Below are 70,074 nucleotides of genomic sequence, written 5' to 3'. Positions count from 1 at the left end.
CTAGAAATTAGGGGAATAAAATCAGCAAGATATTTACATGTAAAGTAGTAAAATAAATCCCTGTAATCAAGGCACAATATAGGCACCAAATATTCTCAAGGTTTGACCTTTAGCAAATCATTCCTTAATACGCCCCCTCAAAATAGGCGACCAAGATGAGAACCCAATTTTGTGAACCAAATTTGTGAAGATGACTCTTGGAAGTGGCTTGGTGAGGGCATCAGCGAGCTGGTCATTTGTGGAGATATAAGCAACTCGTAGTTTTCCATATTGGACGTTCTCTCGAACAAAGTGATAATCCAGAGCTAGATGCTTCATTTTAGAATGAAAGACAGGATTAGCACTCACGTAAGTAGCTCCTGCATTGTCACAATAGATGACTGGTGCCAATTGTAGAGTATGACCAAGCTCTTTGAACAAATTTCGAACCCAAAGTATTTCAGTAGTGGCACTAGCTACTGCCCGATATTCAGCTTCGGTTGATGATCTAGCTCTTGTACGTTGTTTCCTAGATGCCCAAGAGATTGGATTTTTTCCCAAGTAAACAATGTATGCTGTTGTAGATATGTAGTCATCTTTGTCTCGTTCCCAATCCACATCGGAATAGGCATGCAATGTAAGTGGTGAGTCTTTGTGTATGGTTAACCCCATATTGGACGTACCACTAAGATATCTAAGAAGACGATGGAGAGATTGCATGTGCTCTTCAGTAGGACGTTGCATGTATTGAGCTAGCTTGTTAACTGCAAATGCCACATCCGGCCTTGTGAGACCAAGGTACTGAAGGCTACCAATTAGAGAACAGTACTCAGTGGGATCATTGAGGAGTTTGCCTTGAATAGTCAATGGAGGATGGGTTGCTAGTGGTGTTGCAACTGGTTTCGCATCGTCCATGTTTGCTTTACTTAATATATCAGCAATGTATCTCTTTTGACTCAAGAAAATACCATTTGGGTTAGGCATTACTTCCACACCCAAAAAATAAGATAGTTCACCAAGGTCTTTCAGTGAGAAACGAGCTGCTAGATTCTTGATAAACTCTTTAAGAAAAATTATTGCATTGCTTGTAACTATAATGTCATCAACATAAACCAACAAATAAATAATATTACCATTTGTATGCAATGTGAAGAGAGATGAGTCTGAGATTGTGTTTTTGAATCCCAAGTTAAGTAGATGTTGTCGTAGCTCCGTGTACCAAGTTCTTGGAGCTTGTTTTAAACCGTAGAGAGCCTTGTTTAATTTGCAAACATGAGTTGGGTTGTGACGGTCACCATAGCCGGGAGGTTGAATGGTATAAACATCATCAGAGAGTGTGCCTTGAAGGAAAGCATTATTTATGTCTAATTGACGCAAAGGCCAACCTTTACTAACCGCAAGAGAAAGAACCAAGCGCACTGTAGCAGGTTTGACAACCGGGCTAAAGGTTTCTCCGTAATTGATCCCTGCTCTTTGATTAAAACCTCTTGCAACATAACGTGCCTTATATTGGATAATGTTACCATCTTTATCTTTCTTGATACGAAAGACCCACTTGCACCCGACTACATTTTGTGATGGAGAGGAGGGAACAAGGTCCCAAGTTTTATTTTTTATTAGAGCACTAATTTCTTCATCCATGGCTTTACGCCAAATTGGACTCTTTAATGCTTGAGTGATGTTTTTCGGAATCTCCACTTCCCGAGCCTCTACATTCAAATTTAGTTTAGTGATGGGTTTCCTAATGCCATGTTGAAGACGAGTGGACATGTGATGAGTAGGTGGAGGAGGAGGAGGAGTAGGTGGAGGTGGGTGGGAGGGAATGGTAGCGTTTTCGGCAGCGGAAGAGTATTGAGATCGAGGGGTGGGTTGTGGTGATTGTTGATCATGTGTTAGGGTAGATTTTGTTTGTAATATGGGTAGTGTGAAGGGAGCCCACTCTTCTATCAAGGTGGGCAGTGAAAAAGAGTTTTTATTTTTCTCCTTGAAAGGAAATACATGCTCAACAAAGTGCACATGACGAGAGGTGTAGATACGATGGGAGTCGAGTTCTAAGCAGTAGTATGCACTTTGAGTGGGAGAGTAGCCTAAAAAGACACAAGGTTTGGACTTTGGGTCTAATTTGTGAGAGGTGTAGGGCTTTAACCAAGGGTAGCAAAGACACCCAAAACTTCGAAGTTTTGCATAGTTTGGTTGGACACCAAAAAGTTTTGAATAGGGGCATTCATTGTTGAGAGTAGGTGTTGGAAGGCGATTTATTAAGTAGGCTGCCGTGGAGCATGCATGAGTCCAATATTCTAAGGGCATGTTGGCATGAGAAAGGAGAGAGAGGAATGTTTCTACAATGTGACGATGACGACGCTCGGAGTAGCCATTATGTTGTGGAGTGTGAGGAGTTGTGAGACGGGAAATGCCATCAATAGACAAATAGGTTCTTAGAGTCTCATATTCCCCTCCATTGTCATAATAGAGTGTTTTTAGAGGAAGTTGAAAATGTTTTTCAACAAGTGCTTTGTAACGAATAAATACATTTTTGGTGTCGGATTTTTGTTTTAAGTTATATAACCAAATGTATTTAGTATAATGATCAACAAAAATAAGATAGTACTTAAAACCATCATGAGAGTATATAGGGGAGGTCCATAAATCAGTGTAAACATGTTGTAGAGGAGCATTGGAAGTAATAGAGGAAGTAGAGAATGGAAGTTTATGACTTTTATTGCAAGCACAAGAATTACAATCTAAAGTAGAAATACTAGGAATATTAAGTTTATTTCTCGAAATAAGTTGCCTAAAAGCATTTTGAGAGGGATGTCCTAAACGGTGATGCCAATCAAGAGAGGTGGCTTTTGTGCTTGCGTAGACCCTAGGAGATTCGGACTTTATTTCATAGATGCCTGACTTAACCAACCCTTGGAGTAGAATTTCCTCCGATTGGAGATCCTTCACAAGAAAAGAGTTTGATGAGAAAAGAACAGAGACATTATTATCTTGGCATAGTTGAATGGAAATAATATTTTTAGACATGGCAGGAACAACTAACACATTGTTAAGTGTAAGAGAAGAGAAAGAAAGAGAACCAAAGTGAGTAATTTTGAGGCCCATACCATCACCAACAATTAACTCCTCTGTTCCATCATAGGGAGCATGTAGTGAGAGATTATTAAGGTCCGCCGTGACATGGTGGGATGCACCACTGTCAAGAAGCCATGGGGAGGATGAGGATGAGGCAGCTAGACTTGCCATGTTGGCTTGAGGCTTGGGGTTTTGTTTAATTGTGTGAAACGATGGTGGAGTAGCATTAGGAAAACGTTCAGTAAACAAAGGGCAGTGAGCAACCACATGACCCTGCTCTCGGCACCATTGACACTTGCCAAGAAAGGGACGAGGCTACTTATTATAAGTGTTAGGGGTAGGAAGGATACCTCGACCATTGTTGCGGTTATTTGTACCATAGGTACGGGCTTGATTCCGAGTAGAGGCAGCAAAAGCAGTTGCAGGGAGGGAAGGATCGGCACGACTTTGTTGAATAGAGAGTTCTTTATTAATAATTTTCTCATGTAATTCTTCAAAGGATATGGTTGAGTCCCTTGCATTGACCGACTCAATCACAGAGTTGTAGGAGTCATCGAGACCAAAGAGAACTCGATCGACCAAGTCTTCATGCTCAACCGGCTTTCCTAAGGCTGCAAGTTGGTCCGCGCAAGTTTTAATATCCTGCATGAATTCAGTGACGGAGTGGTTTCCTTTGGTAATGCGGTGCAATTGATCTTTAAATTGTTTGATATGGCCACGACTAGGGGTTGCATAAATTTTGGCAAGAATGTCCCACATAGCCTTTGAGGTATGTGCTTGAGATACCAGCGGCACCAAGTTTGGCGAGAGAGTACCAATGAGAGCACCATAAAGCAGCTTGTCTTGACGAGTCCAAAAGGAATAATCAGGGTTGATTTGTTCCTCATTTTCTATGGTTACAACAGTAGGAGGGTAGGGAAGAGAACCATCTATGTATTGATAAAGGTCATGACCAACAAGAATGGCTTCAATTTGCATTTTCCAAGAAAGATAGTTTGTGGGAGTGAGTTTGATTGTATTATGGATATTAAGAAATATGAAGGGTTTTGCGGGATCGCCACCATTGGGAATGTGATAGGAGGGAGTTTGGGTTGGTATAGACATTGTAGAGGGTTGCACAAGAGAAAATTGTAGAAGAAGAAGATCAGAAGGCTGATACCATATAGAAGAGTGATTGAATGGATGATTTTCTCATTGATTATTCACACGTATAAATAGTTACAAGCAAGGGTAAGACTCTAACTAAAAAGGCTATACAAGATACTAATTACTAGAAATTAGGGGAATAAAATCAGCAAGATATTTACATGTAAAGTAGTAAAATAAATCCCTGTAATCAAGGCACAATATAGGCACCAAATATTCTCAAGGTTTGACCTTTAGCAAATCATTCCTTAATTGTAAAGTAGTAAAATAAATCCCTGTAATCAAGGCACAATATAGGCACCAAATATTCTCAAGGTTTGACCTTTAGCAAATCATTCCTTAATACGTGTTACTTTTTTAAAATCATTCCTATAGTATACTATGTATAGTACTTAATAAACAAAAAGTAACATTTGGACCATTTTCGACACAAATTACCTTCAGCATTCCATTTGCTCTAGCATCAATGTTTTTCCTCTGATTCTGGATCCGGTCATGGTGAGTTTCCTCAGCAAAATTATCACTATAATTTATTTTACAACTTTTGCTTATTTTCCTTATATTGGTATCTTGGATTACACATATTTATAACAAGAATTCATATATATCTTTCTAGGGCTTTCACTTGGAGTATTGAACTTGGCAATTGTCATACCTCAGGTACATTGATTTGTGGTCGCATATATTACAATTATACAAGTATATCATATTATACACTCCAATACTCCATTCAATTCATTTCAATAAACTTGTTAAATATACCAAAATTGTTATAAAAGTCTTTAGTACAAATATATGTTGATTCGATATTCATTTTTCATAGCATGATCTAGAGTCGATATATTATAATGAAACAGTAGCACAAATGTCTTTTTTTTTTTTTCTAAATAAACGTAGCACAAATGTCATAAGATATAAATGTGCATAAGTACTAACAATACTAACTGAAATCATATGATTTAAATTATTGAAACAGATGTTCGTGTCACTGATAAGCAGACCGTGGGATCAACTGTTTGGAGGTGGTAACCTCCCTGCATTTATGCTAGGAGCCGTGGCAGCATTCATCGATGGAGTTCTTGCTTTCACGGTGCTTCCTCCTCCGAGTTCCAACAGTTAAAATGAGAGACTGCGTTAACTACGTTATAAGTTATAAGTTAGTTATAAGTTAGTTTATATATTTTATTAAGTTGTATTTGTAGAAGATTAAGTTACTCTATATGTTTTGGCTAAGCACTCAACTAGATTAATGTTTCATTGTCGATCATCAGTTAGATAATAGAAGATTAAGTCATCTATAGACTATAGTAGTGCATTTTATTCATCACCTAATATTTTAGTGAACTTAACTTAATTATCCCTATCAAATTATATTTGAACTCATTTTTTTAATTGAAGTTATATTATATATTAACCTTAGTTCATATTACGGTTGGTTTAGATAAGTTTATATGGTAGATAAGTTCAGAAAAAAAAAAGAAGTTTAGACAATACCACAATGGTTCCAAGTTTAGTCTACAACTTAATAATTTCTTTCTTGAATAATCTTATAACCCAAGTTCATATCATGGTTAGTAATTTTAGTTATGGATAAATAGATAAGTCTAGAAAAAAAAATTTTAAGATAGTAGCTAAGTTGTCTAAATTCAATTTAACTACTTAAATAATTTCTAATAATTATTGGAAAATAAGTTCAAGAAGCTAAAATTTGAAGTAGCGAGCAATGCAAAAAGGTGAATTACCAAATTTGTTTTTTTTGTAAAAAAAAAAAGTGAAATACCAAATGAAACTATAGTGCTATAACCAAGTTGTTTTTCATCCTTTGACAATCATTCTATACATTTTCAAGATCAAAGAGATGCATCAATAGGTGCAATTATGCCTCGAGATCTAGACTGGATGGGTATATGAATCTCTCATTTGAAGATAAAAATGCACTACAATTGAGATCTTTTAAAGCTTGGATATCAGAAGTAGTGGAAGCAAATTATGTCCTTGTACGTTGATCTTGTAAGCAATCTACAAAGCATAATAGGGAAATAATTGATGACCTTGATGTCACAAGCAAATAAAAATAAGAAACCATAATATAAAACACTAAACACCATCACATAAGGCTTAACATCAATGACAAATAAACCACAACCATTGTAGAACCTTGTAAAGACACAAGGTATGCATTTATGAAATCCAAACATCCAATTACAGGAATAGAAGCAATTTATTAGTTGCTGAATAAAAGCATAAAAATAAGGGGGGGGGGGTTTGGTTTGCAGAGTGGTATGGGTTTAGAATTAGGAATGAGATTAAGTTAGTATCGGGTGGAAGTGTGGAACTAGTACTTAATATCATGTGTTTGGTTCAATTATGGAATGAAATCTCTCACTATTCCCTCCTTTTATTTGATACCTAAGAGATTGGAATGAGCCAAACCCACCCTCCAAGGTTTCTAAACCCCATACCTCGGGTTTGATGTATGAGTTTAAAAATCATACTTTTGACAACCAAACATATGGTATGAGTTTTAGGCATTCTAAACCTACACCTCATACCTATATTTTGGGATCCGAACACTCCCTAATTTTTAATAAATCAAACCTAATCTTGAAGAAGTAACTTCTCTGGAAGATAAAAGCAAGCCCCAGTTTATAACCTTGATAAACAAATTATGTTTATCAAATGACATTTTTGTAAATAAGTTGCATTGAAAATTATGTTTTTTGATGAACAAAATATATTTTTACTGTTTGTGGGCCATTATGACAAGTTGGACAGATTTAGCATTTGTTACTATTCATCTTCTTCCTCCCACCTTTTCTCAAATCTTCCACCGGCAGCACCACCATAGCCACCATCTGTTCCACCACCATTACATCAACCACCATCCGAAACCCATCACAACCACCACCATCTGTCCACCTTCCGCCGATAAAACCCACAAAAGCCTTCCTCTTCGTCCCGTCGTCTTCCTCTTCTTCATTAACAATGGCCACTTCGCGGCGAAATAAAAAGACACCCTACTAAAGAAGAGTGTAAATAAGGGTCATATCAACCCCTTAGGGAAAGCCTTTCATTCGCGGCGACATTTTGAACTGCCATAGGTGGTGGTGCCGTGGAGGAAGAAGTGGTTTGTGGGTTTGGGTTTCAGATTTCCACCATTGAAATTGAAGGTTGAAGGAAAAGAGAGAAAACAACAAAAGGTTGAATGAGGAGAGAGAAAATCAGAAAATACCAAAAGGTTAAAGGAAGAGAGAGAAAATAACATTAAACCAAAAGTTAGATGTAATTTACATATACACCCCTTGATAAAAAATTTTTTGTTTATCAAGGTTATAAACTTGTATTTTCTCGAAAGATAACCCTTAGATGTAGTGCATGGAAAACTTGGATGGTACAGGAGTTGTATTAGAGCCTTCAATTCATTCATCCACTCAACCTTCCGCAAAGAGAGGGATGTTTAAGAAGGAATTTGCTAATTTCTATAAACTCTGCAGATTCAGTAGGTGCCGAAGGAAAAGAGCAAAATGAAAATCGACTTGAGAGGTACTTGAAGAAAGGAGATCTATCCAGAAAGTTAGAAGGTCTTAATCCCATCCATTTGATATTAACATAATCAACATCGCTGACACTTATTGACTCGCATTCTTTAGACAATTTCCAACCACCATACAACCTAGGTACCTCATTAGGTGGTGTATCCAGAAAGGTCAAGAGCTTAAGATCACAGATATCCATATCAATTGCTGCAACAATAGGCATATCCGGTAGACATTTCCTAAGTTTCTTAAGGAACAAATATCTAAATTTGTCCCACTTGACGAGAATAATTAGGACATCATGCGCATCTGTCTCACAAGTACGACTAATATGATATTGGTCGAGCTCGTTAAAATTGTCCATATTCAAAGCAAACATCACAACTTTGGCAAAAGTAGCCAATTTGGTGATATCCTTAAAAGGCCAGCGGAGTCCTCTAACAGAACGAATACACTGTTTTTTTTGTCTTAGTGGTGAGAATAAAGTGTACCAGAAATACGCAAGTTTTCTTCATCGAATGGTAGCGCCTTCGGTTTTTTGAAGAATAAAACTCTTTTTTGTAATAGTTTTTGTCCACCTGATGATGGAAAAGAATCAAATAATGTTCTATTGTCGCCGTCATCATCACCCTCATCATTGTCCAACATGGGTCCCCAAGGCAGGATCATCAGTCGCATCAACTAATTGACAAAAATGATCATCCTCTACCAAACGATCGAATACAATAAACTTCTCAACAATCACACGAAAATTAGGATACCGTTCTTTTGACTTAGGAAGAGCCATCTTGATAATTGAATTTATGTCAAAATTATACCCTTTCATCATTTTAGAGCAATCAATTTCAACTTCATCCCCATCATAGTTAGTTTTTGTAACAACGATACAACCCGTATATCCAGACTTGTCACGTGCAATATTCTACTCCCAATGATTCCCTTGTACACTCCCAAAGACAACACAAATCTTTAATCGGATTATTAACCCTATTTATAGTATATTTTCCTTTAAAATTTGTATCTCCCTGAATAAAATTTAAAATTGTGTAAGGCATTGATATTATTATTGAAATAAATTAGTTGATAAGATATGACATTTACATAAAACAAATAATATTAAAATTTTTGTATGACGTAATATTATTTATAAATTAACAAATTACGTGAAACACGTATGTATTAGTTATGCATAAATAGATAAGTAGAAAAACTAAATTTCAATAGGTTATCTAAGTTCAATTTACTACATACTTAAATAATGTCTAACAAGGTTAGTTGAGTTCAAGTAAACTTGATAAGTTAAGAAAAGTAAATATCAAATGAATTAAAAACTCATTTAATTCAAATTTTGTTTACAAATGTTTTGTACTACCTTCTTTGTCAATTATGTAAGTCTTTTTCTAATAATTACATAGATATATAAATATTAGGTGGTCTATAATTCTCATCATGTTTCACTTATGCGTTAATAGTCTACTTTACAATTACCTTAAAAAGTAAATAATAAAAACCAATTAATGCAAAGCTTCTTGAATAGGTGTTAAATAAAAGAGGAAATGCGTGTATTAAAAATGGAAGTTTGTTTGCAATCATAGTATGATGGAATTATTAATAGAAACCTTCGTACTCTAAAAAGTAAATGTTTATCCGAAAAACACCTCAACAAAACCCAAACAAAATAGTGGTTCAAAGTAGAAAAAAACGTAACACTCCTATAAAAATGGATTAGTTATAAGGTTACCTAGTGAAAATCATTTTTAAAACAAGATAATGTTAGTTTCACTCCTCTTTAAAGGGAAACCATGTGAGTTTAATTTATCCAACTAATCCTTATCTATTTTCAGTACTTAGATGGCCATGTTTATCTCCATTATCACTTATTTTCACTCTGTCTCATATATTATATATTCTGCTTAATTCTTTTTATCTTGGCACAATTCAATTAAAAACAACATTGTTAATATCACAATTCATTACATTTTCTATTCCTCATCTACATAACATTTAATCTACGAAAGATTTCCCATACACAAGTTACGCCACATACATCAATTTACAACATCTAGATTGTCTATAGCCAGCTAATAACTAACCAATACTTGCGTACATTCAATTTGTATCATATAAAATTACAACCTATATAGTTTCATTTTAAGAAAATTTATTTTTGATTATTACCAAGTAAAATCAAATTAGCTTGGTTTAAAATGAGTTCATCAGATGAGCCACATGCTATTGAAAAACACATGCCAACTGAACCAACACCCATATGGAAGCTCATAGCCGTGGCATCCATCGCGGCCGGGGTGCAATTTGGATGGGCACTACAACTCTCACTTCTCACCCCTTATGTCCAACTTCTTGGTGTTACACACACAATGTCATCCTTGATATGGCTATGTGGTCCGGTTTCCGGTATCGTCGTTCAACCTACGGTTGGGTACACTAGTGATCGTTGCACCTCGAGGTTTGGACGTCGAAAGCCTTTTATTACTATTGGTACCACGTTGATCTGTCTTGCTGTGTTGTTGATTGGGTTCGCGGCTGACGTAGGCTATAGTTTTGGTGATAACCTTCAGAAAAAGACTAAGCCTAGAGCTGTTGTTCTTTTTGTTATTGGCTTTTGGATCCTTGACATTGCCAATAATATGGTTCAGGTTTGTCATTACAAAATTTTCTATCATCAAATTTAAAGTCAAATTTTATTTAATTTTGTTTCTGATCATAAAGTTATCCAAATCGAGATTCTAAGGGTTTTTAGAATTAAACATGTTAGATCACATTTGACATGATTGATAAATTTATGATCATTTATTAGATATCATTAAAATTTCAATATAAATTTCTAATAGATCTTATTAATTTGATACTAATTGTTCAGATTTCAGAATATGTACCCAATGAGTTATTTACCTAGACGAAACAGATATTAATAGAAAAAAAAACTATTATATATATCTGAGTTGGAATGCGCTATTTTAACTTATTTTATATTAACAAAAAAAATGTGTATGTGTCTAGTACGCGATATCATGATTGATAATGTGTATTGAAATGATTATTGCAGGATCCAAGTAGAGCATTCTTGGCAGATTTATCAAAACATGATCATAGAAAGATGAGGATGGCAAATGGTTTCTTCTCATTTTTCATGGCAGTAGGCAATGTTTTAGGGTACGCGGCAGGATCAGCCTCAGGCTTGTACAAATTCCTCCCTTTTACAAAGACGACTGCCTGTGACACATATTGTGCAAACCTCAAAACATGCTTCTTAATCGATATCGTTCTACTCGTAGTTGTAGTTGTGATTGCTCTTGTTGCCGTGAAGGAGCCTCCGGTTGAAAGAATTTTTGATGATGAAAGCCCATTTTTCATCCAAGTTAAAACCACCTTTAAGAGCCTTGGAAAGTCTATGTGGTGCCTTTTCATTGTTACCGCCTTTAATTGGATTGCTTGGTTCCCTTTCTTGATGTTTAACACCGATTGGGTTGGTCTTGAGATCTACGGTGGTAATCCACAGGTAAATTTAATATTTCGACTTTAGTTATATTACAAATATGTCTTTTTAAGGATACATATTATAATATAACACGTAAAACATTTGTGTAATGTTACATTGGTGCATTGTTATATATGTAGGGAAATCCCGACGAAAAAAGATTATATGACATGGGAGTAAGGACAGGAGCATTAGGACTAATGTTGACAGCATTGTCACTAGGATGCATGTCACTTTGCGTAGATCCATTGTCAAAATTATTAGGGGGTGCTAGATATACATGGGGTCTAGTCAATTTTATCTTGGCTGCTTCTTTAGCTGGTACACTACCACTGACTAAAATGGCTGAAAAAGCTAGAAGGCATAAGCCTCTTCATGCTGCTCCTTCTCCTAGCATCAAGAGTGGTACTTTAGCCCTCTTCGCTGCCACTGGTATTCCACAAGCAGTAAGTATTACTCCCTCCGTGCATAAAAACACTCTATATCATTTAACTTGGCTAAGTATATATTGCATACTCTCTCTGTCCTGAAATATTAACCTTTTTACCTGAAATATTAACCTTTTTACCTGTTAACAGGCTACCTATAGTATTCCATTTGCATTGGCATCCATGTACTCATCTGACAACGGTGCTGGCCATGGTAAATTTAATTTTCCTTGTCATTCTATAATTTCATAAGAAAACATCAATGAATTGAACGAATATATAACTTGGGACTAATCTTGTTACTTTCATTTATTTTTCTCAGGACTTTCACTAGGATTGATGAATTTGGCAATTTGTGTACCACAGGCAAGTTACAATAAGCCCATAACCCTTAAACATATATCAATTTTGTTAACGAGTGCCTACATTTGTTGCATACAAAATCTATACTCGTTGTATACAAGACCTACTAAAGCTGGACTAACTCGAAACTTCTACATATTGCAGATGTTCGTGTCATTAATAAGTGGACCATGGGATAAAATATTTGGAGGAGGGAACTTACCTGCATTTCTACTTGGCGCAGTCTCAGCAATGATCAGTGGAGTCTTAGCTCTAACTATCATACCTCCAACAGTTGGCAATGCATGATACATCCACTTCCTTTTTTTTTTTTTTAGCCAATTTTTTTCATTTTTATTCTTTTCTAGTTTAGTCCATTTTGTAATCCCTAATTAGGTTGAGAGTAATTCTCTCCTCTAGTGGGGTAAATTTATTCACAAGGCAAAGTTACTTTTAACCGTGTACAGTAGAATTACTTACACAGACATTTTTTGTTTGTACTTGCTACCATTTTAATTGTGGTCTTAGCTTGATTACAATGAAATAAAAATAAAAATGATAACTTTTTTTTGAGGTTTCAATCAAATTTGGATTGTTCCAATCATTTAGATTAAGTTTTGTACTTTTGATATCATTTATTAGTTAGAGTAGTTACTACTTTTCAATCATATTAAACTTCTGAAAAATAAAGGCTCGTCCTTGACATCATAAACAATTGACAAGACAAATGTATGAGAGCAACTAAGCAAGGGTTTCCTTCCAACTACAACTATCATACCCAGATTACCAACACTAAAATACTAAATATTATATTAGATGTGACATTACAAACCTATTAACTTTGTTCCAATTTAATCAACAAGCTATTCTACTCAACAAAAATACAGTTTTAGATATAAATCAACGCATTGAAATTGAACAAGTATGCATTAATTCAAGCAAAATATACATAACTATTGGTTGGAAAACTTGTCATTGTGATACATGGTGTTCTTACTCCAAATTGAGAAGGATTTCAATGTGACCTTGTTGGCATGTGCCTTTAGCTCCCATCTAAAGTCTCTCAAAATCTCAAAGTTTAGAATATTTGAACTAGAAAGAATGACATTCCATTAGTTTTTCACAAATGATAAAGTTTGAATCAAATGAGGCAGATAATGTAAATGAAATTCGATCTCAATTGTAGAAGCACTAGACATCTTTGCAATTCATACTCAATAATATAAGCATTTATTTGATGTAGAGAAAATCACAAAAGGTGAATAATAAAATGAAATTTGATCTTAAATTTTGACCTCCAATAGTGTAATTAATTTATCTAACAGACTTATATACAAGTATGATTTTACATTCCGTAATCCATTGTCACCGTCCAGGAAGAATTTCAAGTCCATGAATCATGTGTGAATCCAATCAACAAGCCCAAATTCAGAAATGAGAATACAGTTACACGTAATTGTCAACCACCCAAACTACCAATGAAAAGTGAAATTCAGATAAAAGGAAATCCACCAAAGCTTCTTTTTGTCTTCATTTGCTTCATTTCCAGTTTCTCATGTCCATCAATTTTCTTACTTAACTACTACTCTTATTAAATCTGGAATTAACAATCCCAAATTCCCAATTTCAATTCACTATTCCCAAATTCTAGGGTTCTTCAATCATGGAAAATTCATCCCCAATTTCTAACTTCAATTCTCACTCTCCTTATGAACTAATATTTCAAGCTCTTCTGATGATCCCAATTTCTCACTATCTCATCGGATTTGCGATTATTGTTGCGGTAATTTTGTATAATTTTGTGGAATGGCATTTGATTCGTGACATTTTAACTGGATTTAGAGGTCAACCAATCACCTTAACTTTCAATTCCGAATCCAAACTTTATGAGGGAGTTGTTTCGAAGTGTCGAATTTTACATGGAAGGTTTAATTTTCGATAATTTTGATGATACAATTTGATTAGGTTTTGGTAATTTGTAATTAATTCGTTGTGTTTCTTTTTGTTTGCAGATATTTGGCTACTCCCTGGTTAGCTAGTCCTCATATTCAAACTACTTTTTTGAACTTTTTTGGAAGGCCCCCTGTATTCAATTATAGAAGGTGAATTTTTTTTCTTTTTTTTTTTTTAAAAAAAATTTATTTAGGTGTACTAAATGATTGCTAATGATGTTAAAGATGCATTGTTTTGTGTGTTCATTGGTTGAAAGATGCTAGGATCATGGTTTTAGAGTAACAATATTGTTGTGAAATTTATGTTGATTAATGTGACAATATTTTTGTGATGATTATGATTATATATTTATCACACTCTTGGCTTCGTTCCTACCGAGTGAGGACTGAGGAGTCTTATGTACATTTCGTTTGTGGAATGATTGTTTGTTAGTTCGGAACTTCATACTTCGTTTTCTTGGTAAATGAGTTGAGTATGATGTTTGTTTCTATTAAGAAACAATTTGAACTGAGGAATAGAGAGATGTAGAGGTCATAATATCTAGAGGTGCGGTCCTCCCTGGAGTTTAGTATGATCAAGAGTGAAAAAATGTTACAACATCAAATACAACAAGAAGCTATTGTGTTGAGAAAGATGAATTCAGGCCTAGAATAGATATAAAACTCAACAACTTCCTGTGAAGTGCTGTCTGCTTGTTCGCAGCCTTAATCTTATTCCCTTTACTCCATATAAGTTTTTTTGTACACTCTAGACATATTAGAGTTTTTTTGTACACTCACATGTTTCATTGTGTTTTTTTTTTTCCCTCCAGGATTATTTTATGTTTCTTATATGTTTAAGTGATTTGGTTCTTTCTTACCCCTTCAAAAAAAAAAAAAAAAAAAGTAATCTCGTTCTTTTTTTTCTCTCTTTTTTTGTAACAAGCATACTCTTTTCTCCATAGGGTACATGAGATGTATTTTTTTAGCTAAGTTTTGAGGCTTATAATTGCTAATGATTTTCACTTGTCCTTTTAATGTCAGACAAATGTTTCGTTTATCTGATGGTGGAACAGTTGCTCTGGATTGGCTTATGAGTTCTGATGGTAATCACACTAATTTAAAATCCCTGGACTATGTATATTTAGAATCTAAAGAATTTAGTTGAGCTTTGTTTGCCTTGCCAATCTGCCACTCTTTCTCCCTCAGTCCTGTTGTGTTTCTGGATGTCTGATTCCCCTATATTGTTTCCTTTGGATGTTAGTTTGTGCATAAGATGAGATTGTGTTTTCTCTATTGTTCTCCTTCTTGCATGGTTGTTCCACATTTAAGCCTTTTTTGTGGTCTCTGTTCCATCGTCTGTCTCCTTGTGTATGCATGGGGATATGCTGGTTATGTGTGTTTCTGAGAAAGTCCAAAGACATTTTTGTGAGACTAACTTGTTCAAAATCTTCAAATATAGTGTGAGAAAAGTCCTTTTTGATTCTTTTTATTAGTGCTGGAATTTGGTGATTTAGACTGCAGTGCTTCATGCTTGTACTTTTTATGTACTTGAGTTAGCTCTGCTGATTTCCCTATCTTCTGCATTGTGTTGTATTTTTTTGGTGTATAGGACATGCATATGGGCTGATAATTGTCTCTGTTAATTTTTCAGTGATGGGGCATGCAGTTTACATTGACAATGTTATTCCTAAAGATGATAAGACTCCTATTGTACTTGTAATCCCAGGTCTAACAAGTGATTCTAATTCACCGGTAAGTTTTTTATCATATAGCTGGTATTGAAGATGATTTTAATACGATACCTCTTTGGCGGGAGATGTTAGAATTTTTACCTTTTTAATAGTTGTCATACTTTTAAGAAGCATAGCAAATTCTCATGCAATAAACTAGAAAATGCATAAACTTATAGATATCATAGATTGTATCTACGTGAACATCTATGATATTTGCCTTCGTAAAACTCCCTTTTCCCAGTTGTTATTATAGTGAAATGATTGATTCATGTTTGCATCTGTTGATGTTTTCCACAGTACCTGAAACATCTTGTGTACAACACTGCAAAATGTGGATGGAATGTTGTTGTAAGCAACCACAGAGGTCTTGGTGGTGTCTCTGTCACTGTGAGTATTGAACAATGTTCCCCCCCCCCCCCCCCCCCCTTTTTTTTTCCCATGCTAGGATCTTTGATCCACAATCATCTTCCTTTTTTTGTTTTTGTTTTGTTTTGTTTTTTTTTAATCTCACTTTGTAATTTGAATGGCATTTTAATTTGGAGGATGGTGGTGCTTCTGTATTTGCTTTGTCAGCAATTTGGCAATGATATATAGCTTGAAAGAATTGCTTTTAAGAAATTTGGCGGCAATGAATGTGCTTTATAAGAAATTTGGCAAATGGCATAGAACTTGTGAAAGTGTGATGATAACACCCATTTTCTTTGGTGGAATCCAAAGAATGGGTACTACGTACTAAGCATGATTTTGGCAGTTTTATCTATTTTTTTAAAAAAATTTATATAAAAAATACTAAGTATATTTTTTATGGGGACGAAAAGTGGAAAATTGAGTAAAAAAGGTGGTAATTTGAGGTAGCCACATAGCTTAACCGAACTCATTCTTAGCCTCTTAGGACTTTATACACCTATTGTTAGGATTGTTATGGTTCCAAACCAACTCATATGACCCTAGGGGATATCCCACGAATTCATTTCAATTTTGGAAAAATTCTCGAAATTGACCGGAAAGCGTGGATGATAGGCTTCCGTTTAACAAAATTTTAAACTTTTCCAATCCTACAAAGGAAACACATCAGGTGCTTTGTATGGACCCCAAGACACCATGGGAGTCCATTTGGGTGGTTGGAACCATCTATTTTGCCTTTAAATTACCAATTTAACCATTTACAACTTATGCTACTTTTCATTTAACTTAAAGGCCACCCCGAGAATCTATATGACCAACTAGTGGTCAACTATGGTTCCAATCAACGTTATATGATCTCGGGATGCATCCCCTACAATCCCAAGAGTTTTCGACACCGAGTCCTAAAACCTTCAAATTTGGTCCAATTTCATGGATTATAGCCTTCAGTTTTGGATAATATTTTACTTTTCCAAGCTCGGTAAGAAAAATGATTTGTGTATTTCCCACGGACCCCATAATACCTCGGAAGGTCATTTGAGTGGTTGGAACAATCCACTTTGCTCTAAACTGTCAATTTAGTCTTTTATGTACACACATCCCTTAATTAACTCAAGTCACTATGGTCCTTTTTGTGATTGACTTATTTTCACATTTGGTTCCAAACAATCTTATATGAACCCGAGATGCATCCCTTACCATCTCGAAAGTTTTTGACACTAGGTCCGAGACCTTTGAAATTGGTGTGATAGCGTGGATTAGCCTTTAGTTTTGGATAATTTTCAATTTGGAGGATGGGTATGGCACAATCATCTTTTGCAAATGCAGCTACTTAAATTTGTTTCTCCATTTTGTAAGATGAATGGCATTTTAATTTGGATGACGGTCATGCTTCTAAACTGGCTTCATAAGCAATTTAGCAATGATATATAGCTTGAAAGAATTGGTCATGGTGGTCTACTATTTCTTGACTTGTATTCGATGTCTTTGTGGATGCTGATTGTAGTATTGAATTGCATGAAGTTAAAAAAGAATGTAATTCTCATGATTTTTGATTCTTTCCTGTTAATGTTGATATGTTTTAAATGATTCCAGAAACAATAGAATTGATTGGTTAATGGTTACACCTCGTATAATGTCAACAAACAATGTTATTTTTTGGTATCTCTGCTGTCTACTTGACTTATTTAATGATCTTGTTTGCGTCTGGTGCACGGTCTCACTTTATTTTAATTCTTCTCAACTTGTCTCACTCATTAATGCACTGTTTTAAATGGATCTAGCTGTGCCCTTCCTTTCCCTCTTCTCTTTTGTTTGTGTATATATCTTAATTTTAACTAATACCTATATGGCATTGTTTCAGTCTGACTGCTTCTATAATGCTGGCTGGACAGATGATGTTCGCATAATCATTCATCATCTACATCGTGAATACCCAAGTGCTCCACTTTTTGTTGTGGGAACCAGCATTGGAGCCAATGTTCTGGTATGTCTGTTTGGAACATTTTGTCAATTGTTATGATTTTTGTACATAGATTTTAGTATTCAAGTGAACTCTTATTTTCTTGATAATTAGAAGCCCCTTAGAAATATGAAATTTTCTTTGTAAAATAGTCACCTTATACTTATTATAACAAAACTACCTGAGCTCATACTTTTCTCCTAGGTAAGCAACCTCATTTTTCATGCATAACAAAACCTGATTGGCTTGTATAAACTTTCTGCTTCGTTTATCTCATCTCTGAAAGGTTGCTGACGGTTATTTTGTCATGCAGAACACCTTATGTTGGTGCATCTATATTTTCCTAATTTTTTTGTAAAATAGGTCTATCTCATTGAAATTTGCAATGAGGGTTCATAGTGGCAGAAGTACATCAAATTCATGTTGCTTTCAGCTTGAACCTGCCATTTAGTGTCATCATTATTTGACTACGTTCAATTGTAAAATTAGGCAGAGTATCATAGTTTTAAGGTATCTGATGAGTTATTTCATTCTAAAACATATATGTTTTCCTTTCAACTTTGAAAATTTTGGATGTAAAAAACTTACCTTCTAGACGCATTGAAGACGTTGGAAATATTTGCCTTCTATTTAGTTTATGCTTTATACATCTCTTGTCATATGTCTTTTCCTGTTTTAGCTTTCCTTTTTTTTTAATTTCTTGGTGGATGATAATCATAAGATTTGCTTTGTCATCATTTTTAGGTATCACATTTTACCATGAATCTTATATTCCATTCTAGTATCAATGAGATTTTAAATTATTTCAGGTTAAGTTCCTTGGTGAAGATGGGGAAAACATTCCAATTGCAGGTGCTGTTGCTATTTGCTCTCCTTGGGACCTTTTGGTAAGTTCTTTTTCTTCTATTGTACACATTTTATGTAACAAAACATCATAATTCACTTGGTGGGTAGTTTACTTGCACAAAGTAGAAATGCAACTTTAAGCCTTCCCCAAATCCCAACTTTAAGCCTCCTGGTGGGACAAGCCAGTGTGCCTCTCTCCTATAGTCCTATGTGGTTCTTTAGCTTCATATTATGTGGTTTATTGTCCCTCAATTGTCAATTACATTGAATATTTTTTCATTGAGTAGCTTCCCCTTACAATATTTACTGCTTATTTTACATCAGTACCTGTTTCTTCACATCTTATTGTGTCCTTGCACAGATTGGAGACCGGTTCATTGGTCGCAGACTTGTCCAGAAATTGTATGACAGAGCTCTTACCATTGGCCTGCAAGGTTATGCACAGTTGTATGTCCTTTTAGCTACTTCAGTGTGATCTAATTATGGTTTATCTTGTGGTTTGATGGTGTCCAAAGCATCATGATAATGCATTGCTAAGAGAATATTGAATATTGACTTTGTTCTGCCTGCTGCCTTTGCAGGCATCAACCCCGCTATTCTCGACTTGCTAATTGGGAAGGAATTGTAAAGGTTTGTATTTCCAATGAAATTAATTAAAAATATCTATGGTAGTTTTCATGAGCCTAAGAAATATGATCGTATGAGAGCTATTAGTGTTAGTACCACCTTGTATTATCCAGATTTCAGAGTTATAGTCTTCATCATTAACGTTGAGAATATTCTTTATGCATCTCCTCCTCTTGTCTACCCACTGTTTGCTGTTAGCCTGCTGCTCTGCTGATTCTCTTAATTGGCTTGCAAAATTTTGATCAAATATTAGGCTATGACAAGCTCTCATCACTACCAGAAAGCTTCTCATCTGAGTTCTTTTTCCTTTTTAAAAATTTGTCAAGCAAGGACTTAAGCTTATGCTCTAGTTCACATTTTCCATATCTCCATGCCTTCATAATATTATAATCAATAGTCATAAGTAATTTATATCTTGACCCCCGGACAGATCTAAATCACCCAGTGCCTCTTATGTAGCGGGTTATTATTCCTTGCTATAACTGCTCATCATCATTGTGTGGTGGCAACAATTAAGCAATGTCTTTTTGCCTCTTATGCAGCAGTTTAATCATTACTTGCATGCTACCATAAAAGATAGCTTGGCCTCCTATCTTTTCTTTCAAGATTTTGTATGCTTGATTGTTCTTTCCTTCACCAACCACGCATTTGTATCTTCTGGAGTGAATGGTAATTTATTTTTTAATTTTCCATATTGTGTAGTTGATCCCAGCTAACAGAGTGGGTTGACCTTGTGTCATAGACACTTTGGTAATTAGTGTCCGCAATAAGTGTGCATCTGGATTTGCTCTTTATTTTGATCATTTGACGGTTTAAAACCCCGGGGAGTAGCACTATTCAATGGGTTTCCTGATTTTAATGACATAGTTTGTCACTCTTTACTGATAAAATTTCTTTTTGCATGTATGATAGTCCCGCAGCATCCGAGATTTTGATAATCACGCCACCTGTCTTGTAGGAAAGTATGAGGTAGCATTTTCTGTAGAGTTCATTTCTCTAGTTCTTACGTATTTTTTTACATTACCCCATCCTTTTGTCTGTTTAGCTACTGAAATCATCCAAACGCGTTCTCAGACTGTCGACACATACTACAGGCGAAATAGCAGTACTAATTATGTGGATAAAGTAGCTGTTCCGCTACTCTGCATTAGTGCTTTGGACGATCCTGTTTGTACCAAGGAAGCCATTCCATGGGACGAATGCAGGTCTTGTCGGCTATCATTCTGCCAATGAGTTTGTGACTCTAGTGGGTTGTAGTGACTTTTTTTGATTTACATGTTTATACAGGTTAAATAAGAACATTGTTCTAGCAACGGCACAACATGGTGGACATCTTGCCTTCTTTGAAGGAATAACTGCTTCCAGCCTCTGGTATTCAGCTGTTGCTCAATTATTACAATTTAATAATTTTGTACGCTATTGCTGCTTCTGAGAAAATTATGAATTATTTGACTTTGAGACTCTGGTTAGCCAAATCCCACTAGAGCTGCCCCTTTTTCCGGGTTTTGATGTGTAAGTACTGTATAAGAGTGCATTTACTCCTTTTTGGGCCTCCGTTACATCAGGGAGGGGTATAGGTTTGGAGGAGGCTGTACATGCTGTTAGTTTGTTATGTACAATAAATTTGGAAAAAGTATTGAAAAAGGTCCTTGCGTGTCTCATTAAAGCTGACAGAGGGGGAGATAACAGCGCAAAATTAAAAATGTTATTGGGTTAAAAGTTGCATCTAATCAGGGAGGGGTGACGTTCATGAGGGATAACTGGATAACATTTAGGCATTGCTTGTAGGCTTGATGAGCTTCTGCATATCTGCAGGTGGGTGAGGGCTGTCACCGAGTTCCTGGGTATCTTACACTCGAGCCCATATATGCATAGACAAAATAAGGTGAATTCCTTTTATCTTGGGTTCTTATCTTGTCTATCATACTTTGTTGTTCCATTTCTGATAATTTTGTCTAATTTCAGGTGCAGATTCCTGGCCCAATTCCTCCGTCAGAACCTTCAATAGACCAGAGTCCATATATAAGTGTTGCAGAAGATGGGATGGTTGCTGCTGTGGCCAATGAACCAACAAGAACTGATGGGTTTGAAGATTCCTCCGAGATTATTAAACCAACCATTGCAATGGCTAAGGAGGACCGAGAGCAACAGTTTAGAGAATCAGTCCCAAATGATGTTCCTTCAGAAAGTCAAACCCATGAACAGAAGTCCAGCACCTGCAATGCATCTTGTCACAGTGCAACTTCTCTTATTAAGCGGCGTTTGGAACAGCTTACTCGTCATTCTAGAAAATCTATATGGTTGCTCGCTTATGTGGCAATTGTTACAAGTTGGCCCTTGGTGGGTTCAGCATTCTACTTCTTTTTCAAAAGGAAGATTAAGAACATATCGCCTTCCAGACTACAGAAAAAATAATGACTCAAGCTGGTAACTATTTCCAGAATTCTGTACGTGTCTTAGTGGCTTCTGTAATACTTGCATTTTTAACATGCTGATTACATTTATACATTTATTTATATACTCTTATTTGCAATATTTCGGTATATCTGATATTTTGTTATTTTGCAATAATAAATCTATCAGTGCAAATGGTTATTTTGTAGCCTGCATTTTCTTATTGCAAGTACTGCAGCATGACAATCTGCATTATGTATCATCAAAATGTACCTATCTGTGTGTCCTGGCCCCAGCTTACTGTATGTATATACGTAAGGTTGCTGAAATCGGCTTCAACTTTTGTGTGGTCTCTCAGATACTCTTTCTCCAGGATATGTCGGCAAACCTACTCTTATCTTTTTGAAGATCATGGTCTCTTTTGGGATTAATCTAAAACATTCGTGGTCTTTTAGTGGAAGAGCTGTTTTTAAATTGGATAGAAAACAATTTTTGGTGCTGACTATAGTTAAACCCCAAAAGTTGCATGATCCATGCTTTACTTAATCAGATTTGATATCCTTTCTTTTATATAATAATTCATCTTTTAGGTTTTTTGGTTTTAAAATGACTAAAGGTAGTAGATTATTACCTTTTTGAGATTATGGATAGATTGATGGTTTACTTAAGGTATAGAAAAATAATAGCAATTATTAAGTATATAGAAATATATAGATGTAAAATGGTTAGTGACTATGCCCCCTTTTCATTTTTATGAAGAAAACGGGCATTCGAAGATTGTGCGAGGTAATTACGCATGCAAGGAAGATCCAGACATAATCTAACAAATTCCTTGGTATGCCGCCATGTCCTGTAAAAGACAAATGTTTAGGTAGGAAAATTGTGAAGGATTGTAGAAGAGATCAAAAGTTCAGGTTGGACAAATGATGTGAGAAACAGAGTTTTCTACCTATTATCTAATAGGTGTACTTTTAGAAAATGAGACAATATCCCTTTCACCAAATGAACGAATATACCGAACCTATGTAGAGAAAAGCCACTAAGTGTGGCTTTACAGTTACAGGATCAGTTTTCAATTGCCAACAGATTTGTCCTTTGACTTTTTCGAATGAAGTTGAGGCAGTTGTGATTGGATGTGATATGTTTTTCCATGTAAAGATTCCTCCTTTTCGGTGTCGTCATCATAATTTTGAATTTAATTATTATAATCAACTGGGTTCAGGGTTTAGGATTCATACTAAATGTGTTTAAATCATTTCATTCTAGCAGACTTGACTATATATGTTCTGATACTTTCCTTGAAAACAGAAGGCATGTCTTTATAACTCTGTTGTTTCGCATTCAGTAAAAATATGTTTCACAGCTTCCTTTTCATTATGAAAGGATTGATTAGAAGATGCTTCCTGATGTTTGTTAGTGACTGTCAAAATATTGATTAGAAGATCCCTGATATGTTAGTGACTGTCGAAAAGTGATTTAAGTTGATTTTGGATTCAATTATGCTTGATTTATTATCAAATCATAGCCTTTAGGATTCTGGTTATTTCTAATGGTTATGCTGATCTAATGTGAATGACTTTGTAGTACTTTGAGTTAACTATGTTGTCTGCAGATTGTTAGATGATGCTCTCCTGATATTTAGTAAATATTTGTTTTAGTCAGTGAAAATCAGTAACTGCACACAAAACAAGGCTGACAGGTAAAATAGTTAAATATTTGGTTTAGTCGGAATTGAGTGGAGAGAACATGGCCGAACTTCTGAAATTATAATAAATCATTACTGGTTTTTTGACTTGGTCATCTTTGGAATCAAAATATCTCTTCTTAGTTTGATACTTCTTGCTGTGCTGCATGTTGTTATTTTAAATGGTATCCTGATGCCCTTTGAATTGCTCCAACCTTCCTAAGATCCAGAAAAAGATGCTGTTTATCAGCTACTCTTTCATAGTACAATATTTTTTAAGGTATCTCAGGTACTCTTTGGAGGAGTACAATCAGTAAATTTTGATACTTCTGACCTGAATATCCTCCTCCTCCACTGTGGAAGAGCTATATATTTACCCAATCTTAGTAAAGTGACAGTTTTGTGTTTAATGATGTAGGCAGTCCATCATATAATTACTAAATTATACACTATTATTGGAGAACTGAAAGTTGACTTTTATTCCCCTCATTTCCATTGGTCACTAAGAGTGATTGTGTATCATTAAGATTTTAGACTTCTATTTTATTTTTGTTATGAATGTATACTGTGTTCTTAATTGTTCAAACTTTGTTGAAGAATATGTAAGAATACTTTGAATAATTTGTAGATAATTTCAATTACAGTCATTATCTGGTGCAGGAGCTGACACCTAATTCCTCATATCTTAATTATCTTAAAATATGGTTTAATCATTCTCTCTTGCTATTAAGGGGCAAAACTAAACTACAATAATGTCCTCTTATTATGAGACATATTGTAATTGCTTAGGGCTAATGACCTCGATGTATATATGTCGCTTTGAAGGGCATATGACCCTTTCAGACTCTTTCAAATGAATATAGACAGCTTTACAAACCTTATATTTCATTCGCCTCTATGCTTATCTTGTATGCTCAGAAGTATATTTCTTAATTACTTTACAGTCATCTCTTTACTCTGTCCATTTCCTGTGTATCCAAGAATGCTGATTTTCTGATTTTAAAACATAATAGACACTGAATCACGAATACATTTAACTATTTGCCCTTCTATAGCTTATTGTGAATACTGAATAGAGGTTAGGTGTTTCGTTTCAGATTAAGGGTAAATTGAAACAACTCATCTCATATTATAGGATAGGTTGTGTAAATTTGACCCCATACTTAGATGTATCAGGACTATCGGGGCAGAGATATTGATTTTTTCTGTTTACTCTTAAATGCTTTAAATTTTACCATCTGTAATGTTTTCACCAATACGAAGTATCTATTACTGACTTTTTTATACTTAACTATTTTCTCATCACCTGTTCTGTTGAAGCATATAATTGAAAGATGCATACACTTAATCATTTGTGTCCATATTTTTTTTAAGTAGACTTTTTGGTTTCATATTCTTTCTTTGACTTGTGAAGGCGTGTGTGATTCCCAATCATCAACATAATATAATGCAGAAAATCTGATTCTGAATGTTAGCTCTGAGTGCCTATACAGTGACCATTGGCTGAGTAATTTTCTAAGTTAGACTGTCTTAGCTGATTGAATTAAACAATTCTTGAATACTTAATTCAAGAATCTGTTAGAGATTTGATATCCGCTGATTGATTATCTTTAGCGTCATATCACGGTGGTTGAGTATTTTAATCATCATTTTTTGGAACGACTTGTGTATTTTTATTAGCAAATCTAGGCAGTGTTTGTAGGCAAATGTTGCAAATCTCAGAGACAGGTAGGTAAGGTTCAACACTTTTCTTGCTGTTTGTCCTTAATAAGTGCACTTCTTGCTTTTCCGAGCTACCAAAAGACTAGTAAATAAGACCCTTTGCGCATTGCACACTGGCCCTTTCAGGTATTGTTTATACTAATTGGAAGGGCTTAGCTGTTCAGTGAACCTAAATTCTAAGACAAGGAACCAGTATAGATTATAGATACTCTTCCTAAGTTCCTATATATTATTGCTTTTGGTGACCTCACTAACCTGAAACGTAAAACGAAAAGCAGGGTCTCTAATTATTTATAGATTCTCCTTGTCCTTGGTGTTACTCTAAAGAATTTGTGTTGGGTTATTCCATTCTGCTTTCCATTCCCTCTTCATTACTTTTAAACATTTCATTATTATTCCTCGTTCTTTGAGCTTTCTTAAGTTTGCTTTCTTCTGTAGTCCTGTGTCTGTTATTACAGAAGCCTTTATGATGAATGAAGAGGTTTTGAGCCTTAGCTTAGCCACTGTCGGTCACTCTGACCATGTTGAGAGGGAACTGAAGAGGAGGAGGATCGATGATTCACATTCTCTGACAAATTCAGTTGAAGACTGGGAAGAAAAGATTTTCAGGCTGCTTGAAGAGAGACAGAGAATGTTGAACATTGAGCAAAGAGGAAAAGATGTTCAAGAAGGTTCAGGTATTCATCTGATTCATTTGCTGCTCGTAGCAGCCACATTGATCAAAGATAATAATGTCAGCTCTGCTGCTGATAATGTGATGGAGCTCTATCGATATGTGTCAGTAATTGGTGATTCAGGGCAAAGGGTTGCTGCTTATTTTGCTGATGGGTTGGCTGCAAGGCTTTTAACCCAGAAATCTGCATTCTATAACATGGTAATGAGCAAACCAACACCTACAGAAGAGTTCATGGCTTTTACTCATATGTACAGAGTTTCTCCTTTTTATCAGTTTGCTCATTTTACTGCCAATCAGGCCATAATTGAAGCATTTGAGGGGCAGGAAGAAAATAATAATTGGGCGTTACATGTGATTGATTTTGACATCTCACATGGGTTTCAATGGCCTTCTCTTATGCAGTCTCTCTCTGAGATGGCTACTGCTTCAAACCGGTTAGTATCACTTCGTATTACAGGTCTTGCAAGAAGCTTGGAAGAGCTGATTGACACCGAGAATAGATTGATAAGCTTCTCTAAGGGGTTTCAGAATATAGCTTTTGAATTTCATGGGTTGTTAAGAGGATCAAAGCTCGTCAACCTTGAAAGGAAAGAGAACGAAACAGTTGCAGTAAATATGGTTTTTCACCTCAGTAGCTTGAGTGATATTTTAAAGATTTCAGAAACCATGACAGCCATACACTCTCTAAACCCTTCAATAGTAGTTTTAGTAGAAAGAGAAGGAAGTCAGAACAGTTGTGGTATCCTCCCAAATTACGTCGATTCTTTGCATTATTATGCTGCAATGTTCGACTCCTTGGATGATTGCCTACCTCTAGAGAGTGCCGAGAGACTGAACATAGAGAAGAACCATCTCGGGAGAGAGATAAAAGATCTGATAGCTTCCGAGGATGAAGTGAAGTGTTCAAGATTTGAGATAATGGAGACGTGGAAAGGAAGGATGATAAGTCATGGGTTTACAGGAATTGAACTGAGCTCGAAAGCAACAATTCAGGCAAAGCTGCTGCTGAAAATGGGGTGCCATTATCATCCACATTTCGAAGGGAACTCTGGTGGTGGCGGATTCAGAGTTTACGAAAGAGATTATGGGAGGGGTATATCTCTAGGCTGGCAAGATAGGTTCCTGATAACAGCCTCTGCCTGGCGCTGTAGTATATGATGCATAGTTTGTGTAGAGCTAATATTCATTATTCTTGAATTATACAGTTATTGTGAACAACGCCTCCTGAAGAGTTTGGAAAGTATGGAAACAATAATAATCGGTTATGACTAGTTTATTTTTAGTTCTAATCTATTCAATACTAATATCACATGATGAGATTCTAGTTTGATCAGCATGTTTGATTTGTATTCCTGCAAGTTATTTTAATTTTCATGTTAATGTTCAGCGACTTGCTTCCTTGGGCCTTGCCCTAAGAGTGGTGTAATATAATTTGTATGGAGGAATAATAAGAGAAGAATAGGGTTAATAATGGTTATCCAAATTTAATTTACATCTAAACTAAGTTTTTATAAATTCAAATAAGTTAATATTAGGTGAATAGGATAAACCTTACTAGGTAGACATGGAAACGCAATGATGGTAAGTCATTGGGTTTCGAGAATTGAACTGAGCTTGAAAGCAACAATTCAAGCAAAACAGGCTGTTGAAAATGGAATGTCATACTGTCATTATCATCCGGGTTTAGAATTTATGATAGAGATGGAGAGATATATCTCTAGCCTCGCAAGACAGGTTCATATGACGCAAGATTCAATCAAAGAGAAGTTGCAAGATTCTTCTTGCAGTCAATATGGTCTCTTCGTTTTTATATGTATAAAAATTGTTTCGCGTTAAGATGAAGTCATTTATGATAACAACTAGTTTAATTAGAGTTTACCAAAAAGATGGAGCATGTTAAATGGAGGAAAAGAAGGGAACTTGAATCCGCATAATATGGTGTCTTAAACATGAGTTTGAAAAATACTGTTAAAAAAATGAAATATTGTTCTTTATGTTGGATGACTTGATTGGATAATGGCTTTAAAAGCCTTACATAGTTTTGAAATGATAAGGGTTGTTTCTAACATCTAGTAACTCTCTATTTTGTACTCCATATTTCTTTAGATTGTTTAAGGCTCTTTGCCTCTTTAGTGGTGGTTATAAGTTATAACTTACAAATTATATATTGTATTTTTTTATTGCATTTAGTAGCTCCAAGCAATTGCGGAATTTTAAGTCGTTTTTTTTTTTTTTTTTTTTTTTAATTTTTATTTAGTGTGTCACAGTGATTGTAATTTTGGGAAACAACTTGACAGTTTGTTATATAGTACATTGGATAAAGCACAATCATATTATTAAATTTTTTTTTTTTTTTTTCAATACACTACTCACACTATTTCTATCACTTTTATGATTCCTTGTTCGGATATTTATGGCTCTTTGATGTAGAAAATTAACTATATGTAGTACCTCAACATCAAAGTAATGATATATCTATAGAGTTCCCTCTACAAAAAAGAGGATTACACAAATTACTTATCTCAATCTCAATTAGAATCTTAGAAATTAATAACTCAATTAAGCCCATAAAAAGAGCTCTAGAAATTGAGAAAGACTAAAACCGGCCCAAAATAAATAGGCCCAAATAAGAGGAAGAAGTTTTGTAAATTTCCAGAAACAACTGAAAAATTCCGGTTTACAATTACACTTCTCGAGTTTGTTCTACACTTTACTGGGTTTCAAAAATCTGTAACTTGAAGAATTTTCTGCTAAACTTCTGTGAAATAGTTTCTGCAATTAATTAGCAATGGATGAAGTGAGATCAGCAATGGAAGATCACATGAATCAAATGGCGGATCTTGTTCAGAAGTTGTCCGATGAACTTCGTTCTGGTTTCGCACCTGCTTATGACAGATTCATAGGTTTCTTCCACGCCATTAATTGGAAGGTCTCCCCCTTCTCTTTGGCTTAAATTGCATTTAATTTTCCTTAAATAAAATTTGATTGATTTTAGGTTTACTTTGTTCTTGGATTTGTTGCTTGAATCAGCTTATTTTTGAAATTTATCACTTAAGATCTAAAATTTGATTATGCTTATGATATATTACTGCTGAATTTATTTTAAAATTTATAGATTGTTGATTGTAATTGCATGGCAGTTAATTGTTAATTGTTTATTGCTGTTTTGATGAGAAGAGTGTAGCTTACAAGCTGTTTATCTTGTATTGCTATCTTAGTATTTATCTTGCTGTTGGAAAATTCAAATTCTGAGAGTTTGCCAAAATACAGATGCATATTTTCATACTAATGAGGCTATGATGTAGTTTTGTTTAATTATGCTATGTAGACATGTATGAGCAAGAACTCAAAAATCGCGTTATTTTCGTCTTTGAAGGTCTCATTAGATGTTTTGGAGGGAATAATTCAAGTTAGATAAACACTAATATCAATAATGTATCTTTCCTCTAGTGTTTTAGGGGGATAATTCAAGCTAGAGAAATCGGTTAGTAGTTAGTAACTCGTATTTTAGGCGTTTTAAAACTGATCTACTACAGAGAATAAGTGATTTTTGGAAAATTGTACTGTATCAGCTGCTAAATTTGTGAAATGCAGAATGACAGGTAAGAGAATGATGTTGCTCAGTAATGTTCAGTGTACACTTTATTTAGGCAGAATTATTTATGCTTGCTCCTCCCTTCAAAACTGTCTGTTACCATTTTGTGAAATCTAGTTACTTATCTGCATATGTTTGCTTCTACATTCATTTAATATACACAGATAATGCCTATTGTAAATCAATTTGTATTTCATTAATCTCAGATGCATTAGTGTTTGTAATCTTATACTGTAGGTGAGTTTTTCTTATATGCTCTTTTTAATTATTCTTAACGCTTGATTAATTTATGCAGGAGCCGTGGTTGATGGGATTATTGGGATTTTATGTGTTTCTGCTACTGACTATTATCTTCTCGAGGAGACATGTCAATTTCCAAATGTGTTTATTCCTTCTTGCATGTATGTTTCTTGCTTTCTGATTGTAGTCATGTTTTTATATCATACTAACAGTAAATTGTTTGATCTGTTGGATCTTTTTCCTTCAACCTGTGGAGAAATTCATCAAATTACAGCTAAACCACACACCTTGTTGTGGCCTCATTGGGTGGCTAAAAAAAAAATGCATGATTCTTTCCAATCCTAGTTCATCAGCCTTTGCAACTTTTGAGGCTTGGCTTTTACCTTTTCCTTTTTGCTGTTGGGGGAAGGGGGGAAAGGTGTTTTGGGCAGTAAATGAGGGATTTGATAGGAAAAGGGGGCTAAAGAGGATATTGGACTTCAGGCAGTAATTGAGATATTGTGCACTGTTTAACATTAAGCCTTTATCCTGCAGTGTCTGGTGTATATCTTGCTGAAAGATTGAATCAGTTTTTGGGTGCTAATTGGGAGAGTTTTGCCACTCAAAACTATTTTGACCCACACGGAATTTTCCTCTCTGTACTATGGTCTGGTCCGCTTCTCATAATTGCAATGATAATTCTGGTTAGTATTATTTAATTGTTCCTATATATTCCCAATATTATGCACTGAGCTTACTGACATTAGCTTTAATATTGTGTATTGTTCAACAGATAAATACCCTCTTCTCATTGTGCCATTTGATTGTTCAATGGAAAAGGGCTGAGCTAAGACACCGTGCAAGACTTGAGAAGAAGGACAATTAGACTTGAGAGAAGGACAAAGTTGATGAAAAAAGAGGAATGCTTTGTGCAAGTTGTTTGATCACAACATGATCTTCGATGGTTTAATTGTCATTCAAAGCTCATTTTAAGGCGAGTTACTAGTTTTGGACTTTTAGGTCATGGCTTTGTTGTGCCTCCCATCCTCCTGGTGTAGATCTGCAGCAAAGTGAACAACATTGTTACGAGGATAGTTTTTGCATTTTTAGCCTGTTCTTTGTAAACGGGAAAGATGGTTGTAACTACGTTCATTGACGCTAGTGACAGCTTAGCTTTATAATCAGGCTCTGTTTAGGTCCAGTGGACTAGTTATCATCTATTAGATCATTGTTTTCTTAAGTGAAAGATATTATTTATATTTTATATTGACCAGTAGCCCTGTACAACAATTTTTTCATTTCATAATAATTATTCTAATTTCGGGTTCCTCCTGGTTTGTGTGATTACTATGCTGACAGCATTATCAGTTGTCATCAATGTCCATGAAATGAAATCCTTATATCAAATATTTTCTATGCTTTTGCTCCTATGTTTTCTTCTCTTATATACCTATTCTCCGAATCAACTTCTGAAGCTTCTTAGAACTAATTTCAATTTTTTGGTCAGCAATAGTGTGTTTGATTCTTAATATTGGTCTATTCTAGCTGTATTCGGTTCTGTAGGATTTCTTCTGATAAGACCTTGCAATTAAGTCCTCATATTTTTAAGATCGGTGCATCTGTTTTGAGTACAGAGGCGACGGAGGGTGGTATCACAACAATCCAGCCCAGTAGGTCAGGGGTGGCCAGTCAATTATTGGTGTAGTACTTGTAAATTCTTGGTGGTTATAAATAATAGGAGTAGCTAGTTTGCTTGTTCCGAAAAAGAAAAAAACGTTTGCAGTTCTTCCTGGTCTTTAGATTTGCGGACAGAAGGCTAGCCATCCTAAGCAGATCCTTAGGAAAGGGCTGCAGGATTGCCCGTGACAAGCTATGAATTATCTGATCCAAGTGGAAGAAAAGATTTTTTAGGTAGACCCTTGATTTGTTGGAGGGCCGAAGTCTGTTCTGCTCTTGAAAGGTATAATAGCCTAATAGGTCTTTATGAGATAATATTTGTGTACTCCATAAGAATTGTGGCAAACATAAATGATTTAAAATCTTGAATTTTTACCCTCAAAGTTGGTTTTTATTTTATTATTGTAATCTTAAAATATTGGAATGGAAAGAAAGATGCATCTTCAAAGATTAGTGAGGGGGTGACTTATGTTTAAGATTTCATTTTTAGCAGAACTGCATAAGATGATTGAAATCTAATAATTATCTTTACAAATGATCATCGCCTCATAAATTACCATCCAATCTTACGCTGTATGATGTTGGAATGCCCGGCGAAATCTCCCATTGCGATGAAACTGGATTGCCAGGAGTTTCAAATCATCAACCCGCAAAGCAAATGCATCAACATCAGTAATACACTTGATTGTTTGAGTTGCAGGTATTGAGATCACAGTTGATTTGGTCGGGTGTGAACACCATACCAGCAACTCCCACACACATCTCCGGATCCAAGGATAATGCACTGCCCACCATTGTCGGCATTTGTAACCTCTAATTGTCCACTGAAAATAAATAGCATTTGATGAACTGGTTCACCCTCAAATGCTACGTAGGTACCTCTGTTGCTTGAGATTGTTCGAAGGTATCCACGAGATCATCATCCATCTGTGCAAACGGTGGCATCTGAAAAGAGAAAAATCTTTTAATATGTTATTTTGTCCACGATTGATTGCTGACTGTAAAAATCAACTTAATGAAAGTATCCAAATAGAGAAACTGACAGTGTGAATGATCTCCAAATACAAGTGTCAATGAATCTCACACCGTATATTCCATGGAATTGAATTCATCATTGCTTCGTCAGTTATGCCTTGAGTGGCATTCCATTCAGATTGAATAGCTAGCTTAACTTGATTCTTTAGATGTAGAGGTAATTGGTGATACTTCATCCATTCCTCAACTGTTCTTTGTCTTGCCCTCTGCATGTCTTCTTTTACCTCAGTGCATTGCAAGGCAGTCTAGCTAATTGAAGGGCAGTGATCTGCTGTTAGTGAATCAGAATTTCTAAAACAAAAACAGTATCAAAGTGTACAACTGGATCACCTGAATTCTTGCCAACAAATCTCCAAATAAAATCAGACCAGCAACAATGGTAATGAGACTGAGGAATGTATCCACGGTATAATAGCTGGCACTAAAAATCTGGCCAAAAGAACTGCTCCAGAAGCGAAAATCCAAACTCATCAACTCGGCTGAGGATTAAAGGTTCATGCATACACGATTATACTAAATAAATCTAAATGTACCAAGGTGTGTTAATTGTCCATGGTTGCAAATGTGATTGTAATAAGAAAGGGGTTTATCCCTAAGAATCCAGGAATAAGGCAAGTGTAGATTCTGACAGAGTGGTCTCACTGGAAGTTTCACAGGCTGATTTAAGAAGTATGTTGTATACCTTAAACTTTTGAGTCCCCAAGCTAAGCAATAAGTATACTTCTGAATTAAACTTCTTGTGCCAATCTTGGTGGCAATGGCTTCCGAATATATTCCCTGCTCTTGATCATATTCTTTGCTACATAAATTGATCATTTCGTCCCAGTCAAGAGTAGCAGCATCAGAACCCCAACCCCCTCTGTGGGCTCTGTCTAGTATGTTGCTGCATTGATTGAGCAGCTCAATGTAGCACTCATAGTCAAAGGCTCCCAATCCCTGCCACAATGGTCAGGGTGAAAAACTAGTACATGCAAATATGCAATGAATATTCAAATTGATAATAAGTTTACAACACAAAATTATTACGATAAAAATTCAGCATGGCAACTTGTTCGATATTGTCCGTTTTGGTCCTAACCCTTTAGGTTATTTCTCAAAAAGCCTCGTGTTAATAAAGTGTGCTCTCAGATAATATAATGACTTTTTTCTGAACATTATATAATGACACATTTATCATCAATCAAATCCTTTTTAAATACTACGGAGTACTCCGTAATTTAAATAGTCAGATGTACCAAACCAATTAATTTCGGCAATTAAAGGCCATAATGATAAAGATGCATACTTACATTGCTGATCAAGATGAAATAAAAGAGGTTTTGCAAAGCGCCAAACCAAGCATTGGTCATCAGAATACCCGTTGCTTTAATTGTTCGTTGGGAATAGGGCGACATGGCCATAATTTTGAAAGGGACTTGTAACATTACACCTGATGATATACCATCAATCTTCAGCCCTACAAGTAACTGATCAGAAATGGCTGTTAATTTACAAATATATGGAACATTTCTTACGAAAACATGAATTATTTTTACCTGTGGTAACGGCAGTATAGCTAAAAGATCGATTATGAATGCTGATTTTGAGTATTTTGCATCCTTGTTTTTTATCCCCACTCTCAAGAGCATTAATCTTGGGACGTGCTTATGTACTTTGGCTCAAAACCAATTAATGTCTGGCTAGGTTATCTAATGTTGGCTAGGTCGTAGGGAACTATCCCGTTCAACTTGATATGCAGCCAGGAATCAATATATATAGTGAATAATCGAGCAATATATGTCATGAGTCAAATGCGATAGAATTGTTGATAAATAGAATTTAACTTATCTTATTATGTCATTATTACAAAAAAAAAAAAAAAATTGCACCGGTTGGGAAACACGAAAGCTAGGAGTAGCATTTAGATACGAGCCTCCTACCTCAAGATGCTTGTTTTGACGATGGAATTTAATGAGCTTCATCAAGTTGTTACTACTGATACAACTAATCTTTTCGTGATAGGGATCATGTTTCATATAAAGATGAGCAAGCCCTCCAGCTATCACAATTCCTATGAATACGCCAACAGACCATTAGCTCACTGCCTCGATGATTGTTATGAGTACCAAAAGCCATTGATTGGTATGTTTCGATGCCCTCATTTTTTCTTTACTTTACTGACTAATACTTCGTTAAACTTCAAAACACAGTAATATATGTCCACAATTACACCATTTACTTCAACTCTGTTTGCTGTAGTTGAAGTAATGCACAACGCAGTTACTACACTTCTGGCGCACGTTCAACGTATTCAATCTGTTTGTAGCTAGTATGTTACTGTTTGTATTTTTGCATACTTCCCTCCACTTAATTTTTTTCAGTTTCTCTAATTAATGCTGCTTCTATCCTAGAAGCTAGAATGAGATTTCTTGGCAAGAAAATTTAGCATAGCAAAATTATTACGAAGTACGTTTCTTACCCAAAGTATTTGAATTATTTTCTTGTACTTAATAAGTAAATATTCAATGATTCACATGCCATTTTTATAGCTAAACTTATACAAGGGTTATGTTTACTCAAAAATTTTGCTTAAATAAGCTAAATTTAACATAGCCGAAGTTCGTTGATCATTTGCCAACAAGAACCAATCGTCCATCTTTGAAAGCCCCTTTGGCAATCGAAGAATAAAATTGAATTTAGCTTTTGTTGCGCTCTAGGAGTATTGTAAGCTGAATTGAACATGACCAAAGTTGATCATTGAATTACTTTTATAAAATTAATCATCGTCCTTGAAACCACAATGTCCTACACCCCTACCACAGATTTGGTAAGGTTATTCTTGATGATAAAGAAACATATCTTCTTAAATTACGGTGGGTGAAAATGACGAGTTCTGGTGTAAATGTGACCTATAAGCCACAACACACCAACCCCTATTAGTACACCAACGGACCACATGGATGCTGCCTCAACAAGTCCGGCGGAGAGCATCATTGTTACAAGCAGCAAAAATACAAACCCCAACTTCTGACCTTTTGGTGCACCCATATTTTTTCATTTGAGTATACATGCAACTAACATCATATGCCATACTAGTATACTCCGCAGCTTATGAAAATTAGCAAGCTACACAACCTGCAATATATGGGCCTGTTAACTTAGTCAGCAGTTATGTTGGTAAGCGCTTTTATAGTCGTCCTACTAGTAAATTGACTTCTACTTATTACGAAGTAGCATTATTGATTTTTGACAATTGAGTATAGAGTAAAGCTTATGAATCTAAGAATCTTATTAATGACATCAAAGAATGCGTACGTACACATGCTAACGTAAACATTAAAATCTACTTATATCATGTTTTCTCCTGGCATTGATATATGTTAGAAGGCATAGAACATCATGTCATGTTTAAAGACTTAGAGCATCAACCTCATATACCATCCGCAACTTGTAACTGATTTTACACATAGTATACACAAAATGATCTCTCTTAAACTCTAGAAAACCTTTTTTCATGTAAACCTCACATAGTTCTTAGGCTAAGCTTGATACATGTACACCAAGTCCTTGTCTTGTTCAATACGGAATTCTCATTACTACTTGATCCACATTGTAATAAACAACACTTCAAATTGTGCACACATCTACCGTTCATGTACTACTCTACGACTCTACGTACAAGTAGCACACTTGCCTCGAAATTTATCCCTACAAAAAAATCACTATAATGAGCAAAGTAGTCTTAACAATGTGAACAATGTTGGTGTATTGCTTCAAATTAGTCAAATAAATTAGTTATAGTAACAAATAGGTTTGTTATACAAGTATATAATTTTTTAATTAATTGCTTGAGACAACATATATAGATACGAGCCTCGGCTAGCCTTCCACCTCAAGCTGCTTGAATTGACTATGGAATTTCATCATCTTTGTCATGTTGCTGATACAAATATAACTAATCTTTTCATGATAGGAATCATGTTTCATATATAAATGACCAAGCCCCCCGGCTACCACAACTCCTATGAATGCACCAATGGATTAGTAGCTCAATGAATTGTATAGAAAGCGTTATTGTTGTAGCAATGGCTAAAAAGCCATAGATTGGCATATGCATGTTTTAAATTAGAGAAATTTGTGAAAAACGATGGTCGACTTTTTTTAAAATGATCTTTTAAGTGAAAAGTTGTGAAAAAAGACCTTTTAAGTTGTATTATATTTTTTAGGGGTACTTGGGTGAGTTTTTCGGGTGGTCAACGCCGGAGCTCCGGTGTTGACTTTCATGTGTTACTCACGTGAGTTAGAAAAAGAGAGAGAGAAAAAAAAACCAGAAATTTTGGGATAGAGAAAGGGGGAAAAATGAAAGGGGTAGTTCGAATAGGAGGGAAATTTGGGAAGAATTTTTTTTATTTTTTTTTATTTTTTATGTTTAACTTACATGACTAACACGTAAAAGTCAATGTCAGAAAACTTACCCAAGTACGACCTTTAACAAAATATAACTTAAAGTCATTTTTCACAACTTTCCACTTAAAAACTCCTTTTACAAAAAGTCGACTACTTAAAAGATTCTTTTTTCACAAATATCTCTTTAAACCCCCACTTCTTAACCTTATGTGTGTCCACATTAGGAACATTTATTACATATTGAATAACGAATACTAGCTTAGTAACGATGTGTATGGTATAAAAGCCAGTAAACAATACGAGTATAAAACACAAGCTCTTTTGTCCAATGCACACCTGCGCGATAGAAATGGAGATCATATGGCAGGCTAGCTTGCTGCATACGTATTGCTATCCAGAACTAACTACGGCTAGCTAGTGATAAAGGGTGTTGTTTAAAGTTTAAACTGCAGCTATTGAGGAAGAAGTTATAATGAGAACATCAAAACTTGTCCTTCTCATGACGGCGTCGCTGATTTCTGCCCGACTTACAGAAGGGGTATCCTGGTGGTCCGTCGGCGTATTCTTAGGATTCGTTGCATTTGGTACTTTTGCTCACTACTATATGTTACGTGATGTTTACAAGAAAAAAATTAGGTTACATTACTATCAACAATAGTTTGTATAAGACGGCGACTATACATTATGGATACAGAAAAATTGATAGTGTAAGACAAGGCGATGTTCATAGAACCTGAGATAGACTTGATAAGTTGATATATGGTTTGCAATCAGCTGGTGAAAAGGTTAGGGTGGGGGAAATTAATGTTACTTTGTCGCCATATCATTAAGTATATATTAAGATGATTATAACAAGTGTTCGTATAATTATATTTTATCTTATATACGGAGTATAAAGCAAAAAAAATTGGTCAAATTGTGCATAAAGTATGTAAATAGTGTAAAAGTCAAAATGAAACACTTAGAAAAAAACATAGAGATCATACAAGTATAATTAAGGTCAATAAAAAAGGTTGGATGGTAAAATACATTTACATGTCACAAAAGCTAATCTCAATGTCTAAAAAAAATAAATATATATATATATAGCTTATCTCATAATTATTCGTACAATTAGTATTTTTTTTTGTCTACCTTACTTACAAAAATGGAGTGATCTACCCATCTACTTCATCTTTTTTAGAATATCAACACGAGTTATTTGTATAATTAATGCCTTGTGTTTATTAAGGACATGTTCTCATACGTTGAATTTCAGTTAAGTTCAGTTTATTTTCACTTCAGTTTATGTCTAATGATATTGCTAATGATATAAAGCCAAATTTCATTCTTTTAAGCTCTTATTACAACGACAATAATAATAATAATAATAATAATAATAATAATAATAATAATAATAAATTAATCTTTAATAATAATAATTTCGTTCCAGCTTTTTCTTTTTTTTATTTTTTTTTAATTGTGTTAATTTTTTACAAAGTGTTTTGTGTTCTTTTGTCATAATAATATTTTATTTTTTAATTAAATAGTATATGTTTTTAAAATGTTTTGGGGTTTCATGTTTTTAATATATTTTCCACTAATATTATAATTATATAGTATATTTTTCTTAAATATTTTAATATGTATATTTGTATATACACATATGTATAATAATAAATAATCAAATATCACTAATCTGTAGTTAAAAATCACTAATTAATAAGTTCAGTTCAGTTCAGTTTATTTTCAGTTTAGTTCAGCTCAGCTGAATTCAGCGTATGAGAACAGACCCTAACTCATTTAGTCAAAATCTTGAATTTTAAATTTTCAATCTTTGCTCTGGTTCATTACAATCTAATCCGATCATTCCCTTAGGGCCTTAGACTATTATTGACTATTGACCATTGACCATTTGACCATACCAAAGAAGGCAACTATAGAAAGTTAGAAATGTATGATTGAGAAAAAGTGTCCGTTACAAAAAACACATTTAACGTACACAGTTCCACGTTTTCAAGATTCAAAGTTAAATTTTCAAAAAGCTGGAATCAACAAAACCCTCGCCATTTCGGCATTTCTTCTCCTATTTTAAAACCCCAAAAATTCTCTCTCTTACACTTCCGATCATCATCTCCGGCGCAATGGAAAACCAGAAAGAAATGCAAATACCAGTATTTACAGTTTGGAAGAACAACGCTATCCTCAAGAACATTTTCCTAGTCAATGCCCCTCCTCCTGTAAATCAAAATGAAACCCAGCAACAAAATGATGAATTCTGTAAAACCCATCAAGAATTTGAAGAAACTTTAGTTGTTGGGCGACACCCAGATTGTGATATTCGCTTAGAACATCCCAGTATTAGTCGTTTTCATCTCCGCATTCACTCTAAACCCTCTTCCAAACACCTTTCTATCACTGATTTATCTTCAGGTAAATCGATTTTTCTTCTGAAACTTTGTAAGATTCAATTCAGTACTAATTATAGTGTTTATTTGAAGTTTTTAAATTTGAATTATTGTGGTATTACTCGAATCTTTGAAGTTGATTTTGTGGGTTTGTTTTGTTTTGCTCTGTAAATCGTGTTATGTGGTTTAATAAAATAAAAAAAATAAATAAAAATGAAAGTTTTATGGTGGAAACAATCTTGAAATTTTGTGGGTATTCTGATTTCATTTTATGAAGGTTCAAAGTTTTGTGGGTCTTGATTAATTGTAATTTCTATGTTTATTTCGTAGTGATTTTTATTTTATTTTATTTTTGTTTTCTGTAAGGTTTAGGGTTTAAGAATAACGTGGGTTTTGATTTTTAATGCAATTTTGGTGTTTCTGTTTAGTGCATGGAACTTGGGTGTCAGATAAAAGGATAGAACCAAATATAAGAACAAGGATGAATGAGAGTGATAGTTTGAGGATTGGAGGATCGAGTAGGGTTTACAAATTGCACTGGATTCCATTGAGCCAAGCTTATGATGTTTCCAACCCTTTTGTGCCACCCTTGGACTTCGTGCGGTCGCAAGAAGACGAGGATGAAGCGATCATCAAGGTGAGATAAATTGCACTCCTTGTCTATTTTAGTATGTATAAGGTTATTGATTGTTTGTTGGTGATAGATGACTAGATGAAATTGAGATATGCAATGAAAGTTAATGTGATTGTCTGTTGGGACATTGGATATTAATCATATACTCTTATTTGCCTATTAGTTGGAATTGGACATCTAAATTATGCTTTCTTTTATCCTGCCTAGATGTAGTTCTTGACTTTGTTTTGTCAATTGGATTTTTTAGGATGAGAATTCACTAGGACATGAAAATGAGGAGTTACTAGCAGTTGATTCTGTTTCAAAGGGTGTAGAGTTTGGTGATTTGTGTGATGATGATGGATTGGATATAGAGAAAGTAGCTCAAAACACAGACAAAAATGTTATGGCAGTGGACAATGAGTGTGTTGGATTGGAAGACCCTGATATGGAAGGAGACCCTGATATGGAAGGCTTGATGTCTCTATTTCTGGATGAAAAATCTCAAATGTTTGCACAGGAATTAGTGGGTAATGAAAATGTGCAACCTTTGGATTCTGCTTTGGAAGGTTTGGTGCCTTTATTTCTGGGTGAGAACTGGGAATGGGTTGGGCAGGAAGTGAAGTATATGGCATGTCCCATGGAAGAAGAATATCCTCAGTCAGTGAAGCTTGAAGACGTAGGATCTCTTAGTTCTGTTTTGGAGGGCTTGGATACCTTGTTTTTGGATGATATCACTGAACAGCTTATGCGGAAAGATGAGGATGAAGAGATTGTCAAGGTGAGATGATTTGCACTCCTTAACTTATTTTATCTTTCTATGTTATTGATTGTTTCTGGGTGATAGATGACTATGAAATCGAGACACGCAATGAGTTTTATTACTATTATTATTCTTCAAAACATTGGGTAATATATAGTATAAGCCTATTTTAGGACATTTTATGGTCTTCGTTTAATACATTTTCCTTCATATAGTTGCTGATTTTATGTTCATCATGTCAATTGGGTATTTTAGGATGAGGATCCTCAAGGAAAGGAAAATGAAGAGGTACTTGCAGTTGAATCTGCTTCAAAGGATGTGGAATTCAGTGTTCTATATGATGATGACGAATTGGTTGGAGAGCAAGTTGCTCCAAACACAGAAGAAGTGTGGACTTTCTGGTGTGGATCACCTGCAGCGTTAACATCACCTCTTGCCACTAATGAGGCTCTTCTTTGCACTGACAACAATCACCTTGATATAGAAAAGCAGCTCCCAGAAATAGTATCTGATACTAGAGTATTTTCTGAAAGGAAATCTTTGGAAAGTGTCGATGTGAATTCATCAGTCAAGGAACACAATGAAGGCAAGCTTTGGAGTTTTTGGTCTGGAAATATGGGGGCGGAGTCTTCAGTGTGTTCATCATTGTCTGATGCAAGCTTCGTATCGGAGTTTGAAAACAAATCATCGAGAAATGGCTTTGATAGTCCACCACTCAGCTCTATTAAAAGGCCATTTGGTAGTCCTTTGATAACATCAGATCAGAAGTCTGCCAGTAGCATTTGGTCCCGAAGAGGTAAATTACAAAGCTCTCCCCAGATTTCAACAAGCATGTCTGAAAGAAATAAAAAGAGAAGTGATCAGAAGATTGTCAAGCATGAACCTGTTACTAGGGCTCTTTTTCATGAAGTGGAAAGCCAAGAAGAGGAAGAAGTCTTTACTCCAGACAAAGAGAACTTCACCCCTAATACTCACAAGTCCATGAGAAAGTTGGCTGTGTTGAAAGAAGTAAATAATTCAAGCTCAGGGAAATCACCCCTTTTAAAGGTGATTGGAAGCCCAAAATTCTACTATGAGGACAGCTTGTCTCCTTCATCAGATAAAGAGAATTACTCGCCCAAAAAATCTCTGGAGAAGAAAACAGCACACCGTGCTTCTAATCAAGCAAAATCATTTAGTCTAAGGGAGAAAAAACATCAAAGGATGCCTTTTCAATCCCTTCTGGCAGATTCCCCCCAGAATAGTAAATCTGAAACTTGCATTCCTGGTGCTGCTAAAGTCTCAAGCAAGGTCGGCAAATGCTGTGTTCCCTTATTGTAATTTTATTGTAATTTTATTATTTAACACTTTAATTGTTTATTCCTGATACTTTAGACTGATATACCGGACAAATGCTTTGGAGAAAAAACCCGAAAATGGAGTATGCTGGTGGACACTACTACTCTACTGAACAAAGAATCAAGAAAGGCATTGCAGCTGCTTGAAGGTCTCAAGGGAACTCAACTCATCATCCCCAAAATAGGTAAAATGAACTGCCTGAATGTTACTGCTCTAACTATAGTCAATCAAATTGTGAATCTTTCTATATGTAACTGTTGCTTGTTTTGCCAGTCATAAAGGATCTTGCTTGTTTGAAACGACAAACGAGTTTCTTCAGAAGAAATACAGAGGTATCATCTGCATTAGAATGGATAGAAGATTGCATGGTTAAAACAAAGTGGTGGATCCATGTTCAAAATTCCATGGAGGAAGGGCGCTCTGTTGCAATAACCCCTCCAGCATCACCTTACTCTCAAATCAGCTGTGGGACAACTGCAGAGTCCTTTTCCTTTCCTGCCCTTGAATTTCGACCAGAACTTCTGTCACCCTCTACAGAAGATCATGTACTTGACTATGCTCTCAGCCTGAGGAAGAATAAGAATGACGGACAGCTTGTCCTTCTCAGTAACGACATCACTTTGAAGATCAAGGCCATGGCAGAGGTAACCAGCAATTAAAATGCTCCTTTAAATTATTATATTATTCTATATTCTTTCGTTATCTTGATGCAAGTTTGCATGGCATTTCAGGGTATAATCTGTGAGCCGGCTGAGGATTTCAGGGAAAGTTTGGTGAACCCATTCTCTGAGAGGTTCCTGTGGACTGACAGCTCCCCAAGAGGTCAAACCTGGTCTTACTCAGACGACTTTGTTCTGAGAGAGAAATTTTATCCAAGCTCATTGAAGATGACACCCAAGGCTATGGAGAATGTCAAGGGCCTGAAACTGATCCTGCTTCATAATTCACAGTATTATGAACGAATGACTGCAATTCATTAGGTGATTTGGTTAAAATCAAGGCCTCAAATTTTATACTATACTTATATGTATCAATTCCCTTGATGCTCAGTCCTGACTTCTCCCTTGAATTTGATCAACGCCTATAAATAAAGAAATTCATTCAATATGAAATTATGAATCCCCCTTTTTTGCTATTCATGCTTAAAAGAAAAGGGAAAAAAAAAAAAACACTGATTTTCTTAAATTCTCAATGATTGCCATAATATTGCGAAATTCATATGACTTCTGGTCTTCTGTAATACGGACATACGGTAAGGTTCGTACAATGTTTTTAGTTCGTCAATCTGAATTTGATCAAGAATTCAAGACCAAAAAAAAAAAAAAAAAAAATCAGTTGAACCATTGACCAAAACGGCATCTCCATGGCCCAACTAGCGACCAAAACCGGTCCAGCAACCAGTTTTGGTCGCCAATGGGTTGGTCGCCTTGAATAATAAAAAATATTAAAAAAACCCTCCCGTTGGTGAGGAGGTGGTGGGTTGCTGGTGAGGGGGTGGTAAGAGGAAAGGCGGTGGTGTAGTAGTAAGGGTATGATGGTCCATTCACACGAAATGTTTGGCTGTTGTTAACTCGTAATAAATAATGGTGCGGTGTTCCACATAACTAAGTACTATCAAAACGTGGCTCTCCTATTCTCCTACACTAAAAATAAATACTACGTAATAAAAAGAAAAATAAATGGTTATTTATTGTACTTTTCAACTTTTTTTTTTTTTTTTTTTTTTTTACGAGTAACTTTACAGAGGTGCATTGGTTGTGGCTTGGCTAGACCTAACTCACAGCTATCTCATTGCGATGTTGCTGCGGACTGATGCCTGGTAGTTCAGAAGTCTTGGAGAATATGAAAGGTCTGAGGAAATGAAAATGACCATGCATCATAATTCACAGTTTCTTATTAAACAAACTGCAATACAGAAGCCTAAATTTCCGATTCAACATTTTGATAGTTACTAAACTGTAATTTACAATCACTTCTATTATTCTATATCATGTATTTGAAACCTTTAAGATCATATGGAACTATGGAAGGATGGTAGTAGCTAGGCAATCATTTAGCTTGCTAGATCCCATTAGCGACTCCCAACATTAGATTGAAGCCAAATTAATGAAAGAATGAAGCATCCTTTCAGAAAAAAAATGAAAGAATGCAGCAGACACATCTGTAATGTGCAATGATCATATATAAAGCATTTATTTAAGCTAAGCAATTACAGGAGCTTGAGTCCATCCAATTTGAAAACAAGACAGGATGATAGAAGCTCCTCTGCACAAAAAACTTAAAAACGCCAACCAATACTAATGTACGTCGTTACTGACACACATCATCCCCTCCTTTTCTTCAGGATTGAGGAACGAAAAAGAACTTGGTGAATCGTCAAAATTGGTAAGTGGAAAATCTTGAAGCCCACCAAGACTATATTCGTAATTTAGCAGAGAGAAGAAAGGATCATCAACATTTCCCTTTCCATCCATCATAATCTGTGCACCATTTTCATTAGTACCATTGGAGCCAAAGCTAAAACCCATATTTGCAACAATGTTTGTTGTTTCACTGTTATCTGAAAGACTCGATGGCACGGATGTTCCTTTATGTTCCTCAGAGGGAATGGCTGGAGTATGACCCTGGAAAAGAGCAATATGCCCAAAAAGCTTGTCTTTTCGAGAGAAAGTTGTTCCACAAGAACACAGCCATTTATCCCTGCCACAGTGCTTTTCATGGGTCTTGAGATCAGCAATAACAGAGAATTTCTTGGTATGGCATCTGCTACAAATATAACTCTTGTCGCAGTGAGTTCTCTTGTAATGATTTTTCACACACAAAATAGTTTTCAGAGGCTGAAACTTCTTATGCTCCTTATTCCTTTTGCAACCTACAAAAGGACAGGAATACCTCTTCAAAAGCACCTTTTCTGAGCTAGACTCCTTGTTGGGTTTTGCCAGGGCAGCCGGAGTTTTGTACTCGTCCCCATGACCTCTCATGTGCATCCTCAAGTTAGCATCTCTTTTGAAACCCTTCCCACATATGGTACAGAAGTGGGTATGGGGTGCAAGAATTTCTTCCTTTTCTAATTGCAAGATCTCATATGATCCAGGAGGAAGATGCTCTTCTTCCTTGCCATCATCATCATCTTTTAGTTCATGATCTTCTTCCATGTTGTTGCAGTTCATTTCAGATACACAATTGGCCGTAACCTCCACCTGGTTTGACTGCTCCACTGGTTTAACTTCACCAACAGCTTGTTTTACTTGCCTTATGTTGTTTTGCGACATCATACTGGTACCAACAGTTGTTGCTGAGGGAAAAAGGGTCCTATTAAGAAGCAAGCTAGAATTAGCAGCAGAGAGGTTATGCTTCATTGATGGAAGTAGACTACCAGCTGCTGATATTAACTGGACTATAATTGAAGTAAGATCAGCTGTGATGAGCTGCTGTTGCTGCTGCTGAATAAGAACTTCTTCTTGGTTGCCAGGAACTTGAGCTTTTCGGCCAACGATCATATGAACTAGCTCTTGAAGTTGGTGGATTTTTTGTTCCAAGAAAGAGAGATTATTAAGCATTGCTCTAGGATCAAAGTTACTTCCATCAGGCATCTGATTCATTTGAGCCCCGTCTTGGTTTGGAATTTTGCCCTGGTTACTTAGATTGCCAACAAGCAAAGATGAGTTCTCTGAAGGTGGGTTAAATTTGGAGAATGAAGAATCTATCCTCATGCTATAATCAAGTATAGAAGGATCTTCCCACTTTGACGGTTCCTGAGAAGTAAAATTGGTGAACGGTTGATTGTTCAGGGATGCATTCTGCTGCACTTCATTCCCAAAAGTTGAAGGCTCAGTCCAATTTTCTGAATTTGGCCTATCTTTAACGTCCATTTTCAAATCCTAATCAGGTACAAATTTAACAGATGGCCAAACCTGGAATAACCACATAAAAACATTATTATTCCAGTGAAAGAACAATAACTGCATGTCCACACAGATTGGGAGTAAAATTAACAGTGAAAGTGTTTGAATAGATCAAAAAATCGACCACTTCCATTTAACATAGTAATAGACAACATCAGGGAACACAGAAAAAAGTCGTGACAAAGTGTCAAAAGGCAACCCTTGTTTTTATCCACTGATATACTTCGAATGATATATGATATCCAGCATCATACTGCACTAGCAACAATAAAATATGTACAAAGCCTAAAGATGCTACGTAAAATGATATATATCAAGCATTTCAGTAGTTCAACTGCTGATAACATCTGGTAAGCAAAAGAGCACAAAATTCTTATCAGCCAACGCAGCTAAAAAAACTAAAGGTCATCCTTAAGCAAAAAGACTTGCTCTATATTTATAATTGTCATTCAAAGATGTCCTCAAAAAAAAAAAAAAAAAAAAAAATGTCATTCAAAGATTTGATCATCTTGTTATGCACTTCTAACTCTCAACAATTACAAAGATTAGGTGGGTAGATAATTGCAGTCCAAATGAAGTTAAACTTATCTCATATATCAGCCTTTTATATATATTCTCTTTTTAAATATTCTCCATGTGATTAAAAAAAATAATAATAATTAAAAAAAAAAAAATCATGTCAATTATTGCACTTCTTTCATGTTTAAAACACTAAAAGAAAAAAAAAATCATGATATCCTCCTTTATTCTCCATTATCTCTAAGCTCCAATAATATCACGTTTCACTTACACAATAGCCACAATCTACAGTATTCCATCACTCTTATGTCTTATGGAAGAATAAGCACAATTCTTCTGGGTAGCTAATCTTGCTATACCAGGGAAAAGATGGCGGTTCAAACTTAGGATTGGTCTGTAAATTTGTCATGAGATATCAGCCATATAAAATTTTATAGCATATTAGTCTTCATCAAGTAAAGTCAAACTTATTAATCAACACAATTCCCCACCCCCATTCCCCCAAGTCCCCTTTCCCCACCCCAAAAATTTCTGGCTTTGTATCCAAGCTCTGCCTTATCTTTCAACCAAACCCAACATATCTTCAAAATCCTGAAACTCTGTGAGAGACTGATAACATTTGAACAGTAAGAATCACGATCTGTCAGTAATAGGCATCAAAGCAATACCAGCACATGGGAATAAATCTATAAAAGGCAACAAGGGCCAACAACAGGCTGCTACTCGTTACACCCATGACCGATTTCAACTGCAGAACCAACCTGGTTGAGCCTAGCCATCTAGCCCATCCATACTAGATATTCACAGAAATACTCTTAAATAGTATACTCTATCCATTATTAGTGGTTTACTCTCTCCATTATTAGTGGTTTATCCCTCATATTGAAGGATTTTCATCTTCTCTATGCTTTCTTATGGTTATGTTCAGCATTTTATACTATAATTGTCATCATTGAAATTAGATCCGGCCAGTTTACCATAATATAGATTAAAGAAAAGACAACCAAAATGTCTGGAAATCAAAGGAAAAGCCCAATTCCTGCAGCAAGAAAAGGTGTCATACAAGTACAACCACCACCCTACACAGATACTCTTGAACCATGATGCAAGTACGGGGCCACAGAGATGTGCACAACCTTACCCCTAACCAATCAAAGACATTCAGAGATGCAATTTTTAAACAACATACAAATACAAAGGATCACTAAATTATGGCCTCAACATCCAGAACCATTTTCTATTAAGCATATAATATATAAGTCCTTCCAAAATCATAAAAAACTTAGGCAAAAGTTTAATTAAGATACAATCTATATGAAATTTAAAGGTCAACCCACAATTAAAAAACACACAATTTCAAGAATGTCAGCAATTAAGTGAACAAAAATAAACATCACAGATCTTTCCCCTTCACAAAATTCCAGAATTTGAACTTAAAGCAAGTACATCAAACAATTTAATAGATAATATAAATCAACTTTATGAAAAAAAATAAAAAATCATCTTTTGTATAAGGAGTAAAAAGAAAACAGAACTCACCAGATTTAGGGTTGCCAAAGAATCCTTTTTGTCAGCTCAGAGCCCTAATTTCCATCCAAATAAGAGAGAGAAAGTTACCCAGATGTTGAAAAGAGGAATTGAAGTTCAACTAGATCAATTAAATAAGCACCAAACAAATCAATACCATAGATAAATAAATATTAATAATAAAAATAAAAATAAAAATAAAATAAAAAGGGATTCAATGTATTATAGCAATTTGGCAGCATTTTATGGTAGTCCCCCCGCCCCAAGCAACAGTAATACACTATGTGGGACCAAGATGAGTCAATTATTTGATCATCACCGTTAATTTTCCACTATATCAAGTCCAAGTCTCAATCACTACCGTTTGTTGGTGGGTCTCATTCTCATAAACATGATCATCATGAATTCATGATTCACGATTATATATAAAAACAAAATTTTAAGTAAAAAATAAAAAAGGGATAAACTTTTTTTTACCCAGATGATTAAAGTTTTGATCTTTGAAATCTGAGTTGATTTCCCACTTAATAGTTGATATTCTAATTATTGGAAGAAAAAAAAAAAAAAAAAAAAAAAGAGCAATTTTTTAAGAAAAATATATGTAAAAGTTATGATCTTTGGAGGTTGCTAGGAAGCTATGCCACCTGCGAGGAAGGTTCAGAGTGGGAGAATCGATGAACAATTGAAGTTAACTAGCTTTTGGACCCGTTCTACGCACGGGTTATGCTTAAGTTATATATTTATTTGAAACTTTACAAATTATCTTGTGAAAAAAAAAAAAAAACCCTTTTACAAATTATTTGAATGAATTTATTTTATCGTCTTTTGACATATTATAATATTTTATGAATTTGTGGTAATAGACTAATAGTTGTAGAAAAAATGGCTTAAAATCATATATAAAATCATATCTCTATCGCATGATATATTAATCAACAATTTGTATAAAAAACTACTTTGTAAATACCAAACACTTATTAATTATAATTTACAATTTTTACATCAAATGTGAAGACATGATATTCTTCTTTAGTCTTTACCAATATATGTCTCTTATATTGCGCTTAATATCTTCAAAATTAAAGCCCCATGACACGCAAACAATGTCATCCTATGGAATTTCCGTAGTATTCTTGCCACCTCAATATTTCCCTTTTCAATCATCATCCTCATTGTTGTAGAAATTTCACATAGAATTTTGAGAGATATACTAATTTTTTAGTTTTTGAAACTTAATGAGTGTGAAAAAATCTTTATTGAAAATTTGTATTTATATAAGAAGAGGGGGAAGATAAGGGGTCAAATTAAAGAAATGAATTATGAATGTGAATAAATTGAATTGATAGATGGAATAATGAGAAGAGGAGAAGGTTTAGGAAATTTAATTTGTTATTGAATTAAAATAAAGATTACAAAATATAAAAGTTATTGAGAAATAAAGGGGGAGATGAAGAGAGAATTTTTTTGAAAACATAAGGAGGGAGAATGAATAAAGAAAGGTGAGAAAGAATGATGACATGTGTCAATTTTGGTTTGTGTTTTTAAATACTAAGTATAGATTGGAAGGAAGCAAAGTCAAAGTTAACAATTTAATACTGTCCAGCCTTAAGCTAATCAGAAGTTAATTAAACCTACTTATATTAATTTACTCCCTCCATCCCTAAATTACATTCCTCCTTTTTATTTTTGGTATTCCAAAATTACATTCCTCCTTTCTATTTTTGGTAGGTTTTTTAGTAAATCAACTCTCTTTTTTTGTTTTATATTTAATGTTTTTTCACTCATCTTTACTTAATCTCACTCATAATCCTTGTCCCAAATTACAATGAATATGATTGGTTAAAAATTTTTAATTAGGAGCACGTGATTGGTCCTTTTTTTTTGCAAAGGATTGATGACATGAGTAATAACTAATCCATCTTTGTACTTCCCATTGCATTATCTAATTATTGTTATTTGTCTTATTCTTCTCTCCTTAATTCCCGTGTAAATTTCCAAAAAGGAATGTAATTTAGGGACGGAGGGAGTAGTGAATTATTTTGGTTAACTTTTGTCGTTTGCTCTTTTTCGACCAGACACAATTGCATAATGACATAAATGACCAATAGTCATGGAGATTGAAGATAATCAAACATTGGATTGGGTTGGATTGTCAAGTTTTATTCATTCTAAATTTACAAAAACTTTTACATACAACCGGTGTGCAGTAAAATACTGAACAACGGATTTTCGCACGTGTGAACAGTGTTTTTTTTTTTCCTTTTTCCAAAATAACGAACATCTCCTTCAAAACTCCTTCAGCAAGCAACAATGGAGGAGAGAGAAAACTCCAATTTTCCAGATTCAAAACTCCTTCACCAAACAACCATGGAGGAGAGAGAAAACTCCAATTTTCGATCAATAATGCCGGAAACCTCCAGATCGTCCAATTACGAAAACCTAATGCGCGAATTTCTGCAATTACAAAGAGAAAATCAACCACCATTAACGCAACATCCAGAGAAAACATGGAGTTTCGACCTCAATCAAACATTCAGAGAATGTGAAGCAGAGAATTTCGTTGATGATCTCGATCAGTTTAATGATGATAACATTCAAAACTCAAAAGTTCCAGAAATTCAAATACAAGGTAAAAATCTAAACAAATACTAACCTATTGTTTGTTTTTGCTTAAATTTTTGATTTAATTTTCAATAATTAATGCAGATATTGAAAATCAAGGTGTTTCAAATACATTAGACGATGAAGATCAAGTTATTCCGAACACATTAGATGAAGAAGGACAACCAGTAGATGAAGATGAAGATGAAGGTAAAATTCTATAAATGTTACATATATTATGGCAAAAGTTACATATATTATGGGAAAAGTTACATATATTGTGAATAATTGCAAAACCATCACGCATAACAGACTATATGCATATTCTCACAATGCGAAGCAATGACATTTTCTTATTGAACTGAAAGGTAGAAAAATTCTTTTGAAAAGTCATTTGACTATATCAAAGGCCAAGATCATTTCAATCAGGCTTTTACCTAAGTGATGTTCACTGCTGCAATAAACTTCTTAAGAATATAGTATAAGAGAAATTCTGTTATGTTATCCCAAAATGTGGTCTAGGTGTGAAGCTAAACTTAAACATATGTTGTTTCTGAACGACAATTATCAATGAAATGCAAAGTATATGCCTTGCAGTAATATGAAATATATAAAACAAAAGGCCAAGATTTGAAAATTTTTCCCATTGCTAGCTCATGTTCTACTTCTAAGTCTGCCCCTACTTCTAAGTCTGCCATACAAAGGCTTGGAAGTTTGTGTTCTTCTATAAAATAATAAATCGACTAAAAGAACTCAGTACAATAAACAAGCCACCATTACAGCCACTGTCAACCAGTGGACAGGACTGAACCTCGTAGCTAAACACATTGATCCAAGATGCTGCCTTCAACCAACACGGATTAATCTAACAAGTGAATCAACTGAACATTAATCACTCAGCCTTGAACTTATTTTCTAGTAAACACCTTCTGTAGTTATGTCATTGGATAAATCCTTGCATTTAGAAGTCTTCCTTAACAAATATTACATGCTAATGATGCTACTCTGATTTATATTATGTCTTCTCTCAAATGCAAGATCACTAACAGTGCTTAGATATAAAAGTCACATTACATTCAATTGCAACTCTATGGTTGACATTATTTTAGATTTTGAATCACTAGCATTGAGCAAGGTGGGCTGCAGAATATTCATTCATGAATGTTACTAATATCTTTACAAATGTTACCTTTATTAATACAGAAGTTACTAATATCTCTTATTCTACTAATGCACAGATACAAATCCAAAACCAATAGATACCACTGGTTTAGATATGGAAGGATCATTAGTTGGAGTGGAAAGAGACACTTATCAAGAAATTTATGACTTGTACAGTCTACATGCTTCTACAGTGGGATTTTCAATAAGAAAGCATACAACAAGGTACCGCTTACACACACGTATAGTCACAGAGAAATACTATGTGTGTTCTGCGGAAGGAAAAAGACATACTGCTGCAAAGAAGACAAATATGGTTCTAATGGTTGATGAAGATAACAAAGATTTAAAACAAAGAAAACCACGACAAGTCTCCATTACAAGAACTAACTGCAAGGCAAGCCTAAGAGCAAAAATGAATGATGATGGAAAATTTAAGGTGGTGTCACATGTGTTACAGCATAATCATGAACTAACAAGAAAGCAGTGGCATTATTTGCATCGATCTGAGAGAGAAGTAACAATAGAAAAGGCAGAAGCAATTAAAACAATGAAATCTGCTGGACTTTCAACAATGGACACATATAATTACATGTGTACAGAAGCTAATGGAGAAGAAAACTTGGGGCATAGTGTTGTAGATCACCTCAATTTCTGCTCAAGACTAAGAATGGAACAAATAGAGGCCGGAGATGCTCAGACATTAGTGAACATTCTGATCGAAGAACAAAAAGAAGATCCTAACTTCTATTTTAGAGTGAAATTCGACACAAAAGGTAGAATTTCCAACATTTTTTGGAGAGATGCAATGATGTTAGAGGATTACAAAATATACGGAGATGTTCTTGTATTTGATACAACATACAGAACAAATCGGTATAACCTTATATGTGCTCCTTTTGTTGGAATAGATAACCATTGGAAAAATTGTATGTTTGCATGTGCATTCATAGGCAATGAAAAAACAGAGTCGTTTGTGTGGTTGCTTGAAACCTTTAAAAAATCTATGGAGAATAAAATTCCAACCTCCATACACTGACCAAGACCAGGCTATGGCTCTTGCAATTGAGCAGGTACTACTTTTTCTATTTGAATATCATATTCACTGATTCAAGTCTCATTTTGAGTCATTTTTGTATACAAAAGTGAAATATATACTCACAAAAGTAACACTTAATATATTGATACAAAAATCACATAAAAACATAATTAATCAAAGTTACCTATACTCTTACAAAAGTCACAATTCCATTCACAAAAGTATAGCAAATATACAATATTCTAAAACATAAAATCTTACTCGTCATCCTCTTTTTCATGCCTCTTCCTTTTATTTCCCTTGGATGTACTTCCTTCACCTTTCAACTTCTTTTTTCCTCCTGCATCCATTTTATTTACTGTTTTCTCAGCTCTATTATAACGAAAACCTTTGATAGATCCTACCAATTAATTAAAAAAAAACATCACAACAGAAATTTTTTTAATCTGGCATAATACAATTACTAAGACACACTAATGTGTATAGACACACAAAAATTAGGGAGAGTGCTTCAAAGAAAATAGCTATAAGTTAAGTAATGCTAATCCGGCTGAGAGAAAGGTTTTAGGGTAAATGATGGATGTGTCAGGGGATGTAGAGTGGGGAGAGATACCCAACATAAACTCTATAACAAAGAAGCCATATTATATGGATACACTTACTAATATTCCACTCTAAAGTCTGAGATGTGAACACAATAAGGGAGTTCATGGGCCATGACTCTTGAATTTGTGTTTGATCACAATAAATGCTACTCTTCACAATCTATACGAGTAGCTCAAAATGATTAAGGTTGTCTACTGCCAAATCAGTAAATAGCCTACAATATAGCTCAAAAGGCTAAATAGCTAGCAACACAGCAACATAAGAGCATTAACGAGCCCTCACATTTCAACATGATTCTTCAAGCCCTCACAATAAATGACTAATTGTACTACTATGAACATGCAGTTTTTCATTTGGACAATTTTACAAACACCTAGTAGGCAATTCCCAAAATAAACCTAATCTAAGCAAAAGCAAGTGATTAAAACGCACAATCAAACAAACATAGCACAAACTGAACAAAAAAAAAAAATTGTGAAAAGGAGAACAAATACTAACCTAGAGCAACAATATCATCACCAGAAACCAAACTCTTCTTCTTCACTATTGCAAAAACTACAAAAAATCCAAAACAACGAAAACCTAAAAATCAAAACACTTAAAACTATATAAAATGAAATAAAATTGAGTAAACAAACCTGAAATCAGCAACAATCAACTTCAAAGTGAAGAAATTAAAGATCGAAGAGAGAGAAATTGAAGTAGCAACAACGAATTTATGCAAATCGCCAAAAGCAAGAGAAGAAGAGAAGTAGAAGAGAGAGAAAAAGATCAGAGAAAGAGAAGCAGAATGAAGAGGAAAGAGAAAATAAAAAAGTTTTTTTGTTTTTTTTTCTTTTACACGTGTGAGCCCAAATTGGGCAACCCAATTTGCACTTCCTTGTTGTGATTTTCAGTACATTAGTGAAAACCCGGTTTTATTAAAAGTTTGTCCTAAATTTAACTTAAAATTGCTCATACTTTTTTTTTTAGTAAGTTTAAATTAAAATTTGCAATTCATTAATTGAAATACTTACATCTTTAATAAAAATTAGAAATTAACAACATTTCAGTTTTAGATAATAATCCCTTATGAATTATGATTGGTAAGTGATTGTTAAGAATAATAAATAGGGTTTAACAACATTTAGTATATGGCGTAATTACTTAATTAATTAGTCACAATAAATAAATTTCAGTTGTGGAAGCAAATTAAGAACAATATACTAGTACAACTAATACAAGTATATAGATTAGGCAATGACTGTTTTTATAAATGGAAAATATCATATAATCAAACTCAATTTAAAACTTGCTCAAACATAAAACTCTAACTTTTCCACCCAAAAAACTCCAAATAATTATAACCCACTTTTGTCACTTTGCTTTAAAATTTTTTAAATTACAGAAAAGATGATGCATACTTTGTAATATGTCCACACTCCACTTTGATGATTAATGTGGGAAGGGTTTTATTATTGTTGAAGGGGGGATTATTTGATATAGTACGAAGTATTTTTTGTTAGTTGTTGCATCTTCTCCTTGCTTAGGTCATTCTCAATTCAATTGGAGACTGAAAGAGACTGAAAAAAGGACTTTAAAACTATCTACAGCATACCCAGCCAATTGCCAAACTTCGGTGGGAGATTAGTAGCACAAGTACGATGTTAGTTTTTTTAGCCTATCTTTGAAAAAAGTAAGATACAAAACTCTTCAAGCAAGTGAAAAGTCAAGTTATTATTCTGACCACATATTGAACTTGATCGTGAACTTTAGCTTAATAGAGAACTTTTCAATTAAATATATTTTCCAATCGAATTAGCCTAGTCATTTTAGGCTGAGTAAGTTCATAATGGATTTAAGTACATTCGAGTATGGTATAAATTGGTTTTCGGGTTGCTTTTGGGTCAAATTAAGTTAACATAACTTTCACAAGTAATTCCGTGATTCTGATTCTAAAGTTTCATTTGAAATCAATCTTGTTTAGCCCCAAAACAAAGAACAGCTAACCCTAAAATTTCATGTGGATTCTAATCAATTATCCCATTAAGGCGGTCACACCTTTTGCCCAATCTATAACCATACATGGCTAGACTAGCCTAAAATGAGAAGTAATTTTATAACCATCACACAGTGTACTATCTTTCATTGCCATTCTTAAAGTATCTTCAACCAGAAAATGGTAGGTCCAAAATTCCATCCAATATGAGATGAAAAGATGAAAATGAAGCCCTAACAAACATTTTTGTAAAAGCAATGGACCCAAAAATGAATAATATGACTAGTCCTTCCCAAAAATGACATTTGCAATGACGAATTTTTGATGTCCACGGGAGCCGCATGCAAACATATATACCACATATTTTTCCACGACTACACCATCCAAATCTCATATAAAAATTTTCCAACTTCGCAACTGCACAAAATAGAAGACATCTGAACGAGTATCGAAAATGCCAAAGAGGATATACAAAGATGACTTTGAGCAAACAGAAAAATACCCCTGTGCTTGATACATATCGAGCCAATGAAGTAAGCAACAGATATATGACAACGAATTCAGGATTAGACCGGTTGCAGTAACGCATAAACAGGAGGGCTGCAAAAGATTTTCTTGATCTTTGGTTGTTGATTGTTAAGCTTTAAGCAATACATGGACAACGGGCAACACCTACAGCAACAATTAAGAAGAATACAAATACATATTAAATGCATGATAGTGAAGGGAATTAATATGACTGGTGATAGACTGATAGCACAAACACATTATCCATCTTTTATTTCTGTTCACGTTGTAAATGAAGTAAAATGAACAGCATGCAAGGGCCAGCTTTTTAAAATCTGTAACATAAGAACACAAAAATATATATTTGCGTTTGATCTAAATGAATTTATGCCTTTGTTGGAATGCCGAGGATCTGTAATGGGTACTTAAGGTGTGACAAAATAGTGCAAGTAACATAGAGCAAAAATCAAATTTACTCAGAAGTTAAAAGTGAACTTTTAAGCTCCAGTTGCAACTGCATTAGCAGGCCAATATATATGTTAAAAGATTGTGATCTCACCGATCCGTTTATCTTCTCTCATGCCATCATGGAAATCATCATCTTTTTTCATTTGGATTACCCGAGCAGGTCTTGTCACAGGACAGATGGCAAGAATGGTACAGCAATAAATTACTCAAGCACCCTCTCACCTGCAGGAATCAAATTCTTTAGAGACAGAACATAAGCAATTACAACATTGGTAAATTCAATCAACACTTCACTTAAGGGTGTGGATTTGTGTGTGTGTGTGTGTGTGTGTGTGTGTGTGAAGGGGGGGGGGGGGGATCCACTAAAACGATGAATAAAACAAACCTTAAATATGGATATACAGCTTATACTTGCATACTCGAATTTACCATATCGATAAGCAGGATCCTACATCTGAGAATTGAGGATTTAGCTTCCTCTCAACAAGTTGTTCAGATTTGTTATGGTAACCAAATCATTTGTTGTGTCTCTTTTGGATAACCACTCTTCTTTAAGAAACACATCAATGTCCCTAGAATAAAGCCATATGATCAATCTTTAAGATCTAACTTCTACAGCAATCAAAAGATATACATAACTATATAGTATTGTCGTGAGTCAACTCACCTCCTTAAGGAAAGAACTTGGTGATTCCTTCTAAGCTCAAATGTATATTTTGTTAGGGCTTCTTGGACATATTGCTTTCCAACAGTTCTCACAGCAGCTGCATTCAATAAATTCTCCAGAGATCCATGTTTTTTAATGAGTTTAAGAGCAGTCTTCCGACCAAATCCTGAAACCAGATTCTGGATTCCAGGAACACCATCAACTTCATCGCCAATAATGCATCCTACAAAAATGGAACTCCTTCAGAAAATATTAGTAAGCCAAACCCAAAAGAATACTTATCTGAGACGAAATTCATATTGATGATTATACTTGTGTCAGTCAAGTCTAAAGTAAACATGTTCTGAAATTGTATACTTCGTAAAAAAGAATAACCAGCAGACTCAGAAAAATTTACTAACAAAGTCTAGCAGTGTTCCTTTTAGATAGTTAAATAGTGCTCTTTATTCTGTAAGTGAAATTTTTTTAAAATTTCAGTTCCATATACATCTACAATATTTTAGAAACATGTGTCCTGGTCCTCCTGGCCCTGTATAATAGTAAATTATTCTGCAAAATTAATGTAGACTTAGATCAGAAAACTCACGTAGACTTAGATCAGACTGCGGGTCACAGCTATATTGAGCAATATAATGCTTCAGTGTATAAAAGGACCACCTTTTGAGCTCAGGCAATGGTTGAACAAGTTGCACATCTTCTGAAATCAATTGTTTGAAATCTTTATCAGGTGAAGCAATGACCACCCTTTTTCCTCTATCTAAGACTTTTTTAGCAAGGGTAGCAATAACATCATCTGCTTCCTGACCATCAAGTTTCAAGACCTGTATGACATTAATGTTTAAGTTAAATTAGCAATAATAGGCATAGAGGATCAGAAACCTTATGAACATAAGGTGTGTCCTGTATAACCTCATTGAGAAATCCAACACTAATCCTCCAGTTCTATTGTTTACAGATTTGAAGCCTAATATTACTCTAAGTCTAAGATATTAAATAATATCTAACTGAAACCAGCAGAGAATAAAAGAGGGAGTAAGAGAATCAAGCTACACCATCACTAATCAATCCACCACCCAGGCACCTAAGACACACACAACCCCCGCCCAAAAGAAGGGGACTGAGAAGAGCCAAAGAGCCAGGTATAAAGGAAGACATTGATGTCCTTGAGATTCTTAGGCAACCTATATGAAATATCAAATCAGCACAAGAGCGGTTGCCATTCACTTTTGCTCTTTATTCCCTTCTTTTTTTCTTTTCTTTTTCTTTTTTTTTTTCCTTTGGCAGTTTGGCCATGAGAGCATGATGCAACTTTGCACTAAGGATAGGGCATGTTATTTAATGATATTCTTTAAGTTACAGTTTCTTTTAGTGAACTAGTAGAAGATTTGAAGCAGACAAACATATAAGAAATTTAGAAAAATCAGTGCAAACAAGTAAAAGAAAAATTATTTTCACCTTACCGGCACATTACAGTCTTTCAGAAGATCTATAACAGGTTTTAGTGACCTTCCAATTGGAAGCTGTTCGAATCCCTTTGATGTATATATACGCCTCAAATATTTAAGCCTGTGTGCTTTATAAGATGGTAATATTTGTTTGCGGTGTTCATGACCTCCTTCCCCATCGAGTACCTACCAAAGAACAAATCTTTTTCAGGTAAAAATCAACGGCTTATGCATAAACAAAGTACCATAGCAATAAAGATATTGTTACAAAGGAAAAGTGTGTTCCAAATTCCAACGCAAACTATTTGTTGTTTCCATGCCAATTTGTCATCTTTCTTCTGAAACATACAGTCTCATAAAAGATAACCATAGGATAAACACTGCTTAAGTATTTTCTTACAGCAGCACCTACTTAGAAGTGATGGTTGCAAAATGAAGTAAGCATGAAAAGTCAATACTTGGTCCAATGTACATGGTACAAAAATAGCCATTTCAATGTCAGTCAAGCCTTGTTCAATATTTGACAGCACATAGGCCCTCCAGATATCATCGTAGTGTGCAAAGCGTTTTTTATTCTTCACAGACAGCCTAGAGTATATTGAAGATTATTTTTACAGAAGAATCGACCTTAAAAAGAACTACTAGCATGTACTAAGTAGCATACCCATTTCCTTGTATTCAAGCCCACCTTCTTTGTATCAGACCATCCCCTTCTTCTACAAAATAAATTTATTCTTAGTTGTATTTCGCCCATCCTTCACTTCAGTCTTTCTTTAATATTTCATAGCTTTTACAACTAAGCCTATGTTCAGCTGACATACAAAATCATATCATAGAGCTAAAAACGACCGAATTGGGACATTGAGTCCTACTATTCATGAATGTACAACTTTTTATCCATGATTACTCTTTGCTACAGATAGTTCTATTGAAAACAAAATATCATAAGCTCCCTTACATATAATTATTCAGTAAAAAAGTTTCATCTTTTGGAGAAAGTAAATTAAATGGATGAACAACTCACCATATTTTTTGACATCCCAAAAAGGAGCAGTATTAAGTAAACATTGTGGGATAGAGGAAGTAAATGCTAAACACTAATTATATGAGCATTTCACTCAAACAAATAGGATTACTTTCACCTCTAACCCTTTTATCGGTTAGAAGGACATGTTTCATCAATTGACATGTTTTGAAAATAAGACTACCAATGAATCCAATACAACTAATAGTCAACAATCCAGGTTTCTTGAATCAAGATCCAAAATTTATTTGGATATTTACACAGTATCCATCAAAACATGAAGTAAAGAGCTTATGACTCTTCTAGCATAACCCATCCTTGATGGAGACGGTAAATAGGCAACGAAATCTACATTGAAAGCATAGTAAACATATTGTTGTTCTATTTCTTACACTTCTACATATAGCCATAGCTCCAGGCTTAAATTTATACAAATGAAAGCAATCTAGCAACAAAAGTCAGATTTAGCAAGATATACCTTACATGAATCTATTCATCTAGACAAACAAGCTTAAATAAATACCCATTCTCTTCTCAAATTTAAGGGCGCGTTGATCAATGCTAGTTCAAACACACTATATTATGCAAGTAACATCACAATGCATGTAAAACATTGATGCATACTTCCCACAACACCACTTGGGAGCATTGAACTTGGAAATTACATATTAAGGCACACCATTTTTTGGGTTTCAATAAAAATCATAGCCAATAAAATTTCTACCCAAAGCTCTCAAATTAACTACCAACTCCCCTTCAATAATAAAAACTATTCTTAACACTCTCCTGTAATCCTTCATTCATGTCTTTCCTATTAAACTCTGCAGCCACACTACATTTCTGTGGGGAAGCACATTATCTGATAATTCTCAAAACTCTTAAGCAACAAAGATTACATAAAAAACGCATTAACCATTTAAATAGAATTCATAAAACAATCAATTCAACTCTTTTTTACCAAATTTCTGAAATTGAAATAGTACCCACAATCTCAAACTTAACCCTACCATCATAAAATTGAAATATAAACATCAAAATTCCAAATTAATCATCTCAGCTCAAAATCAGTACAACAGAAGAATCAGCCAAAGAGATTAGAAAAGAGAAAATTACAGCAATAACAGGATGATTGAGGCTGACTTCAGAAAAGAAGAGAGAAATCCAGTGAGCAAAAGAGTGTAAACTGGGTGAACTCCCCTTGTAGCAAATAGGGTTTACATCCAAAAGGAATACCCTTTCCTTAGTTTTTGCTTTCCCTGATAAATTCCCAGGAATTGAAGAAACCTGCTCAGTAATTGTTTGGGTATTTGAAGAAACTGAGGAAAATGCTTGGAGCTTCTTGTATTTCAATGGTGATTTGGTGCTCCATTTGTTATTGAGAGGGAAAGAGAGAGGTGTGTGTAACTGTAAGATGGGTGCAGCAGTTCCCAACATTTTCTCACTTCGCCCGCTAACAAGATAAGAAGATGGATCGTCTTGGTCTTGGTCTTGGTTTGGACTTGTGAGTCTTGGCAATTTGCAATTGCCAATGGGAGGTATGCGGGTAAGTGAGGATGGTTTTTTTTAGCCTCTTTAGAGGTGACAATTAAGTCGTTTGGATTGAGTTTCATTTAATTTATATTGGTCTCTATATTTTGTTGTCAATAACCTTTTTATAATTTTATATAAAATAATCTTTATTAATCTAGTGGGTTAGGTCAGAAACCATGTAAAGTGATTTTGATTATAGTTCGAATGTTGTATCTCGTGGTTAAGTGCATGACAATTTTTTCATATTTAAAGTCAATTAGGAACTTCATATACTCTTCAAATACTCATAATAGACTATGTATCAACTTCCTAGGTCATATGCTTTTTCTTGAACACTTCCTACTTATTCAAGTGTATCCGAAACCTTAACCACAAATGAATAAATTGCATGTCAAAACCTTAACTACCTAATATGTTATGCTCGTTTAGACGTATTCACATACACTTTCTACCATTCTACAAATTTATAAGTTTTTAAAGTGTAAAAAGAGCTACAAAGACAATTTTGTAGCAAATATTTAGTCACAAGTTTTAAGTATCATCTCCAAGACTTTAACCAACTAAGCTAGTTGACATCCACATAAAGGAGCATTAAAGTTTATAAAAACTTATCACATATTTACATGTTTTTTTTTTTTTTTAATTATATTTATATGACTTATTAGTATTAATAATAATATAAAATATGAAAATTAAAAAAATAAAAAAAATTGCAAAAATGAGGAATAAAAAAAATTAAAAAAAAAAAAGCCCCGGCAATAACCAGAATGATCAAAAACAGGTGAAAGTTAGTTCAAGTTTCGCTCAACTCTTTCCTTCCCCTGCTTTTCTCTTCGATGTAATCGAGGCTCTCTCAAACCCAAAAACAACGACACTCTCTTCACTCCCTTCTTCTTTCTCTCTCCTCTAATCACACAAACAAATACAGAGCAAGAATTGCAGAGCTTTCAACAATGGCGAACCTCCTAAACTTGAAAACCACAACATTCCTCCCATCATCCAATTCTCTCCGCCACACTCAACGCCTCCCCACTCACCTCCTCGCAACCCGACCCACAACCCGAATCCGGGCTAAAATCCGCGAAATCTTCATGCCAGCACTCTCCTCCACCATGACCGAGGGAAAAATCGTCTCATGGATTAAATCCGAAGGCGATAAGCTCTCAAAGGGCGATTCCGTTGTTGTGGTTGAATCTGATAAAGCTGACATGGATGTTGAAACCTTCTACGATGGTTTCCTTGCTAAGATTATTGTTGATGAAGGGTCTTCTGCTCCTGTTGGGTCCGCCATTGCTCTTCTTGCTGAGTCCGAGGCCGAAATCGCCGATGCCATTGCTAAGGCTACGAATGCTTCGCCTTCTAATTCTTCTCCGCCAGCTCCGGCAGTGGAAATTAGGGAGAGTCTCAAATATCCGGTGATGAAGGAGGAGAAGAAGGAGGGAGGATTGAGTGTTTCGACTCATCCTGCGTCGGAGGGAGGGAAGAGAGTGGTGGCGTCGCCGTATGCGAAGAAATTGGGGAAGGAATTAGGGGTTGATTTGAGGAGCGTGGTTGGGAGTGGGCCTCAAGGGAGGATTGTTGCTAAGGATGTCGAGGCGGCGGCTGTGGCTGCTTCGAAGAAGGTTGTTTCGAAGGATGCTCCGGTGGCGAAGGCGGTGGAGTTAGGGGAAACGGTGCCGTTTACGACAATGCAGAATGCTGTGAGTAGGAATATGGTGGAGAGTCTTAGTGTGCCTACATTTAGGGTTGGGTATACTATTACTACTGATGCTCTTGATGCTTTGTACAAGAAGGTGAGTTTTGAGTTTAATCATAATTTGATAATTGATTCATTGATTTTATTGTTAGGTTTTAGTTTGATGTTTTAATCTTAATGGGGTGATTGATTTTGAATATATTAAAACTTGAAAATATTGCAAATTGATCCATTTGATTGTTAGTGGAACAAATTCTATGTTTAGTTGATTGATTAGAGGAATAATATGCTATGATCAGGTGTTATGTTTAGTTTGAAGATAATTAGTTCTCTGAATTATGGGATGAAATGTTCTCTTTATCTTAATTTTAAAGACAATTAATGAGATGCTGTGATTACTGTTTTGGTATTTTAACCGGAATAATCCTTGGTTTAATTGATTGATTAGTGGAGTTAATCACTGAATGTTTGTTTTTGATTCGAATGGATGATTAGTTGAAGTCGAAGGGGGTGACAATGACAGCATTGCTAGCAAAGGCAACAGCTTTGGCTTTAATTAAGCATCCAGTGGTGAATTCTAGCTGTAGAGATGGAAAAAGCTTTACTTACAATAGCCATATTAATATTGCGGTTGCTGTGGCGATGGATGGTGGATTGCTTACCCCAGTGCTCCAAGATGCTGATAAGGTTCAATTCGTGATCAGCTGATCACCATTACTATTTTATTTTTGGTTGATGGGTGGTGATAGTTTTGCTAGTCACTAAATTTATCATTGGTTTTGTTGAAACTGCCAAAGGATCTAATTGTTTTTGTAAATTTTTGTCATAGTTTGATATCTACACACTTTCAAGAAAGTGGAAGGAGTTGGTTGACAAGGCTCGGGCCAAGCAGTTGCAACCTCATGAATACAGTACAGGTACTTGGTCACATTACTCTGCACATAGTCTAGCAGTCTTCTAATAATGCATCCCCTTTGGAACAAATGAATATAGGGTCTATTGTTGACAATCTGTTATAGTTTCCCGTGATTGTATTTCTTGATGAGAGGGCCTTGGTTCTGTCTAGTATATAGTCAAAAGCTGCTGAACCACAGCCTGGCACCAGATGATTTGGATGACATGATTAACCAATTAGGCAAGAAATTTGGTCAGCAGTTTTAATTGTGTTTTTGATTGGATTGTGTGACATCCCTCATTTTGTTTATACATACTGTAATAATGAGTTTCAGAATAATAAAAAAAAACCAATGATGATAAGGGTATACTTGTATAACAAACAATCTCTTCTGGCTCTTCACTACCAATGCAACATGATTCTAGACGTATCACATAACTAAAACAAACTCATTCTTAGGACTTTATAGACCTATTCATAACTTTCATGGTTGCAAACCAACTTATATGAGCCCGGGGAACACCCCTCACATTTTGTTCAATTTTGGAAAAATTGCCAAAAATTGCCTCAAAAGCTTGGATTATAAGCCTTCAATTTTGGTCAATTTTAGACCTTTTCGGACCCAAAGAGGAAATGTGTCGAAGTTGCTCCCATAGACACCACAACACCCTAGGAGTCCATTTTGGTGGTTAGAACTGTCCACTTTGCCTTTAAACGACCAATTTAGTCGTTTAAAACTTACACCTCTCTTCATCAATACAAATTCACCACGGGACTCTATATGACATACTAGCTTAGTAGTGGTCTAATATGGTTTCAAATAACAATATATGATCTCTAGATGCATCCCCTACGATTCCAAGACTATTTGACAATCGACACCGAAACCCTAACTTTAGTCATGGATTATAGCTTGGGGACAAATTTGAACTTTTGGGATCCAAAAAAAAAAGAGGCCAGGGTGCTTCACACGGACCTTGTTAGACCATTTGATCGGCTCAAATCATCTACTTTACCTTTAAACAATTAGTATGGCTGTTTTATTATACACCTCCAAACATTGGCAAAAGGCCACCACGGGCCTTTATTTGACCGACTAATGAATGTATATGGTTCAAAACAACATTATGTGACTTTGTATGTGTCCCCTATGATTCAGTGAGTTTTTGACTCCGAGTCCCAAAATTGGTCGGATAGTGTGTATTATATCCTTCAATTTTGGCTTCTAGAGAACAGTTTTTGACCCTATATGATTATACATCGAGGTGTTTCTTGGGGACTCCAAGGGGCCTTTGGAGGCCTACTTGGTCCAAAGGCATCTCATTCAAGCATTGGGAATTTGGGTGGCCTTCTTGTTGCTTGGAGGGTCATGTTGTATAAGCTAGTATATAAATTTTCAAAACATTGTTCTCTAAAATTCAGAAGCCCATCTTTTCCCCTTATTTTTTTTTTCATGAAGCTGCAATGTGATAATTATAAAGGATGAACAAATTGAACATGGAGTTAAATAGGGATTGGTAAGCATTCAATAGATTATTCATTCTCCTTTGGAATGGATGGTGTTATCAAATACGTTTAAGAGTTGTAAATTCAGATTGATTGTTTTTGTACACATGTCTTGACCTTCTATTCTCAAGTTTGAATTTGTATGGTGGAATTTGGTGGTCAATTAAATGTTGATGGCATTTGATGATCCAGATATTTAGAAAACATTGTAGTTTACAGCATAGTGGACTCGAGGCTAGGTTCTTTGCTATTTAAGGACCTTTATGAAAGCTCTCTTTTTTTTTTTCTTTTTTTTTTTTACCCCAGTAATCTATGTCTTTAATGTGCAATGTACATCTTGTATATCCAAGCATCTGAGAAATTTGTTATTCTTGTAATCTTGAGATTCTCATTGTGATACTGGTAATTTACTCAGGTACTTTTACTTTATCTAATCTTGGAATGTTTGGTGTGGACCGCTTCGATGCTATTCTCCCACCTGGAACTGTAAGTTTTTTGAATTGGACCCCCTTTTTAATGTCTTAAAGCTTTTATCATCGGAAGCAGAACTGATTGAATTTTCTGTTGTGAACTTAATACTCCAGGGAGCAATAATGGCTGTTGGTGCATCTCAACCAAATGTCGTTGCCAGTAAAGATGGTCGGATAGGCATGAAGAACCAGATGCAGGTGAATGTTACTGCTGATCATCGTGTTATATATGGTGCTGATCTTGCTGCTTTCTTGCAAACTCTAGCTCAAATTATTGAGGATCCTAAGGATCTGACACTATAGTTTACTCCCTTCTGAATTTGATACATAACTTCCAAGTGTTGAGATATTCAGTCCTCAAATGATGCTTCCCAAATTACGAGTGCTGGTAACCGTGTGGAGACTTTAGTATACATTATAAGCTTATGACTGGATTACTGATGGAATATTTTTTGAAAGAATTGCTCGTGTTTTTCTCCACTGCTGGTCTCCTATGAATCCGGAAACATCTGGATTGTTGTTTGTCCACCATCATTGTCAAATCTGTTCCATGTATCATTGTCTTTTGATAGTTCTAGCAGTATTTGAGATATTTAACCATATGAACTAATGAACGACAAATAATGTCTAATATAATGGCTGCCCTGTTTCAAAAGTTCCTACTTCACATTGAAATTCCCTTTTTGTCAGCAAGTAATGTTGTTAGTTGTTCCAGATTGCAAAATGTCCTATATATTAAGAAGATTCCACTTTTTGCGCCTGTGAATTTTGAGTATATGATACAGTTTTGCTGAGTTTGTGTCTTATGATATACAGTTAAAATGAAGAATATTCTGCAAACAATATATAATCATCTGCTAAAGAGAATTCATTGCATATATGAAGTTGTACTTATTGCTTTGTGTTTAATAATTTTCACTTTTAAAAACAGTATCAAAAATAATTTGGTGCTAGAAGTGATTGACATGTGTAAAGATAGCTAAGTATATTTTACAAAACCATTACCAAGGCTGTCTTAATTTCCTGGCTAATTCAAAATCAACATTCTGTAGTTATTAACTTGAGTTCTTCTAGGCTGTGGTCATCTTGCATTCAACAACATCCTTAGCACACTCTTCATCTTTGGCCTTGCCTCTGATGAGGCGTTAATGCAAGCCAGAGCAATTTTGAGTACTGCTAGCATCTGGCTTCTGACTGATGGTGATGTCCGACTGACTCTGAAGTCAAGAATCCGATCCCATTTTTGTGGCTGTGTAGAATTTCTAAGAACCCACTTAGCCAATTCTGTCCCCTCACTAACTGCCTGCTTTCCTGTTAGCAGCTCTAGCAGAATCACCCCAAAGCTGTAAACATTTCCCGCCAGTGTCACCCGCATTGTGTAAGCATATTCTGTAAACCCGAGAAAATTACAATTTGAAAGTATGATAGGAAACCAACCAAAACAGAAAGTAAAATCCAACCAAAAACATATTAAAGCAAAACAAAATGCATAAATTAGGTAATTTAAGATGGAAAGACTGAATAATATATAGATCTTTTACCTGGTGGAATATAGCCAACAGAACCTGCCACAGCTGATAGGCTGCTAGCGCTCTTTGAGGGGTCGATCACCTTACAAAGCTCGATATCTCCAATCTGCGGCTCCTTCGATGACTTGAGCAAGACAGTTTTGCTTGAGAGGTCAAAAAGCAGAACTGGACCAGTTGAACATCCATGGAGAGAGGCCAGGCCTTGAGCCACCCCGACTGCTATACTACACCTACTCACCCAATCTAAAAGAGTTCCTGAACTTCTATGTAGGGAATCAAACAAAGTCCCTTTGAATGACATTTCATAGATGAGAAAAGCACTATCTGCAGCCAGTGTATAAGCTAGAGGAGTCATGATGTTTGAACTGTTCAGCTTCCCTAGAGCCTCTAGCTCCTGCCCAAAGCTTCCTTGGTTGCTTGGTTGGAAAATCCTGTCGGTGCAGTTGAGTTTCTTGACAAAGTAGCTTACTCCTGAGGGCATGACTGCTTTGTAGTAGGTCGAAAACTTGGTCTTCAAGACAAGGTTTAAAGGGTTTGATACTGCTTCCATGGCTTTAGTAAAATCAATGTTTGATTTATGGGTGCTATTGGTTGTCAAGATGTGACTTTCTATAGCCAGAGGGACGGGAAGATCTGGCTGTCTTGACTGAACATCTATATCATGAACCTTGTAAAGTAGTCGCATTGAGAGAAAAACCCCAAGAATCGCGATCATACCACCAAAGAGAGCTGCACTCACCACCACTGCAATTTTGACAGCAATTGACATTTTCCGGTGGTTGGTCTTTGGCCTATCTGGTGGTGGATAAGTAAGACCTAAATTTCCGTTGGTATCTACAATGACAGTGCTACGAAATTTTGGAATAACTCCAGAGAGATTGTTATTGTCAAGTAACAACCATGTTAAGCTCAGCATACTAGTTAGAAAGTCTGGAATCTCACCAGAAAATCTGTTGTTGGAGAGATCCAAAATCTCCAGGGAAGTCATCAGATCAAGTGATGCTTTGGGGATTCGCCCATGAAATAAATTGTGGCTGAGGTTCAGAGAATACTGTAAATTTTGGGGCATTGGTGGAATCTTCCCAATGAGATGGTTTTTCCCAAGCTGGAGTTCAATCAGCAAATTCAAGTTGCCAATGTTTTCTGGTATTGAACCACTGAAATTGTTCTCCTGCAAATGTAGGTATCCAAGTTTTCCCAAGTTTGAGATGGAAGGAGGAATTGGACCGCTTAGCGAGTTCCAGCTGATATTTAGGCTTGTCAACTTGGATAGCTGGGTGATTTCACCAGGAATATTGCCAACAAAGTTGTTGAGCTGAAGACTCAAAACTTGAAGCTGCTTCAGATTGCCCAATTCTGTTGGCAATTCTCCGGATAGTTCGTTTTCGGCCAAGTTCAACAAGCTTAACTTCTGACATGAGCAAAGAGCAACAGGTATTGTTCCATTCAAGGTGTTGTTTTCCAGCTCCAAATATACCAAGCTCTGAAGATCACTGAAATTGATTGGCAAAATTGTTCCATGCAGTAAATTGCCTCCCAATCTCAGCCGAACCAAACTTGAAGACACATTCCCAGGTATTGTTCCAATCAACCTATTGTAAGAGAGATCAACTGTCTGCAAGTTTGGTTGTGACAATAGATCATTTGGTATTGACCCACTTAAGTTATTGTAACTTAAGTCCAAATTCTTCAGAAACCTTGTTACCCCAGATGGTATACTGCCATGAAAACCGTTCCGATTGGCTGCAAATCTCTGTAGTCTTGTGTTATTGGAAAAAATATCGGGGACCTCCCCGCTTAGTTTGTTACCTGACAACACTAGCACTTCCAAATCAGGGAGCTGCTGAATTCTATTAGGAATTGCACCGTCGAGCTGATTCAAACTAAGATCAAGAAAGGTTAGATTTCTGTAATCAGCAAGCTCTGCTGGTATTGTGCCTTGAAAATTGTTGGCTGATAATTGAAGTTGCTCTAACCCCTTGACTTCTCCGAAGTTGATTGGAATGGAACCAGTGAAACTATTTGAGCTAAGGTTTAAACTTTTGAGACTCACCAACGCGTTTAATTGCATCCCAATGGATCCACTCAGCAAATTCTGAGATAAATCCAGGGCAACTAAATTGGTAAAGCCATTCTCAAAAGAAGGTAGGGGACCAGAAACTCTGTTCCAGCTGAAATTAACTGATTTGAGCGTAGAAATATCGCCACAGCTCGACAAAAATTCAACTGGTATTGAGTTTAGGAGGTTTTTGGAGACATCAAGAACCTCCAAAGAAGAAATTTGGCATACAATAGGTAAGAAATTGGAATTGGTGAGTTTCAAGCTAGAAAGAGAGATTTTAATGACAGAGTTGTTGAGATTGCTGCATGCCACACCGGTCCATGTACACGGGTCTTTGCTAGTATCCCATGAGAAAGAGGACACTTGGCTGTGAAGGTGCTCGGAGAGGTTGATCATGGACGATTTCTGCGTTGGAGATAGCTGTGAAGAAACCGAATTCAAGAAAAGAATGAAGAACAAGAAGAAGAAATCCAGGCCGTCAATTTTCATGTTGGATAAAAGTGTTAGTGTTTGAAGTGAGGAATTAAGAATGAAGAAAGAAGAATTAGAACAGAGGAGCAAAACAGAGGTAAGAGTGAAAGAAAGGAGAACACAAAGAGTATTGGCGTGTTTGAAAAGTTGAGTTGACTTGGAAAAATCAGGCAAAGACTTGGATTTTCCCTATTTAAAGTTGCATTGACTGAATTGTGCTACATTTAGACTATCTATCTTTCCCTAAACCATTTTCCACGTTGGTTAGTACTCCGTATTTTGTCACTGCATGCCCCCCATCTGATAGTAACATCACATGCATGTACGTATATATGTACTTTGTATATTGTACGGAGTATAAAAATTAGTCTGATTTACTTCCTATTCTATAATTAAATAAAAAATTACGGAATAATTTTATAAATACGTATTCCTGTTTTTGATGAATTTTATTGATTTCCTTACTAGA

At 35.2% G+C, this 70,074-nt stretch overlaps 8 protein-coding genes and 2 pseudogenes across 12 annotated transcripts; 7 read left to right on the top strand and 3 right to left on the bottom strand.

The window, feature by feature from the left end:
• The window catches only part of LOC145584530 (sucrose transport protein SUC2-like), an 8,321-nt pseudogene extending 3,001 nt beyond the window's left edge, over positions 1-5,320 (top strand).
• A 4,662-nt stretch (positions 5,321-9,982) lies between these two features.
• On the top strand, positions 9,983-12,314 carry LOC145585886 (sucrose transport protein SUC1-like). The gene is made up of 6 exons (XM_081642595.1): positions 9,983-10,393; positions 10,804-11,256; positions 11,376-11,681; positions 11,814-11,877; positions 11,986-12,029; positions 12,171-12,314. The coding sequence occupies exons 1-6, from the start codon at positions 9,983-9,985 to the stop codon at positions 12,312-12,314; spliced, it is 1,422 nt and encodes a 473-aa protein (XP_081498721.1).
• A 1,220-nt stretch (positions 12,315-13,534) lies between these two features.
• Positions 13,535-22,045, top strand: LOC145586950 (embryogenesis-associated protein EMB8-like). The gene is made up of 14 exons (XM_081643924.1): positions 13,535-13,931; positions 14,018-14,107; positions 14,981-15,042; positions 15,591-15,691; positions 15,970-16,059; positions 17,939-18,061; positions 18,847-18,924; positions 19,245-19,330; positions 19,465-19,513; positions 20,423-20,479; positions 20,585-20,715; positions 20,798-20,881; positions 21,326-21,395; positions 21,476-22,045. The coding sequence occupies exons 1-14, from the start codon at positions 13,669-13,671 to the stop codon at positions 21,923-21,925; spliced, it is 1,734 nt and encodes a 577-aa protein (XP_081500050.1). The 5' UTR covers positions 13,535-13,668; the 3' UTR covers positions 21,926-22,045.
• A 3,524-nt stretch (positions 22,046-25,569) lies between these two features.
• LOC145585885 (GRAS family protein RAM1-like) lies at positions 25,570-27,268 on the top strand. Its single transcript, XM_081642594.1, has one exon. The coding sequence runs from the start codon at positions 25,777-25,779 to the stop codon at positions 27,142-27,144; it is 1,368 nt and encodes a 455-aa protein (XP_081498720.1). The 5' UTR covers positions 25,570-25,776; the 3' UTR covers positions 27,145-27,268.
• A 1,397-nt stretch (positions 27,269-28,665) lies between these two features.
• Positions 28,666-31,114, top strand: LOC145585884 (uncharacterized). Its single transcript, XM_081642593.1, has 4 exons — positions 28,666-28,915; positions 29,877-29,982; positions 30,356-30,504; positions 30,594-31,114. The coding sequence occupies exons 1-4, from the start codon at positions 28,775-28,777 to the stop codon at positions 30,684-30,686; spliced, it is 489 nt and encodes a 162-aa protein (XP_081498719.1). The 5' UTR covers positions 28,666-28,774; the 3' UTR covers positions 30,687-31,114.
• Positions 31,115-38,969: 7,855 nt separating this feature from the next.
• Positions 38,970-43,068, top strand: LOC145585883 (uncharacterized). Its single transcript, XM_081642592.1, has 7 exons — positions 38,970-39,310; positions 39,714-39,922; positions 40,167-40,679; positions 40,917-41,951; positions 42,036-42,183; positions 42,273-42,643; positions 42,731-43,068. Exons 1-7 carry the CDS (start codon positions 39,022-39,024, stop codon positions 42,977-42,979), a joined length of 2,814 nt encoding a protein of 937 aa, XP_081498718.1. The 5' UTR covers positions 38,970-39,021; the 3' UTR covers positions 42,980-43,068.
• Positions 43,069-44,163: 1,095 nt separating this feature from the next.
• LOC145586949 (protein SENSITIVE TO PROTON RHIZOTOXICITY 1 pseudogene) lies at positions 44,164-48,189 on the bottom strand (annotated as a pseudogene). Its single transcript, XR_014101046.1, has 2 exons — positions 47,963-48,189; positions 44,164-45,913 (listed from the first exon to the last, which is right to left on the bottom strand). The product of XR_014101046.1 is annotated as a protein SENSITIVE TO PROTON RHIZOTOXICITY 1 pseudogene (transcript).
• A 1,878-nt stretch (positions 48,190-50,067) lies between these two features.
• Positions 50,068-60,946, bottom strand: LOC145585881 (uncharacterized). Of its 4 annotated transcripts, XM_081642590.1 has the most exons (10): positions 60,560-60,946; positions 58,438-58,608; positions 57,564-57,798; positions 56,978-57,200; positions 56,696-56,882; positions 56,402-56,532; positions 55,838-56,007; positions 53,856-53,912; positions 53,013-53,091; positions 50,068-50,404 (listed from the first exon to the last, which is right to left on the bottom strand). In XM_081642590.1, exons 1-5 carry the CDS (start codon positions 60,878-60,880, stop codon positions 56,780-56,782), a joined length of 1,053 nt encoding a protein of 350 aa, XP_081498716.1. In that variant the 5' UTR covers positions 60,881-60,946; the 3' UTR covers positions 50,068-50,404; positions 53,013-53,091; positions 53,856-53,912; positions 55,838-56,007; positions 56,402-56,532; positions 56,696-56,779. The 4 variants fall into 4 exon arrangements, with proteins under 4 accessions (XP_081498716.1, XP_081498715.1, XP_081498714.1 ...); XM_081642589.1 differs by lacking the exons at positions 50,068-50,404; positions 53,013-53,091; positions 53,856-53,912 and adding an exon at positions 55,369-55,752; XM_081642588.1 differs by lacking the exons at positions 50,068-50,404; positions 53,013-53,091; positions 53,856-53,912 and having other exon boundaries at positions 55,729-56,007.
• Positions 60,947-61,741: 795 nt separating this feature from the next.
• On the top strand, positions 61,742-66,023 carry LOC145586948 (dihydrolipoyllysine-residue acetyltransferase component 5 of pyruvate dehydrogenase complex, chloroplastic-like). Its single transcript, XM_081643923.1, has 5 exons — positions 61,742-62,769; positions 63,168-63,359; positions 63,502-63,589; positions 65,489-65,559; positions 65,658-66,023. Exons 1-5 carry the CDS (start codon positions 61,930-61,932, stop codon positions 65,844-65,846), a joined length of 1,380 nt encoding a protein of 459 aa, XP_081500049.1. The 5' UTR covers positions 61,742-61,929; the 3' UTR covers positions 65,847-66,023.
• A 400-nt stretch (positions 66,024-66,423) lies between these two features.
• On the bottom strand, positions 66,424-69,741 carry LOC145586947 (uncharacterized). Its single transcript, XM_081643922.1, has 2 exons — positions 67,085-69,741; positions 66,424-66,932 (listed from the first exon to the last, which is right to left on the bottom strand). Exons 1-2 carry the CDS (start codon positions 69,621-69,623, stop codon positions 66,625-66,627), a joined length of 2,847 nt encoding a protein of 948 aa, XP_081500048.1. The 5' UTR covers positions 69,624-69,741; the 3' UTR covers positions 66,424-66,624.
• Positions 69,742-70,074: the final 333 nt, after the last annotated feature.

The sequence above is a fragment of the Chenopodium album genome, chromosome 16 (assembly GCF_948465745.1).
Source record: "Chenopodium album chromosome 16, dcCheAlbu1.1, whole genome shotgun sequence".
In the NCBI taxonomy this organism is placed as follows: Eukaryota; Viridiplantae; Streptophyta; class Magnoliopsida; order Caryophyllales; family Amaranthaceae; genus Chenopodium; species Chenopodium album.
Note: the sequence above shows the minus strand (reverse complement) of the source record. Positions and strands in the feature narration are given on the sequence as shown.

Bases quoted from the DNA above. Each gene is read 5' to 3' on its own strand.
- LOC145585886 (XM_081642595.1), top strand. From the start codon at position 9,983: ATGCCAACTGAACCAACACCCATATGGAAGCTCATAGCCGTGGCATCC. The intron at 11,878-11,985 runs GTAAATTTAATT...TATTTTTCTCAG, and splicing joins TGACAACGGTGCTGGCCATG to GACTTTCACTAGGATTGATG. The intron at 12,030-12,170 runs GCAAGTTACAAT...TACATATTGCAG, and splicing joins TGGCAATTTGTGTACCACAG to ATGTTCGTGTCATTAATAAG.
- LOC145585881 (XM_081642590.1), bottom strand. From the start codon at position 60,880: ATGTTGGGAACTGCTGCACCCATCTTACAGTTACACACACCTCTCTCT. The intron at 57,799-58,437 runs GTAAGGTGAAAA...AATGTCATACAG, and splicing joins TGAAAGACTGTAATGTGCCG to GTCTTGAAACTTGATGGTCA. The intron at 56,883-56,977 runs GTGAGTTGACTC...GCTTTATTCTAG, and splicing joins CAAGTTCTTTCCTTAAGGAG to GGACATTGATGTGTTTCTTA.
- LOC145585885 (XM_081642594.1), top strand. From the start codon at position 25,777: ATGATGAATGAAGAGGTTTTGAGCCTTAGCTTAGCCACTGTCGGTCAC.
- LOC145586950 (XM_081643924.1), top strand. From the start codon at position 13,669: ATGGAAAATTCATCCCCAATTTCTAACTTCAATTCTCACTCTCCTTAT. The intron at 15,692-15,969 runs GTAAGTTTTTTA...TGTTTTCCACAG, and splicing joins CAAGTGATTCTAATTCACCG to TACCTGAAACATCTTGTGTA. The intron at 18,062-18,846 runs GTATGTCTGTTT...AAATTATTTCAG, and splicing joins GCATTGGAGCCAATGTTCTG to GTTAAGTTCCTTGGTGAAGA.
- LOC145585883 (XM_081642592.1), top strand. From the start codon at position 39,022: ATGGAAAACCAGAAAGAAATGCAAATACCAGTATTTACAGTTTGGAAG. The intron at 42,184-42,272 runs GTAAAATGAACT...TTGTTTTGCCAG, and splicing joins ACTCATCATCCCCAAAATAG to TCATAAAGGATCTTGCTTGT. The intron at 42,644-42,730 runs GTAACCAGCAAT...ATGGCATTTCAG, and splicing joins AGATCAAGGCCATGGCAGAG to GGTATAATCTGTGAGCCGGC.
- LOC145586948 (XM_081643923.1), top strand. From the start codon at position 61,930: ATGGCGAACCTCCTAAACTTGAAAACCACAACATTCCTCCCATCATCC. The intron at 62,770-63,167 runs GTGAGTTTTGAG...ATGGATGATTAG, and splicing joins TTGATGCTTTGTACAAGAAG to TTGAAGTCGAAGGGGGTGAC. The intron at 63,360-63,501 runs GTTCAATTCGTG...TTTTTGTCATAG, and splicing joins TGCTCCAAGATGCTGATAAG to TTTGATATCTACACACTTTC.
- LOC145585884 (XM_081642593.1), top strand. From the start codon at position 28,775: ATGGATGAAGTGAGATCAGCAATGGAAGATCACATGAATCAAATGGCG. The intron at 28,916-29,876 runs GTCTCCCCCTTC...TAATTTATGCAG, and splicing joins TCCACGCCATTAATTGGAAG to GAGCCGTGGTTGATGGGATT. The intron at 30,505-30,593 runs GTTAGTATTATT...ATTGTTCAACAG, and splicing joins TAATTGCAATGATAATTCTG to ATAAATACCCTCTTCTCATT.
- LOC145586947 (XM_081643922.1), bottom strand. From the start codon at position 69,623: ATGAAAATTGACGGCCTGGATTTCTTCTTCTTGTTCTTCATTCTTTTC. The intron at 66,933-67,084 runs GTAAAAGATCTA...TCGGGTTTACAG, and splicing joins TGTTGGCTATATTCCACCAG to AATATGCTTACACAATGCGG.